The sequence below is a fragment of the Panicum virgatum genome, chromosome 5K, assembly GCF_016808335.1.
Source record: "Panicum virgatum strain AP13 chromosome 5K, P.virgatum_v5, whole genome shotgun sequence".
NCBI lineage: Eukaryota > Viridiplantae > Streptophyta > Magnoliopsida > Poales > Poaceae > Panicum > Panicum virgatum.
Window position 1 is genome coordinate 578,238 of NC_053140.1, and position 61,311 is coordinate 639,548.

The 61,311-nt window shown below is 49.4% G+C and overlaps 7 protein-coding genes across 18 annotated transcripts; 2 read left to right on the plus strand and 5 right to left on the minus strand.

Annotated features, from left to right (window-relative positions):
- Positions 1-14,070: 14,070 nt before the first annotated feature.
- On the minus strand, positions 14,071-18,231 carry LOC120705462. Its single transcript, XM_039989786.1, has 2 exons — positions 17,331-18,231; positions 14,071-14,464 (listed from the first exon to the last, which is right to left on the minus strand). The coding sequence occupies exon 1, from the start codon at positions 17,946-17,948 to the stop codon at positions 17,352-17,354; it is 597 nt and encodes a 198-aa protein (XP_039845720.1). The 5' UTR covers positions 17,949-18,231; the 3' UTR covers positions 14,071-14,464; positions 17,331-17,351.
- A 4,315-nt stretch (positions 18,232-22,546) lies between these two features.
- On the minus strand, positions 22,547-24,149 carry LOC120705461 (uncharacterized protein At3g28850-like). The gene has a single exon (XM_039989785.1). The coding sequence runs from the start codon at positions 24,001-24,003 to the stop codon at positions 22,867-22,869; it is 1,137 nt and encodes a 378-aa protein (XP_039845719.1). The 5' UTR covers positions 24,004-24,149; the 3' UTR covers positions 22,547-22,866.
- A 159-nt stretch (positions 24,150-24,308) lies between these two features.
- Positions 24,309-29,914, minus strand: LOC120705460 (RNA-binding KH domain-containing protein RCF3-like). 5 transcript variants are annotated; one of them, XM_039989782.1, is made up of 9 exons: positions 29,452-29,914; positions 27,944-28,977; positions 27,325-27,792; positions 26,406-26,657; positions 26,033-26,266; positions 25,827-25,906; positions 25,629-25,740; positions 25,387-25,548; positions 24,309-24,729 (listed from the first exon to the last, which is right to left on the minus strand). In XM_039989782.1, exons 1-8 carry the CDS (start codon positions 29,567-29,569, stop codon positions 25,405-25,407), a joined length of 2,442 nt encoding a protein of 813 aa, XP_039845716.1. In that variant the 5' UTR covers positions 29,570-29,914; the 3' UTR covers positions 24,309-24,729; positions 25,387-25,404. The 5 variants fall into 5 exon arrangements, with proteins under 5 accessions (XP_039845716.1, XP_039845717.1, XP_039845715.1 ...); XM_039989783.1 differs by lacking the exon at positions 24,309-24,729 and adding an exon at positions 24,739-24,903; XM_039989781.1 differs by lacking the exon at positions 24,309-24,729 and adding an exon at positions 24,954-25,139.
- Positions 29,915-30,788: 874 nt separating this feature from the next.
- Positions 30,789-36,111, plus strand: LOC120705466 (transcription factor MTB1-like). Of its 2 annotated transcripts, none has more exons than XM_039989796.1 (2): positions 30,789-31,101; positions 33,864-36,111. In XM_039989796.1, the coding sequence occupies exons 1-2, from the start codon at positions 31,032-31,034 to the stop codon at positions 35,732-35,734; spliced, it is 1,941 nt and encodes a 646-aa protein (XP_039845730.1). In that variant the 5' UTR covers positions 30,789-31,031; the 3' UTR covers positions 35,735-36,111. The 2 variants fall into 2 exon arrangements, with proteins under 2 accessions (XP_039845730.1, XP_039845731.1); XM_039989797.1 differs by lacking the exon at positions 30,789-31,101 and adding an exon at positions 32,626-32,958.
- Positions 36,112-36,638: 527 nt separating this feature from the next.
- Positions 36,639-53,924, plus strand: LOC120705463 (WPP domain-interacting tail-anchored protein 1-like). 7 transcript variants are annotated; one of them, XM_039989787.1, is made up of 6 exons: positions 36,639-36,885; positions 36,978-37,118; positions 37,212-37,771; positions 37,856-39,015; positions 39,794-39,958; positions 53,307-53,924. In XM_039989787.1, the coding sequence occupies exons 3-6, from the start codon at positions 37,276-37,278 to the stop codon at positions 53,541-53,543; spliced, it is 2,058 nt and encodes a 685-aa protein (XP_039845721.1). In that variant the 5' UTR covers positions 36,639-36,885; positions 36,978-37,118; positions 37,212-37,275; the 3' UTR covers positions 53,544-53,924. The 7 variants fall into 7 exon arrangements, with proteins under 7 accessions (XP_039845721.1, XP_039845727.1, XP_039845728.1 ...); XM_039989788.1 differs by having other exon boundaries at positions 36,679-36,885; positions 36,978-37,049; XM_039989793.1 differs by lacking the exon at positions 53,307-53,924 and adding an exon at positions 40,069-40,330 and having other exon boundaries at positions 36,672-36,885; positions 36,978-37,771.
- A 391-nt stretch (positions 53,925-54,315) lies between these two features.
- LOC120705468 (50S ribosomal protein 5, chloroplastic-like) lies at positions 54,316-55,663 on the minus strand. The gene is made up of 2 exons (XM_039989799.1): positions 55,505-55,663; positions 54,316-54,883 (listed from the first exon to the last, which is right to left on the minus strand). Exons 1-2 carry the CDS (start codon positions 55,602-55,604, stop codon positions 54,549-54,551), a joined length of 435 nt encoding a protein of 144 aa, XP_039845733.1. The 5' UTR covers positions 55,605-55,663; the 3' UTR covers positions 54,316-54,548.
- A 644-nt stretch (positions 55,664-56,307) lies between these two features.
- On the minus strand, positions 56,308-58,705 carry LOC120705467 (heme-binding protein 2-like). The gene is made up of 2 exons (XM_039989798.1): positions 58,411-58,705; positions 56,308-56,980 (listed from the first exon to the last, which is right to left on the minus strand). The coding sequence occupies exons 1-2, from the start codon at positions 58,602-58,604 to the stop codon at positions 56,545-56,547; spliced, it is 630 nt and encodes a 209-aa protein (XP_039845732.1). The 5' UTR covers positions 58,605-58,705; the 3' UTR covers positions 56,308-56,544.
- Between the last annotated feature and the right edge of the window lie 2,606 nt (positions 58,706-61,311).

Consider the following 61,311-nt stretch of genomic DNA (forward strand, 5'->3'; position numbering starts at 1 on the left):
AGTGATCGAATGATAACGCAATCAATGGGACTAATGGTTTTGTTAAGTGAACATTTCTAGATCCCAAGGATGAAGTAAAAAAGACCATGCAAAATAAAACACGAAGAAAGAACTCAAAGAAACGCTGAATTGGACGAGTTCTACTGAAATCAGTAGCACCGGAAGAACCGATGCCTATAGCATCGGTGCATTAGATGGTTGTCGGAAGATCCGACGCCCTGGCTTTGGCACAAGCCTGTGCGCCTCTGGTGATCAAGTGAAGAAAAAAGCGAAGCACCGGATGAACCGACGGTGTCAAAAGAGGCATCGGTGCATTCAACGTACTATGTTCCAGAGACGTTGTCAAGCGTGCAGCAGCCAAGCCTTCAGCACCGGTTGAACCGGTGGTGCGTCGGAGGAAGGCGTCGGTTCAATGACGTCAGCAAGGGCAACGGCTACAAGAAGATCAAGAGTCACCGGTTGAACTGACACCATAGCATTGGTTCAACCGATGGGTGCCAACTCAGCTGCAGAAGCGTCATAGAAGCCAACGGCTAGTTTCAGCTTGTGAGTGACCGGAAGAACTGATGCAAAAGCACCGGAAGTTCCGATGCCCACGCAGAAAAACTGCTAACGGCTACAAACGGCTAGTTCGACTTGGAGGCCTATATATATGAGCTCCCCCGGCCATTTGAAGTTTGCTGGAGTTGCTAGAAGTCATACACACACCCAAGAACACCTCCAAGCCATACAAGAGCTCATTGATCATATCTTTAGGTTTTAGCACTAGCTTTGTAAAGTGTGAGTGCTAGATTAGCTCTTGAGTGAGTGAACAAGCAAGGTTGAGATCCTTGTGGCTAGTTCTAGTATGAACCACACTTGTATTACGGTGCGCCGGCCCCTTGGAGCAATTGGTGGCTCGCCGGCAAGTCAACGACCCTCCGGTTTGGTGTGGAGCGGCGTCGACAATATTTTGCGGGGGACGGAGACCCCTCCTTCGTAGGCAATCTCCCTTAGTGAAGATCGGGATCAAGATGACTGTGATTGTGTTCACGGAAGAGACTTGATTGCTGGGAAGCGATACTCTTCGTGAGTGCTTCAACAACGTGGACGTAGGGGCGCCTTTGTGGCAATCCGAACCACGGGATAAATTCTCGTGTCAAGAGTTCGCTTCCTCTCATCACTCTCTTTAAGCTTCCGCATTTCATTTTGCAACTTGTGTGCCTTTACATTCTTAGTGTAGTATCTTGCTAGGATTGGCTATAGGTTGCAAAACTCTTTTGGGATGAGGGTTACACACTAAGGTGAACCGTAGTTGCACATCTAGATAGCTTATTTTTAGTTTAAGTTTTGTGCAAACTAGTTGTCGGTACCCTACAACTGGGGTACCCACTCCTACTGTGCCAAGACTCGCGTAGTTATCCGTAACTACGCCCTAAGGAGCTGAGCAGCCGGACTCCTGGGTTCCGACTCCATCTCACCGGACCAACGGTGCCGGACCCGCTTCCCGTTTGGGGACGGGTCCGGTGTCACCACGTGTCCCAGAGGTGGAAATGCTCAGCACCTGTGGCCGCGGACCCGGACCCCCGCAGGCGGGTCCGGGACCTCCACGTGCCATCCGGACCCCCGCAGGCGGGTCCGGGACCTCCACGTGCCTACCCGGACCCCCGTGAGCTCTCGGCTCAGCAAGCTGCTCGGGTGGGGTCCGGAGCCGCCACGTGTCACGCAGACGCGGGCGCGGGCGCCAGCCTTCCGCTGGAAGCTCCCTCACCCACCCGCATTAAGTGCGAGTGGTTGAGGCGGGATCTGCTGCCTCTGGGCACGGGGCAGCTTTTGTCAGTCCACACTGTGGATCGCCAGATACCGAGACAAGCATTAAAGACTCAGCGCTGCGCGCATGAGCGACGAGTCATGATGACCAGCTACTGACTGAAGCAACAGTGCACGCTGCTACAGTAGACTGAGTCAGTAGTTCGGCGTTTCATCGTGACCTCGACGCGCGACTGCAAAGGCTAGACTCTACTCTGACAGGACAACTCAAGACCATCCCTGGTCAGAAGCTACGCACAGAAGCCGACGACAAGATCTCCGGATCTGAGCCATTGAAGGCCAAAGTGTAGTTTATAATACATCGCCGGGTCCACATGTCGGGGCCCCGCTCAGTGTACGTGCTCCCCTTGGACATATAAAAGGGAGAGCACGCCCGCTAGAACACAGGAGGTTCACACATCATCTCCACAATCCAGACTCAAGCTCTAGCGAACTTCTCACTCTCGTGGGAAGGCAATACAACACACAGTGGATGTAGGGTATTACGCTCCGGCGGCCCGAACCACTCTAAATCCTGCTGTGTTCATCGTGCTCTTGAGGAAGATTGATCTAAGACTAGCTAACCCCCGAGTACACACCCTCTGGGCTAGGGCGGGTGCCTTCCGCCACCCGGCTGTGGTTTGCAGCACCACGACATTTGGCGCGCCAGGTAGGGGCGCTAGCTGGTCGCATTTCATCATCTTCTTCGTCCCCATGGTTCGCGTGGACGACGTGGAGATGACGGAGGGGGTGGCGTCCTCCACGCCACATGCCTCTCGCGTTCCTGCTCCAGGGGCAACTGTGCCTGTGGAGCAGCCACCGTTGGCGGCGGCGCGCGCCGCCCGCCGGCAAGAGTCAGGGCACCCGTCAAGGGCCCCCTCACAAGCTGCGAGCGGCGGAGCGACAAATCCCAGCTCACAGCATACCTCACTCATGAGAGGAAGCCCGCTCCGGCGGAAAGCCGACTCCAGTCGCACCAAGCCCGCTCCGGCGGACTGCCGACTCCGGTCGCACCAAGCCCGCTCCGGCGGAAAGCCGACTCCGGTCGCACCAAGCCGCTCCGGCGGAAAGCCGACTCCGGTCGCACCAAGCCCGCTCCGGCGGAAAGCCGGCTCTAGTGGCTCTCTCCGGCGGAAAGCCGACTCCGGTCGTACCCCCGACTCTACATCTCTGTAAGTCCTACTCTTAGAGGCCCAGCAGGGAATAAAATCTTTTCCTTTGTAACTATGTAGTACTTCCGTGTGGTCCAGTCCGGTGAGCCTCCCCCGTGGAGGGGTCCGGACCTCTGCGAACCAGGTTCAGGGAAGCGTATTCACCCTCCGGGGAGGTCCGGAGCCGTGTAGCCGCTTAGCCTGGTTCCGTACCCTAAGCCTGCATGCTCTACCTCCCTAGGGTGAGTACCGTAGTACCTAAGACTGGGGGCCCGGAGGTCCGGACAGCTCCGGCCTCATAAACCCGTGTTCTGGCTTACATCGCACATCTCATGTACATCTAGTTATAAAGGAAAAGTTTATTCTCAGTTCGCCTCTAAGGATGTTACATTCCAATTTCGATCTACGCATTCTGTTTGCGCTAACCCCCACGTGGCTTCTTACTCTTGTGCGGTGATTGTGGTCCGAATTGAGTTGGCTAGTTAGTGACTTAGCTCGAGACCCCTCATGGAAGAGAGGGGTTCGGACCCCTGGGAACCTGCAGGTTCAGGGAAGCGCACTCATTCTCCGGGGAGGTCCGGAGCCGTGTAGCCGCTTAGCCTGGTTCCGTACCCTAAGCCTGCACGCACCACCTCCTGTGAATGAGTGCCGTAGTACCTAGGACTGGGAACCTGGAGGTCCGGACTTTCTCTTAACCTAAAGGCCGGCCCCTTGAGCTTCGTTCACTGAACCTAGCTATCCATCTCAAAGGATTACAGCCAACAGGATTTGGGACCCGTGGGCACGCTACTAAGCATCTACCTTGAGTCATGTGCAGGTCCAAACGTGATGATGCAGCAGGTGACCCAAGGGATGGACGATACAGGGCAAGACCCTTGCGGCGCGCACCGCTGGGTGCCAGAAGCAGCCAAGTTGCTCACAGTAGTGGCCCCACCTGCGGGTTCGTTGCCTCTCCCGAGGCGGGCCCGGGGGCCACTGTCGGTACCCTACAACTGGGGTACCCACTCCTACTGTGCCAAGACTCGCGTAGTTATCCGTAACTACGCCCTAAGGAGCTGAGCAGCCGGACTCCTGGGTTCCGACTCCATCTCACCGGACCAACGGTGCCGGACCCGCTTCCCGTTTGGGGACGGGTCCGGTGTCACCACGTGTCCCAGAGGTGGAAATGCTCAGCACCTGTGGCCGCGGACCCGGACCCCCGCAGGCGGGTCCGGGACCTCCACGTGCCATCCGGACCCCCGCAGGCGGGTCCGGGACCTCCACGTGCCTACCCGGACCCCCGTGAGCTCTCGGCTCAGCAAGCTGCTCGGGTGGGGTCCGGAGCCGCCACGTGTCACGCAGACGCGGGCGCGGGCGCCAGCCTTCCGCTGGAAGCTCCCTCACCCACCCGCATTAAGTGCGAGTGGTTGAGGCGGGATCTGCTGCCTCTGGGCACGGGGCAGCTTTTGTCAGTCCACACTGTGGATCGCCAGATACCGAGACAAGCATTAAAGACTCAGCGCTGCGCGCATGAGCGACGAGTCATGATGACCAGCTACTGACTGAAGCAACAGTGCACGCTGCTACAGTAGACTGAGTCAGTAGTTCGGCGTTTCATCGTGACCTCGACGCGCGACTGCAAAGGCTAGACTCTACTCTGACAGGACAACTCAAGACCATCCCTGGTCAGAAGCTACGCACAGAAGCCGACGACAAGATCTCCGGATCTGAGCCATTGAAGGCCAAAGTGTAGTTTATAATACATCGCCGGGTCCACATGTCGGGGCCCCGCTCAGTGTACGAGCTCCCCTTGGACATATAAAAGGGAGAGCACGCCCGCTAGAACACAGGAGGTTCACACATCATCTCCACAATCCAGACTCAAGCTCTAGCGAACTTCTCACTCTCGTGGGAAGGCAATACAACACACAGTGGATGTAGGGTATTACGCTCCGGCGGCCCGAACCACTCTAAATCCTGCTGTGTTCATCGTGCTCTTGAGGAAGATTGATCTAAGACTAGCTAACCCCCGAGTACACACCCTCTGGGCTAGGGCGGGTGCCTTCCGCCACCCGGCTGTGGTTTGCAGCACCACGACACTAGTTGGAGCCATATGTTAAGATTTTAATAGTGCATAATTCACCCTATCTCCTTCTTAGGCTAGAGCACCCGATCGCTTTCAATATGGTTGGCAAACCATGAGACAGAGAGCAGCCAATTCAAGGTCTACAGTCAGCAGCGCTTTAGGGACTCCTGCTTGGCCGCTACTGGCTCTCAAATCTGAATGGATGTTTAAATACACTGTTAATCCGGGCATTAAGATTTAAGAAACATGCCCACTTGGGTATTAAGAAACCTCCATGACAATAATGTGGAGATTATATGGGTGTCCTGCTGTCGGATTTGTCGTTTGCAGGGGGGATTATATGCAGGCTTTCCTTTCCTTTCCTTTCCTGCCTGCCTTGTATTTGGCGATGTCTTGGTCCCCCATGCTTTGTTTAATCAGAATGCCTTTTTTTATTTATAGCCACCATAATAGTTGTTGAGGTCCCTGCACTATGCTCATATATAGACCCATTTGCATTACTAATCCTCATTAACTCAGACGGATGGATTGGTTGTTCATCAGTTACCTGAAGCATCAATGTATCTGCATCTGGGGAACAAAATTGACGTACTAACTGTTGTTCCATAACAAGACAAGAAACAGAAAAAAAAGGAAATCATTTGTAAGAAACAAGGAGCAAATCAAACGATGACAGTGTTCTATCTCACAGTGGCATGGAACTACCAAAAGTGGAGCAAATCAAAGGGTAGAATATAAAGGACTTCACTGTCTGCCTGAATAGATTGTGAAAAATAACGTTTAAGTAACATTCACCAAGTTATGTGTACAAGAAAGTGTTGACAGCCAAAATTAACACCAACCGGTATGACCCGTATGACCGAGCGGTCTAACCGGTCGAGACACTGTGGCCTGTCCGGCAGGGACCGACCGGTCTGACCGGTCCAGGTAGAGTCCGAGTACAACTAGGGTTTTTCATAGATTTAGATCTGTAAACAGGATTTCTTGCGGGATAAGTCCACTCCACCCTATAAATATAAAGGATCACGGCCGATTGAGGGGAATCCCAATCGATTCACACATTTACCCTTTACCCTTTACCTCCAAAACCTAACTTTTCCAATCTCATCTGTTGTTCTTCGCTCGTCTCCACGGCGTTCGATGGCGTTCTGAGGTGGCCTGCCGACCTCAGAGCAACCCTAGATCCACGAGCTCCGACGGGGTCCCTCCCGAGCTCGAGGTTTTAGGTCTTCGCGGCGTTCTCTGTAGAACCGGTCTGACCGGTCACCATAACCAGTCTGACTGGTCTGTGCGCAGGGAGCCAGTTGATGAAGATCGTGTCGACGATCAATGCGCGTTCTAGCGCATTCGAGTGTGTTGGCGCAAATTAGTGTCAACACACTTTTTGGCGACTCCGCTGGGGACAGATTAATCTGGTTTTTAAACCGATCTAATCTAGTTCTCAAAGAAGATGGGCGTCATCACCGACTTCGACGAAGGCGCATCTCCACATCTATCGAGGAACTCAGCGAGGAGGAGCGCCAAGAGTACTTGGAGGTCACTTCAAAGCACAATTCTTGAAGGGATTCAAGAAAAATCAGCAAGGCCAGGTCACGAGGGTTCAAGACTTCGTGATGCCCTCCTTCACGCTCAAGAATAAGCAAGTCGAGGTAATAAGCAATGTAAGCACTTCATCTTCCAACTTGTTTAGCCAATTATCATCTATTATGGATAAGAAAATTGCTGATATATATATAAGCCCATGAATGATTTAAAAGATCAAATAGATATCATGAAAAAAGACAAATCCGTAGATGATAATTGTGCTTTTCAAACTACTAATTCATCGGCTACGCCAGCATCTGTTCAAGAACCACTATATGGCATGCCGACGAACTATTTTGCATGGCAAACATCACCATTACAGCTGGTACAGCAGAATGCGGCTGGACCGGTCAGACCGGTCCAACAGACCGGTCAGACCGGTGCGATGGTGGTCAGCCCAGTAACATCTACACCGGCAATCCTTAGCCGAACCAATGAGATGACAAATTGTGTGTAGCCTTCTCCTTCACAAGAATCTGGTTCTCCACATGAACCGATCTTTGTTAATGTACATGAAAATTATGCGGGGCATGCACCGATAAGTTTGGTTCAGACAATGGTACAAGATAATTCTATAGAACATCGTCTTACTTCTGTAGCACAAGCATCCACGAGTGGTAGATGCAAAGCTGATCCCGCTAGGTTAAAAGAGGATCCAGCTAGTGCGATAAAAACTAAATTCGGTGTGGATATAGGTAATTCTATATTATACCAAAAGGCATATCCTACTGAATTTGATTTAGTTTCTTTTAGTGCCGGTTGGTGTGTTCCTGATTTTGTGAAATTTAGTGGTGATGATAATAGAGCACCTTGAGAGCACATTAACCAATATATCTTACAACTGGGAAAAGCTGGTTTCCATAAGGCTTTGCACATTCGCTTGTTTTCATTATCTTTGACTGGAACCGCTTTTTCTTGGTTTTCTTCATTGGCCCCGAATTCTATTCAATATTGGAATCAGTTGGAACGTAAGTTTCATGATCATTTTTATAATGGGCACAATGAAGCTAAACTGTCGGATTTGGCATCGGTTAGGCAAGGTCAAGATGAACCTGCTTTGGATTACTTTCGAAGGTTTAAAGATATAAAGAACCGATGTTTCAATTTAACAGTTTCTGAAAAGGAATTGGCTGATTTGGCTTTTGATGATTTGCGTTTTTATTTGAAAAAAGAACTCGAAGGCTTTGAGTACTACACTATTAATTATTTGCACATGAAAGTTTTGGGTTTAGAATTTAGACTCCAGAGCGCAAAAGATGCCCATAATACTCATCGGTCCATACATGTTGATTGTAAATCTGATTCGGACAATGAGAAAAAGGAAGCTTATGTTGCTGAATTCATATGGCCATCAGATGCTAAGCCATGTTCTTGTTTCTCGCTAAAGCCGATTCCAAAGAATCGGCAAGAACAAGCTTGTTTCACTTTTGATGTTTCTAAGTGTGATCGTATATTTGATGAATTGCTTAGAAGCGGAAACATCAAGTTGTCTCATGTCATATCGCTGCTTGAGGAGCTGAAGCGGCATGCATATTGAAAGTGGCATAATACTTTTTCTCATGCAACTAATGATTGCAATATTTTTCGTCGAAAAATCCAATCGGCCGTTAATAAAGGACAATTTGTAATGCATGAGGTAAAAGATGACAAGGCGTCATTCCCTGTCCATACGATTAATTTGGATAATGTCAAGATACTCATTCGGCCAGAACAAGCCGAAGGAGCAAAAGGGAAAAATATTATCATTGGTGAGCCAGGGCCAAAAAATATCAATTACAAGATTCGGGCTAGGGAAGTGACGAAGGAGAAGACTCCTGATGGAAAGGAGTCACTGAAGATCACTGTCAAAGCTTCAAGACCCGGGGGGGCAAAAAAGTTGCTCTCAAAAGACGAGTCGGCTTGCAACTCAGGCACGACCGGTCAGATCGGTCGCCTCAACCGGTCAGACAAAAGGCCGGCCCAGAATTTTCAAGACTAAGCGCCCGGAAGAAGGTACTAGAAAGGCTAATGAGTCAAAGGTGCGTGGGAGTTTTACAAAGCAGAAGCTCACCTTTGCTCAGCTACTGAACAAGTACACAAAGGCCGTTCCAAAAGATCGGCCACTAAAAAAAGAACCAAGTTCACCTTCACGTCAAGGCAAGCGTTCTTCTCCTAGGGGAGAATACAGCAAGCATAGGGGTGATAGCACTACATTATTCCCTCCTCAGAAGGTGTACGCTACTACGCTATCGGCATCACTGGCATCGGGTTTTTCTTATCCTACATGGGGGCATGAAGGAATTTGGATGTATTGTTATCCGATGCTATACCCACCATCTCACCACAGGGAGGAGGATCGCAGAAGGCATGCGTTTGACAAGGTTTCACGACCAGTGCATGACCGATTGGGACCTCACCGATCAGGTCAGAGGCGGCAGCCTGCACCGGTCAGACCGGTCGCCATTGACCGGTCAGACCGGTCTCATCGGAGGCCGGTCAAAGTTCGTTCTCCAAGACAAGTGTACCGTGTCAAGAAAAAGAAAGATGAGGTACATACCACTGTTGATCCAGAAAAAGCTAAAGCCGACGATGAGGTGCAGATCTGCAATATCAAAGTGGATGTCAGTGTTGCGAGCACAAGACCGATGGTTTTTGATAAATCAGTCAATCCTCCTGTCCAGAGGCCGATCATGGATAATGATCATGAGGCCAGCAGCAGTAATTCAACATCAAAGTACTTTCAACCAAGGTGGTGTCCTCCAGGGTTGACTCGTACTCAAAGACGAAAGTTGCAGTACCTACGTGCTCAGGAGAAGAAGGACCAAGAGTTCAAGAGGCTGAGGGATAAACAATTCAACCACTACAGATCAATGGTCCCTCAAGGCAAGGTATGGAGGGTCAAAGCAGTTGACCAGCCAACACAACCGGTGGAACCGCCTCAGGAGACCGGTCTGACCAGTACAAGCGACCGGTCTGACCACCCAGAGCAACCGGTCAGACCGGTTGAGGTTGCAACAGAACAGAAAGCCGAATCAGCAATGCCTGTTTCGGTTTCTTGCGATGGAGAAACACTGCTAGCATTCTTGGTACTAGGCAATGAGGAGCTAGTGGGTCATGAGGCTACATCAAAAGCACAGCAATATAGAGCTCGACGACATTTAAGTGCTCGGGGGGCAAAATATTGGCAACTGATGATTTACCTCATGAAGTTTCTGTACAACGGACCAGTTTGCAAGGGGCGCTCAAGACTTTGATAATGTTCTTGAAGTGTTGAGTCGGTTGAAATTGTAATATCAACAAATAAAAGCCAAATTAGAAGTTTTTCAATTCGAGCTAAAAAATTGGCAATCTATTTCTAATGAGGTATATCGATGCTCTTACTTCTATTCTTCGGTTAAAGAATGAAACCGAATTTACTAGGGGGGCAGAATAGTAAGAGGTCTTTGGTTTATTTGTCTTCACCATCTGTGCTCATGGCGTCTAGGAGAGGGGTTCCTTTCAGGCTTTATGTGACTGTTGAAGACAAGGTCATTTGGGTTGTTTTGACTCAAGAAATCGACAAGGAGAACATCATCCCTTCGACATATGAGCATCTTCCGGAGGACGTTCGTCTGCTGCTGGAGGAGCGCAAGAAGAAGCGCGATGAAGAAGATCTACAAATAGCGCTTGCGAGCATCAAGGTCGATCGACGCGGCAAAATCACCAAGATCAAGGAGATCGACTTCACTTCTACCTTCTCGAGTGCATCTACTGAGGTTGATCAGAATCCTTTCCCAGTGCATGTGTTGGAATTGAATAATCCTGAAGTGCTAGTTCGGCCGAGTCGAGCCGAATCAACCAAGGGGAAGAATGTAGTTATTGGTGATGAAAGGACTGAAAAGAAGCTGGCACAGAAGATCCCTCAAGGCGCAAAAACACTCGGGGGACAGAAGAAGGCCGACAACAAATCGACCGGTCTGACCGGCCACAGCGGCGGTCTGACCGGTTCGACCGGTCTGACCGGTCATGGGACCGGTCTGACCAGTGCGCCCAGTAAATTTGGGAACTCCTCCAAAATCAAGACAAGACCGAGTTTTAAGGAATTCTTGGCCAAATATGAGAAGTAAGAGAGTGCTCAGAGACAGAAGGGCGCGACCAAGCGAAGTCAAGGATACGGGATCATCGTCAAGACATCAAGAGCAATCGAGTCAAGATAATTATACTTCATCTAGTGGACCGATTGCTCCATGGTATTGCTGGTATTCTTACTTTTATACACCTATGGATTAGTAGGATGCATATGTAATCATATTATATTCAATATCCTCCTATGTATCCAAATCATGCATTACTACAAAGACTGATTGTTGCTAGCAATAATCCGGTCAAGCAAGATGTTGATTGTAGCAAAGAGAATGAGAAGAGCAAGGAGCAAGATTCAAAGTATTTACAGCCGAGGTGGTGTCCCTCAGGCTTGTCTCATACTCAGAAGCGAAGGCTGCAACGTATGCGCAAGAAGGAGGCAATGGAACAACAAGTGGAGGTCGTGCCAAAGACGTCAGCGACAATGAAGAAGGTGTGGCGGCCCAAACAAGTTGTTTCAACATCGACTTGAGAAAAACATGGACGATAATTGTTTATCGCCTTTAGTAAAAAAATGGCCGATGTAGTGTTAATCATCACCCTTAGACAATTTTGGCTCAGAAGAATGTTTTTTGACAAGCAAGCTTTACAAAAAAACAGGGGGGTATATGTTGACAGCCAAAATTGGCACCAACCGGTCTGACCGAGCGGTCTGACCGGTCGAGGCACTGTGGCTTGTCCGGCAGGGACCGATCGGTCTGACCGGTAGGTCCGACCGGTCCAGGTAGAGTCCGAGTACAACTAGAGTTTTTCATAGATTTAGATCTGTAAACAGGATTTCTTGCGAGATAAGTCCACTCCACCCTATAAATATAAAGGGTCACGGCCGATTGAGGGGAATCCCAATCGATTCACACATTTATCCTTTATCTTTTACCTCCAAACCCTATCTTTTCCAATCTTATCTGCTGTTCTTCGCTCATCTCCACGGCGTCCGATGGCGTTCTGAGTGGCCTGCCGATCTCAGAGTAACCCTAGATCCACGAGCTCCGACGGGGTCCCTCCTGAGCTCGAGGTTTTAGGTCTTCGCGACGTTCTCTGTAGAACCGGTCAGACCGGTCGCCATAACCGATCTAACCGGTCTGTGCGCAGGGAGCCTGTTGGTGAAGATCGTGTCGACGATCAACGCGCGTTCTAGCGCATTCGAGTGTGTTGGCACAAATTAGTGTCAACAGAAAGCTTGTTCAGATTAAAGACTAGTTTAGTTAGTTTTTTTGGCATCTATACATGAGTTGGATTGACTTAAGTCTTGGCACTTGGCAGGGAAGATATCAGTGTTATCAACTTTTTTAAGCTTTGAGGCAAAGCATAATCTATGCATCAGGCAGCCTACTGGCTTTCCAATTACATAGGCAGCCAAAATAAACTATGAAGCCTATATTATGTGTGAGGAGCATAAAGCTCTTGTAGGATAGGCAGGCAACGAATATGCCATGCAACTTGTTCTACCTATCAATTTTGACCGGATTTCTTTGCTATGCAAATCATGCTCCATCCACTCTGCACCGCGTTTAAAAACATCCTGATCGATCCACCGGTGAATTTTCCATGATGCTTCTCCTCTCCTAATCTGCTCCTATATGATCTTAGGCTGCTGCATATCTCATATAGTTATGATAGCAAAGATCACATTCTTGATTCAAAGCAGCAAGCACTTACTCCCAACTGTCAATAAACTAGTTAGTAATCCTGCTCGACAGAATAACATGGCGAGTGTTCATATTGTCGATCGAACGATTCTCGCATCCAATGAGCTCTGATTTGCGATCGATGCTTCCTTCTTAGGTGATGTGTTGTACTCCTACATGTGAGCGTTAAGCAAAGTGCTGAGCATGGTACAAGAGAGATAATCATATAAATATGGGCTAGAGGCTAGTGGAGGGAGGGGACTTGAAAAATGCATGTAAAGAGGGCCGGGAAAGCAAAGCATGAAGGAGCAAGCTTGGGTTAGGCTCTAATCTATGGAGATGGAGAGCAGCAGGCATTTGCATCTCTGACCACTAAAGGATGGCTTCAGGCCTCTGATGTGGATCCACTTGTCGACGCGCAGTGCGATGGTTCATCATATATATTTCATTCCAGAATGGCATTTTTGCGCGCCAGAATAAAGCGAAAAGACACCTTTTCCCTGCGCCTTCGGCTCTGTTTCTGCTAATATATTTTATGTTTCCATTGATTCCTCCTAACTAATGCTTGTGGGTTTTGTTTTTCCTTTCAGTTCAAGTTTATCGTCAGTAGACCCCTCAGGCCTCAGCAGTGGATGCTGATAAGCATGGACATGGAGGGGGAGAGCCTATTGGCTGCTACTGCAATGCCAAAACGATTGTACATGGCCATTATTTTTTATTTAGGTTAAACTGCCAAGAAGCTTCTGAATGTTGGAACCAGCACTGTCTGCACATAAACACAGTGCACTCGGTCCCCATATCCTAACCTATCTACATCCTAGGGGCTTATGAAATGCTTGATTCAACTGTATATGCAATGCAACCAACTTCTGACGATGGCTCCTGTCATTGCAATGGTGACGGCAGCGGCATCTTGTTGAATCCGATTCAATCATTGAATTCTATAGGAACTGATGGTTTTCCCCTATGAAATTTAGTATGTTCCAAGCATTGCTCTAGTCTGAGTGGCTAACTTGGCCGGTCTTATCGTCAGCAAACTAGCACTGTTCCAGCATGTGGTCGAACACGAGTGCAGATTGCAGGCAGAGCTTGTACGATCAAGGATAGGATCTGGATCGAAGCCTGGGTTTGAAATGGGCCAGCAGCGGCAGCAGCATGTGCATTCAATCTAGCGTAGCGTTTGGTGAGACAACTGACCTGATCATGACAAAACCATTTCTTTTAAATTTCCTTCTGAATTTGACTTGATTTGATCGTGGAGAGGGCTTACACGACTCCTTTTCGCAATGTGCTGTGTCGAGCTTGTTTTGGACGCCTGAAATGACCTGCAGATTGACGGGGTGCAAAGCAAGCACTAGCTTCCATGCCTGCAGTTCTGGCAAGGATACTTGTTATATCCATGTATATGCATGCCCTGCCATGAAACCGTAATAGTCAAATAGAAAAGTTGAACCGATAAAGGATATCATCAGGCGAATCATGGGTAAATTCTTCTCCAATTTCTACGTCACAGCCGGAACTAGCAACTCAGTAGAACGAGTGTGGCTGAGCTGGTGCGCTTCTATGCCGCCCCATCACAGAACAGCACTGAGGAAGTATAAGTACAGGCAGACAGCTTTCCTTCTGGAAGGAAAAAAAATACTACGGAGTTTCAGCATCTCTCTCTCTGCTTCCATTTTACACGCAGCAAACTACAGTACACTGTTCTTGAAAATAAGCATCCCAAAAGATATACCACAAAGTTCCCAGGTGATGATGGAAGCAATTATACATGATCATAACACTTGCAACGAGGGAGTACAGGAACAACGAACAGGAGGAGGTCTGGCAAAGGTTATGACAGTAAGATTCACATATACCCAAATCTGCCACCCAATGGGACAAAATCTCAACATTTGCTTCGTATAAAAAAATTGAACGAAAAAAATGCACTACAGGTTTACAAATCACCTTAACCAAACCAACAAATTAAAACTTATCAAGTCTAGCAAGATTGTTGGCCTTCACTTTTAAACACGATTCATACAATAAGGACGCAAAAATATGGCCGAAGTGCCTTTGCTTGCAAATATTGGCAGCTTGCAACCACTTTTCCTTCAGAGAAACAACTGCACTCCAGAATTCTTGCTTAAAATTAGAGCAGCAGCCTACAGCAAGAAGAAAGGAATAAAGATAAAAAAATCAGTATAGTAGTTTGAAATTTCAGTTTCACACATAGTGTCATTTCTTCCTAAACTTAGATTTTTGTCCTTTTTTTCTGAGCTGTTCGAGGTACTTCATAATGTTATTGTCAAATGGATCTTAAAAAAAATGTAATTGTTATAGCAACAGTGATGAGGCAGTTTAATATAGTTTAATTGCAGATGTAGTAACTGATGCATTCCCAATTTTCCTAGATGGAAGACTCAATGCCATGGAACTAAAGACCATAATGCTGTAATAGAAGGGAACACATCAATACAAACAAGAACCATGCATCAAGAGGTCGAAAATTTGAACCCTGAAAAGCATCAATACAAAAGACTACAGAGTAAAGACAAATGTGGAACTTGGAAGTAAACGCTTTAAGACCACAATAAAATGATGGATCAATGCAAGTACAAACTGTTGTGCAACAGCTCAATAACAAGTGAAAACTCCTTATTTGCACAACAAGCAAGTATAACATAGCTGATCTATTAGTTCGCAATGTTTACATACCAGTTTTACAGAAGAGAAATAACATATCTGTTTTCATTTATTTTGTTATTTAGTCAGTTGAGATAGTCTCAAGTTCTGTACCTGATTAACATGCAGCTATAGCTTTCAATACAAACAATAAATGATCTATCATATTCATTACTCTTTAGTCAACGTACATACACAGATAGAATGCAGCGACGCCCATCAACCATATCCAGCTGAGCTCTCAGGAAAGTTTCCAAATAAGCTACAGCTTTGCCTTTTCTTTTTCTAAATATCACCTCCCAAATCTAAATTGCATGATATGCGATGTAATGTCAATGTGTCATCTATAGAATCATGCTATCGCTTGATCATTTAATGGCATGTCATATAAGCCCACCAACCTCAACAAGCACCAGTTTCACAACTGGTTTTACATGAATTTACTATTTGCAATATCGTAATTTTCAGTTTCTACCATTGTTAACTAGAACTTTTAGAAGAAGAAAATGAATCTTTGTATTTTGCAACTTTAAAATGGTCATATTAAAATCAAAAATGAAGTTGTTATAAAGTTAAATGCTCTATCAGAAACGGGTATGTGTGTGATTCTACTGTAGGCAAGAAGAAAATAAAGTTAAGGATGATGAAAGGAACACCCATGTTAATACCAGACATGATAGCCAAGAAAGGTTCCAAAGAATAAAATAGATTCATGACTAATGATAGTCAAATATCGCCTTGAAGGTTAATATAGTCCGGAACAGATTACCACAGTTATGGGTGCTTCACAGGGACTGTTCAGATCAAGCATGCTATTATCCTAGGGAATGAAGTTTTGTTCCTTGGATTATCCAGTTGAGTTTAGGGAAAATTGAAACTACAAGTGCTGCAGCATTGCTTGTGGTATTCCTTTGGATTTCTTTTCCCCCTAATAAGTTGTGCAGTCCCGTCAAAAGTACCTAAAATCCAAGGGGGTCTGGCCTGCACGCCATACCTATACCCATATAGTGCCAGGCAGGCGGTGGACTCATTTTTGGGTTAGGGAAGGGGAGAAGGGGCCTAAGCACGGCAGATGCCGTTTCTAGTTCCTATGATGCACTGGGAGCTTATAGACAGAAATGAATCGGTTTAAACAATCCCTTGTGGCTCCGATGGAAACTAGATCAACGCATCGTTGGGTCAAGAGAAGTTCCGATTGAAGTTCAATATGAATCTTTTGGGACTTATCATGAGATTTATGCCCGCTATCTGGTAGTGGGAAATAGAAAAAAAAAGAAATCCGTTCTATATACATTCGAACCACTCTTGGTCATATTTCTTTTTATAGATAAATAGAGGAAGTCATACAAGGATTTAGTCGGGCCTATTCATACACTATCTAAATAAGGAAGTTAGATTCGGCGATGCCCTTTCGGGGGGCATTCCGATTTCGTTAGTCCCATCTTTTTTGCCGCGCAAATCCAGATTGAGATTGAGGAAAGGGAGTAAATTAATTTTTCGAATCACTGACTCAAGTCCATTGTCGAATCCTACTCATAACAGACACAGAAATCAGTTCCCCAAACCTTATACCCATACCACCGTGTGTATGTACAGGGGATCAATTTAATAACAAAAATCGAGCCAGCAGAGAAAAAAAATAATTCTCAATCATGGTGATATTTTCATCCCTGAGAAACACTGGAAATCTAAATTCTATATTCCATCCACATCCTCAATGAACCAATACTATGCAGAAAGTATACATGTCTAATTTTCACCTCACCAGTCAACTCCTCTGCTGAATTCAGATTAGCACTAAACTCCACACATCCCATCTTACGGTTGTCCTTTCTGCTTTAGCTTGGATGCTCTAGAACTATGCCAGGGCAAGCTTAAACTGAAGTTGCGTTTCTAGGTTGGGTTATACTAGTCTAATAACACATCTTGGGCTATTGTTGTGCCAATTTTTTGAAGCAGGAATCGTGTGCCTCCCTATATGATTCAAGCAGAGCCATATTTGCCAAGATCGCGATACAGATTGTAGTAGGATCATAAAGGTTGCATAATGTGGATCCGAATTTGATAAGATCTGTCCTAGGTTCAAAGGACTGGTAAAAAAACATGGTCCTATATGCGACCCGAATTTGATAATGTGGATGATTAACACACACTAAAGAGAGCGCATGGATCCCGACTCGTCTCCAACAGACAGTGCGAGTAACTGAATGGCAGTGATTAATACGCACTATACTAAGGTAAAGGTTGCATTTTGGATGGTTTTTCTGTGAGTCTGAACCCGCTGGAATCATAGAAATGACGGCAGCAGGAGGCTGGGAGGAAATGCATGCAGTGGGTTTGATTTACCTTGAAAACTTGTGTAGCTATTTACCGGCCAATGCAGCTGAATCCCCTGCAGACTGCGAGCCATGCGGCGAAGAGGACGGCGAGGAGGACGAGATCCACGAGTATGACGATCCAGAGCTGTCGCCTCCAGGCCCAGGCGGCGGCGCCCCCGTGGTGGTGGCGGTGGCGGTCCCGCTTGGGCGTCCTCCGCGCGGCGAGCTCAGCGTCCCTCCTGGCCGCCTCCTCTGCCTCGGCCTCTGCGGCGGCGACGTCTTGCGCCTCGCGCGCGAGCGCCGCCTCGTCGTCGGTGGGGAGCGGCAGGCGCATGGCGAGGCGCGGCATCTCGTCGCGCATCCTGTCCTCGGGGAGGCATCGCAGGCGGCGGAGGAAGAGCAGGAGTTGCGCGGCCGGGAGGTGCGGCGACCGGGAGACGGCGGCGAGCGCGAGCGGGGGCGCGAGGAGCAGCGCGTGGGCGCGGCCGGCGGCGGAGTGGGTGAGGTGGCGGTGGTGCGGCGGGGCGGCGGCGACGAGGGCGGCGGCGAGCGGGGGGAGGTCGTCGGCGTCTGTGGGGAGCTCGGCGACGAGGTGGGTGTCGCGGAAGACGCAGGCGTAGAGCAGCGGGTGCGAGGCCGGGAGCATCCGAGGCAAGCGGGCCCCAGGGCGGGGGCGGGGAGAGAGATCCGAGTGGGTGACGGGGGCGGGGGCGGCGCCGGCGAGGCGGCGTGGCGACTGCGATGCGCTGTCCCGCGCTGGAGGGAGGAAGGGGTCTGGGTATCGTGGTTGGCTCTGGCTCGGCTGGCTGATGCGCCGGGTCTGCGGTCTGCCTCTGTGTCTGGGTGCGTGTGCAGAGCTGCCTGCTCTTCTCTTTCTTCCCCCTCCCCACCCTGCCAAGATGGAGGAGATGAAGGGGGATGGCCGCGGATGGGACACACAACACAATCAAACACAGACTGGACTTGGTTCATTCCAGTTTTCAACAGTTTCAACGCGAAAAGCTTCTTTTCTTTTCTCCTTTTCTTTTTGGACGTCGGAGTATCTATCTATCGAGTGGTCCCGTTTAGTCGGCGAAAAATTTTAAATTTTAGTACTGTAGCATATTTCATTTTTATTTGACAAATAATATCTAATTATAGATAAATTAGGCTTAAAAAATTCATCTCGTACTAATCAATTAGACTGTGTAATTAATTATTTTTTTAACTGCATTTAATGTTTCATGCATGTGTCGGAAAATTCGATGGTAGTGTAGAAATTTTTCAAAAAACTAAAAAAGGCGAGAAATGGTGATGTTAGAGCTGACGACCGATCATTTCTTTTCTTTTCTTTTGTTTATTCTTTAACATTTAGTAACTGAAAGAGTTCATCTCTATCTATTCCCCTAATTTGTAGTACCGATCTTACTTAATGTCAAACTTGTCGTGTGAGAAGGCGGAATAATGCCGTTGCGTTGAGATCTCGCAGCAACATGCATTGGTTTATTTATTATTCGTTTCCTTGGCCCTGAACTCCGCCTATGCTGACTGGAAGACTCTCTCTTGAGTCGTCTCAGCATAGTCGGTCCCAAGCCCGGATAAAGGAAGAGGGTTGCGTTAAGTTTTGGCAAACCAGCATAAAAATAGCCACTCTAATGGATTTGAAACCCACAAGAAACTCGTTGGGGCGTAACCCTCTTAGCGACGCGCTACATCGGAACCCGGGTGTGGTGATAAATGGGCAAGGGCCGGGTCGCCATCCCCCCAAGGGCGCGTCGTATCATGACCTGGGTACGATGATAAGTGAGCAAGGGTAAGGTCGTCACCTGAATGGCGCGCTACATCTACGCCCGGGTGTAGTGAAAAAAGAGCAAGGGTCTTCGCACTTCCCTCGACGGGTGCGAAGGGTAAGGAAGCTAGCCAAGCCAATTAGGATTCGTATAGGTAGCTGAAACGTAGGGTCCCTAACGGGTAAGTTGCGAGAGCTAGTTGATGTAGCAATTAGGAGACGTGTAAATATTCTATGCGTTCAGGAGACTAAATGGAAGGGCCAGAAGGCGAAGGAGGTTGAGGATACTGGCTTCAAGCTTTGGTACACGGGAGCAACTCCGGGTAGGAATGATGTAGGCATCTTGATTGATAGGAGCCTTAAGGATGGAGTCGTAGAGGTTAGAAGGCAAGGCGGCCGGATTATCCTAATCCGGTTGGTAGTTGGAGATTCGGTTTTGAATGTGATCAGTGCCTATGCCCCTCAGGTAGGCCTTAGTGAGAGCACCAAGATGCAGTTCTAGGAAGATCTAAATAGCATGGTTAGCACCGTGCCTACCAGCGAAAAACTCTTCATAGGAGGAGATCTCAACGGCCATGTGGGTGCGACTAATGTAGGGTTCGAGCGAGTGCACGGGGGTTTTGGGTACGGTAGCAGGAGTAAAGAGGGGGAGGATGTGTTGAACTTCGCGTTAGCCTACGACTTGTTGATAGCGAATACCGTGTTTAAGAAGAGGGAATCCCATCTTGTGACGTTTCGTAGTGGACAACACTCGAGCCAGATCGACTTTATCCTTGCTAGGAGGGAGGATAGCCGTGATTGCTTAGATTGTAAGGTGATACCTGGGGAGTGTGTTGTCCCTCAACACAAGCTTGTGGTGGCGGACTTTCGTCTTCGGGTACGTGTCCACCGGGACAAACGTGCCAAGATTGCGAGAACAAAGTGGTGGAAGCTTAGAGGGGAAGCGGCACAAGCGTTTAAGGAAAGGATGCTAGGTGATGGGCCTTGGGAAGAAGGAGAAGACGCAGATGACATGTGGCTAAAGATGGCAACATGTGTTCGGAAGGTGGCCTCAGAGGTGTTTGGCGTGAGTAGGGGAGGCAAACAGGAGGGGAAAGACTCCTGGTGGTGGAATGACGAGGTGGAAAGGGCTATTAAGGAGAAGGAGTGTTTCAAGCGCCTCCACCTTGACAAGAGTGCAGACAACATCGAGGGCTATAAATTAGCGAAGAGGGTTGCAAAGCGAGCTGTGAATGTAGCAAAAGGTAAGGCGTATGATGACCTGTATCAGCGGCTAGGCACGAAAGAAGGGGAGAAGGACATTTATAGGATGGCTAGGATCCGCGAGCGGAAGACAAGGGACATCAACCAAATCAAATGCATTAAGGATGGGACAGATCGACTGCTAGTGAAGGATGAGGATATCATGGATAGATGGAGAGAGTACTTCGACAAGTTGTTTAATGGGGAGAGTGAGGGCCCTACCCTTGAGTTAGATGACTCTTTTGACGATACCAACAGACGTTTTGTGAGGAGAATTCAGGAGGTAGAGATCAGGGAGGCTTTGAAGAGGATGAAGGGAGGTAAATCGATGGGCCCTGATGGCATCCCCATTGAGGTGTGGAGATGCCTAGGAGATAGAGCAATAGTATGGTTAACTAAGTTTTTTAATTTCATTTTTCGGTCAGACAAGATGCCGGAAGAATGGAGGAGAAGTATATTAGTATCTATCTTCAAAAACAAGGGTGATGTTCAAAGTTGTACTAACTACCATGAGATTAAGTTGATGAGCCATACGATGAAGCTTTGGGAGAGGGTTATCGAGCATCGCCTAAGAAGAGTGACAAGTGTGACCCAAAACCAATTTGGGTTCATGCCTGGAAGGTCAACCATGGAGGCGATTTTCTTAATACGACAATTGATGGAGAGATTTAGGGAACAGAAGAAGGACTTGCACATGGTCTTCATTGACCTTGAGAAGGCATATGACAAAGTACCGAGAAATGTCATGTGGTGGGCCTTGGAGAAGCACAAAGTCCCAACTAAGTGCATTTCCCTTATTAAGGATATGTACAAGGATGCTTCGACGTTTGTCAGGACATGTGATGGCAACACCACTGACTTTCCTATTAACATAGGCCTACACCAGGGGTCAGCATTGAGCCCTTATTTATTTGCTTTAGTGATGGATGAGGTCACAAGGGATATACAAGGTGAGATCCCTTGGTATATGCTCTTTGCTGATGATGTGGTGCTAGTTGACGAGAGTAGGGCAGGGGTTAATAGGAAGTTAGAGCTATGGAGACGCACGTTAGAGTCGAAAGGGTTCAGACTTAGTAGGACCAAGACCGAGTACATGATGTGCGATTTCAGCGCGACTAGGCATGAGGGGGGGAGACGTTAGTCTAGATGGACAAGTGGTGGTCCAGAAGGATACTTTTCAGTATTTAGGATTGGTGCTACAAAAGGATGGCGACATTGATGAAGATGTTAGGCATAGAATTTCAGCTGGCTGGTTGAAATGGCGGCAAGCTTCTGGCATCCTTTGTGACAAGAGGGTGCCACAAAAACTAAAAGGCAAATTCTATAGGACAGCAATTCGTCCGGCGATGCTAAACGGTGCTGAATGTTGGCCTAAAAAAAGGCGACATGTCCAGCAACTGAGTGTAGCAGAGATGCGGATGTTGCGGTGGTTTTGCGTGCACACAAGGAGGGATAGAGTCCGGAACGAAGTTATTCGGGATAGGGTCGGAGTGGCACCAATTGAGGAGAAACTTACCCAGCATCGGCTGAGATGGTTTGGACATGTCCAACGAAAGCCTCCTGAGGCACCGGTGTGTAATGGGGTTCTTGAGCGGGTCGATAATGTAAATAGGGGTAGAGGTAGACCTAAACTGACGTGGGATGAGTCGGTTAAGAGAGACCTTAAGGATTGGAATATCTCTAAAGAGATAGTTTTGAATAGGAGCGCTTGGAGACTAGCTATCAATGTGCCTGAACCTTAAACTTATTTCTTTCGGGTTTCATCTCTAGTCTACCCCAACTTGTTTGGGAAAAAAGGTTATGTTGTTGTTGTTCCTTGGCCCTGCATCCATGTGATGCTTGCTTGCTACTACTTGTTGCTCTGCTCATTCACCGTGTTCGGCAGGCTGGAGCTGGAGTGGTGTGAGAGAAAAACACTGTTACCTGGCTGGTGGCTGGAGTCTACTGGAGGCACTAGCCTCCAGCCGAACACGGTGATTGAGGTGCCTTGGGATTGGGAAGGATTGACCGACTGATTGCTCATTCATATCACATCCATAGAGTTTCACCCTCACAACTATTATCATCTATTAGCATTCGGACATTTACTAACATATTTGAGTGTTGGCTAAAATTTAGCCCACTCCATTAGCACTCCTATTTAGATGAACTAGCGCTAAGTTTAACACTTTCATCCATTAGCACTTGAATCCAAACAGAAGCTAAGATTATATGCAATACCCTAGAGATGGGAATGACTGTGCTGGAATGCCCCTAGCATACCTCCAAATTCTTTAGTTTTTTCAAGGTTATTATATATAATGTGCACAACTAAGGCTCCAACCAACATACATACATACATACTCGATGTACAATATACATATAGTGGATGCTACTACATATACATACATATACCCTATGTAGTAGTGTACTAGTTCAAATCTCTTGAATGAATGAACAAAAGGGATCGATGCAACGCAAGCTAATAAGCGATCCATCATATTGATGATTACATTGAAGAAAGAGGCCTAGGATGATGATCAGTGGTGATTCAGATTCAGATTCAGATTGAGATTCAGTGGCAGAGCGGGCACATCATGAGTCCGTTCTCGTTGCACTTGGCGCACCTCTCCACCTGATCCTGATGGCCGCCGCCGCCTCCCTCCACCACCACCAGCTTGCGGCGGCTGCCGCCGCACTCCCAGCACGGCACGAAGCGCGCGCCGCCGCATCCCTCGCAGCCGCGGCCGTCCTTGGCGGCGCAGGCCTCGCCGCGCGCCTTCACCCACCGCATCATCTCCCTCAGCCTGCCGGACTCGGCCAGCCTGACGCACTCCTCCGCGCCGCCCACGTAGCGGCCCATCACGAACAGCCGCGGCGGCGCCGCCGCGCCATCGCCGGCCAGCTCCCGCAGCTCGCGGAGGTACTCCCCGTGCAGCGAGACGTCGCGCTCGTCCACCGCCCCCACGCCCGCCGCCTCCGCGCAGGCCTCCACCACCTCCCGCGCGCGCTCGCAGTCCTCGAAGGTGCGCCGCACGCCGTGGAGCGTCGTCGTGTACAGCACTACCCCGCCGCCCGCCGCGCCCGGCGGCCGCCGCTCGGGGCAGCCCTCGAACGGGTCGCGCCGCTTCCACCGAGGCGCGTTGCCGGCCTTGCTGCTGCTCTCGCGGTCGCGCATCAGGAAGGGGTTGTCCTTCACCACGCGCCGCCCCGCCAGCTCCGGCGGCGGCGGCGGCGACTTCTTGCCAACCTCCTCGTCGGGCGGCGGCTGCAGCTTCTGCTCCTGAGTTTGAGCATCTGCTGCTGGTTCTTCTTCTTCCTTGTTCGTCTTCTTCTTCTTCTTCTTGGCCGTCTTCTTCTTGGGATCCGGTGGCTTATTGGTGTTGGAATCCAGCAGCATTTCCGGCTTCATGTCCTCCAGGGCCTTGCTGACCTCGGACCACGAGGCCGGGGCGAGCTCGTAGCCCTCGAGCTTTTCCAGGAGCGGGAGCCGGAGCGGCACGACGTTCTTCTTCTCTTCCTCGTCGTCATCCTCATCGGTTTCTTCCTCCTCTTGGTCGTCGTCTTCCTCATCGCCGGCTGCTTTGTTCTTGGCGATGAGCCAGGGTTCCTCGACGGCGCTGATATCGAAGACAGAGACGCTGGTGGGCGGCGGGCGGTAGGCGTCGGCCACAGCGACGTCCGCGCCGGCCTTGGAGCCCCAGCACCCCATACTCTACTCTAGCTAGCTCGATCTGTGGCTGTGGAGTGGAGTGGATGGAGAAGAATCGAAGAAGAAGAAGAAGAAGACCAGACGTAGGGGTTTGTGGTGGAGGTAAGCGCAGCTAGCAGAGTTTTTGAGTGGCTGCCTGGCTCTCTCATGATAAGATGACGACGATGCGTCAACGTCCAGCAGACAGCCCTCTCCATCCAACCTCCTCCTGCTTCTTCTTCTAAAAATTCCCTCCCGTTTGGACATCCGATTTACACAAACAAAATTCAGAGTGTATATACAATAATAAATGAAAAATTCAGACGCCAGGGAAATTGAGATGTATACATACTTACAGGTTACAGTGCTTTCAACAAAACATTGCACAGTTACATATAATCAATCAATCAGTCAATCCCAGCAACCCAGGGCACTCTTTGCAACACAAAGATGAATTTTCCAAGCACTTGGCAACAACATTGGAGAGAAGAGAGAATCCAGCATTCCAGAGCACGCAAGCAGTGCTTAAACGTGGAGCAGAGCAGCACACAGATATTGACAAAACAAAACGACCCACAAGATAGCGATCCCGCAAACATGCAAACAAATTGGTTTTGCAAGCAGGAGGACGCTACCGTGCTTGTGGCCATATGATCCATCTGTCTGTCACTGATGCAGCCGACAACGTCCAAATCTGGCCCTATTGCTACCCTTGCATTTCGTTCAGGCCACAATTGTTATTTCTGGCTGCAACAATTTCGACTAAAATTATTCTTCTTCTTTTTTCGCTTTGCAGAGGCTGGCACTTGTATCACCAGAAAAGGCACAGTTTGAACATAGATACGAGGGGTTACATATTACCATGCATACCAATACCATAAACACTTCCCAAAACATTGGTCGCAACCGATAGGCACTAGCCTGCATTGGCGGGTGCTTCTTAGAGATACAGATACCAAAGGAAATGGAAATGGAAATGGAAATGAAGACATTAACACTCCACAACGTTAGACCGGAGGTATTTCTCATCTCATATAAGAAGGTTAGAGGCTAATTTCATGTTCACGCATACTGCTTACATAAGCAATACATTTCGGGTGCTGCCCGGAATGTGTCCCATATCTCCAAGGGGTGAGTTTGGAACATTCTTCAACAACCTAGAAACAACAAACAGATTGGGACTTCAGTCTCTATCATCTATTCAGCCTAATTAACCTCTTGGACCATATGCCACTCGGCAAACAGGGATGCATAGCATATTCACAAACGCGAACCCACATTTTTATCACTAGCATCAATGCCTACACAATTAACATCACCATAAATTCCACCAGCTGCTTTAGATAAGATAATGTATATTTCGTCTAAATGAAACAAACAAAACATTAGGAACAGATGCATCACCTTTCCAGGATCGCAATATCATGGGCCAAATGATTCACTTATAACAAATGCTTCAACAAGACTCCGGGCAGCATGCATCTGGTCTGGTGTGCCAGATATTAAAACAGCAGTGTCCATTGAATCAGCTATAGGTTCAGCGACTGTTATCTTAGCTTCCGAAAACTGCGCACAAATTAAATAGGTCAAGCACGCTTATCACAGTTATCAAGACATGCTACACAAAATACTAGTTGAATACAGACCTCACGAATCCTATCCAAACAACCTCCATCTTCACCACAGAGAGCGGGAACAACTAATCTTGGAACTAAGACCTCTGCAGTCACGTTTGGCATCACGGATGACTGACCAGGACTGCATTGACAATTTTCTCAGGTTTAAACACCTAAGTTGTTGATCAAGAGTGTATACAGAAAGATAGTATGAGAGAAGAAACAGACCCAGAGAATCCACCAAGTTCTCTATGCCCTGCTCCGGGGATATCAGGTATTGACATCGGATCACCTACATCACGCATGCCCTACAAAATTTTGGACCAGAACTGCATCAGAATAAGTATAAGAAACATGGAAGTCTATCAGAAGATGCATCATGCCAAATCTGTTGATTTTGCTGCTCAAGTAGTACTGATCAGTTGGCTTTGTACCTTCACTGTCCAAGGGGCAGAGATCCCATCAAATGGCCGTCCCATAAAATCTTTATGAAACAGAGATGGAGATTCATGGTTCCCCACATAAGGACCAAACTGAGAATCCAACAAACCAAAAGGCAGCCGCATATTAGGACCCATTCCAGGCATTCTGTCTCGGAAAAGATGGTTACGAAGCCTAGCAGTTATCTGCATTAGAGCTTCTTGAATGGCTTCACAGCCCCCGCTTATCTAGAAATAGCAATTTTACGGATAATTAACAAATAAATAAATACAGATAAAATATGAATTAGAATTTCATCAGGACAAACAAGATCTCCATACATTCTTTCAACAACTAAATTCTTGAATACTGTACAACAAAACAGACCTGAATAACTTCATCATCTTCTGGGACACCCCTCGGGATCTTGTCTTTGCTCAACACTATTATAAATGCTCCTGAAAGCTTCCTCATTTCAGCTATGATACTACCACCTTTGCCCAGAAGGCAACCAACTTGGTTTGGTGAAACAATCAGCCTACATATTGCAGGACCCTCCTTATCAGAGGTAGGCAACATAAGTTTTCGCTGCACATGCAAAATGGCATTCTGTGCAGGGGAAATTCCATCACCTGGATGCTGCAGAACAAAAAAAAAAAGAGAAACAGATACATCAGTGATCAGTGACTAGTCTCTCCTTTTAAAACGTCAGATAACAGTGGTAGTGAAATATTAAGAGTTAAGTCCATAGAAATCTTATAATTCCTTTATGTCATTAGAGTTCCAAAAGGAAAAATGAAAAGTCACCAAATGATTAATAACTCTCAAGAGTCAAATAAAGAACAAAAAAAGTAATTTAGGTAAGCAAGAAAGAACTGCAAAAAATAAAGCTACGCAAACAATTTTTATGCCATCCAAACTTCTAACACTCCCTGGTAAGTAGCTTGTGGATTAGATGGAAATTGTATCCTAAGTTTTGACAAGATTAATTGCAAGCTGCTGACAAGCACATTTCTGGTTGCTGCCTGCCTGCAGTCTTGCTCTTCCTAGTAAAAGTATCCCACAAAGTGCTTCCAAGAGGGATATCTGTATATGGAGCATGCAAAAAATACATTGACATTGCACTAACACTAATTACGTCCAGAAAAATTAAAATTCAAGAAACATGAAATGGAGTTTCACAGACAAAGGTGTAACTCAGCTGAATGCCATTTTATGCAGCAAGCAGGTCAGAAAATACATTAAATAGAGACAGATGAAAATCTAATGCAAATATTTTGCAACATGAGATAATGAAGGTGGTTACCGCAGGTCCAGATATATTTATGATGCGATCATCTGTTTTTGGAACAGTCTCAAGAACTTTTATTTCACAGCCTGTATCATTTTGGATAGTTTTAACAGTGTTTCCACCCTTGCCAATTACACTGCCAACCTTGTCTTTTGCACACAGTAACCTAAAGGAGAGGGGTTCTATAGGGGCTGAGGCATGGCCGTGTACTGGAGCTTCAGGTCCGATAGGAAAAGGAGCCATATTTGGTTGACGATCAATGATATCAAAAGGTCCATTGGCTTGGGTTGGTCCTTGCAAGGGGATATGGAAGTTGGATTGCATTCCTGAAGCAAAGCCATCTGACTGGCTAAACAAAGACCGCGATGATGATCCAGAAGAATGAACACCAGCAACTACATCAGTTTCCTTGGGTGGATGAGCTAACAGCAATTCAGCTACAGCATTCAAACCTTTCCTTACTGAGTCAAACTCTCCATTGATCTGTTTGAATGAGATATCAACAAACACCGAGAGAAAAAGTAAGTACTTGAAAGAAAGATTGAATGATCTTACAACATGATCAAAGAAAATTTACAGGAGACACTAGATGAAAATGAAACGCTACAATGAAATCCAATCCTGAAAAATGTACCTGGCAAAGTCTGTCATTGGGTAGTGCACATGATGGAAGTTTGTCCTTTGAAACACGGATTTCACAGTTGTTATCAACTGACATTTGCTTAATGACACTGCCACCCTTCCCCAAAAGCCAACCTGCTTGGCTATATAGCACCAATAATCGCAAAGAAACAGGAGCGCTCGCACCTGATGCATCCCCAGTTTCATTATCCTCTTCAGCCGCTAAAATCCTGTCGAAGACAAACAAAATGGCCTTCAGTGCTGATGGCACTGCCATCTCCGGTTCTGAGTCTTCTGACTTGATATGTTTTGCAACAAAGGGACCATCCTTTTCTTCCTTACTGTGATCTTTCTCTGAAGCATCCTTTTCTTCCTTACTGTGATCTGTCTCTGAAGCATCATTTTCTTCCTTACTGTGGTCATTCTCTGAACCATCATCATTTTCTTCCTTAATGTGCCCTTTATCTGAATCATCCTTATGTTCCTTACCATTTTCTTTCCCTGGATCATCCTTCTGCTCCTTGCTGTTGTCTTTCTCTGGATCATCCTTTTCCTCATTACTGTAGTCTCGCTCTGAATCATCTTTTTCCTGGTTACTGTGATTTTTCTCTGGATCATCATTGTTTTCCTTACTGCTGACTTTATCCTTCTCGTGGCCACCAGAAGCAGAAACAGAAACAGCAACACCTCCATCATTCTCTCCACCTTGCTCGCTAATAGCTTCTTCATCCTTGTCAATGGCAGATATGAAAACAACTCTCTCGTCACAACCAGGGAATGCTTTATCAACCCTGATTCTCACTCCGGTTTCTTGCCGTATCTTTGCGATAATGCTGCCCTTTCTACCGATTACATTCCCAGACTTTGAAGCAGGGCAGAGAATGCGAAAAATGGGAACACCAGGCTTTATTTTGGGCTGAGATTTATGTGAAGAAGAATGCTTTGTCTTCTGCCACTTGCCCCGGCCATTGTGATCTGAAGAATTTTTCTGAAACGGCCTCTTGGAAGGTGTAATGCGTGAAGCCATGCCTTCTCCTGGTCGACAAACTAGCAGAGGGAAGCAACGATACTGTGAAATGAGGTACCGCAGCAGAAAACTTAATAAACAAAAAGAAAAAAGTAACTGCTGCCACACACGAAAAGAAAGCTGAGGGCAATTATTATAGTCAAGAAGACGACAGAAAATGAAACTAAAGAAAATCCATCTCATTAGCATAAAAGCATCTGTAGCTGGTTGGTAGCACTCGTTTAGTAACATGTAGGCTGTCAAGTAAGGATCAGAATACATGGCAAACTTTCAACGAAGGCGTTAGATCAAAACACGGTTTTTACTAGCAGCAGCAGGGGCGAACCCCGGTATCAGGGGCGGACCCAGCATACCGATAATTTTTGCAAACGAAATCGAAGTTTAGTGGGTAGTATATTGTAACTGGATTCGGATCCGAATACAAATAGTTTTGTTAGGGTTTGGGGGTGCTCCGTCTCGCACAGCAAAAGGAAAGAGAAGGGGCGGGGGCATACCTGGAGGATGCTCGTCGCCGGCAAAGGGCTTGGCGAAGACGTGACAAATGGCGCCGCCGCCGGGGAAGGGAGAGAGTCCGAGAGAAGGGAGAAACGGAGGGACCTCAAGCCGGAGCATCCCGAGCCGAGGCCGATTGAGCCCGAGATATTCTTAACCTTTTCTTTTTCCCTACTACTAGTATACTCCACAGCAGCAACGTTTTTTTTTTTGAATCATAAACCTCGCTGCTTTATCCAGGGAACTCCAGGCTCAGCCGGATCGCGAGCCAAAATAACGTTTACAACTTCAGGGAGGGGACGGTGGAAAATTAATAGAGGTAGCAGGATGACGCGACGCGAGGCGTTGGAATGGGTCTACTCGAAGCCGGAGCGGCAAAGGGAGCGGAGTTTGCGATGGATGGTGTTGCGAGCATCGCTCAGTGCGTTGATCCACTGACTGGAGGCGCCGCCATCGCGCCGCTTAGGTTGAGACTCTCAGTAAGGCTTATGGGAAGGAGGAGGGGTATTTTAGACATTTTTTGTCCCTACTCTATTTGTCAATTCGATCGACGATTGCCACAACATTTTCCCACATGTGTTCCCTATTAGTTTCTTGTGCTGCCAGAGCCCTCCCTCTCCTTTTGGAATTGCAGCTGTCTTATATGCTTTTTTTTTTGGTTAAAATGGAAATAAAATGGGTTGAGGATGAACTATGAAGGAAGAAAAGTAGTAAACAATTTCAATTTCTTCATCTACCCTATATGCAGCTAGCTCTAGCACTATGTTAAGAGGTTGAGGATTGGTCACATATGGTATCAAGACTGCAAATAAATAAATATATACACCAACACGCATGTAACCGCATGGCAAGGGCAAATGTACATGTTTTCTAAACCAAACTCTACTTGACGAATGCTACTTGGGTTAATACCGATTGAGCATTACTGGCTAGACTTATGGTAACATTACGTTCTATAGTTCAACAATAAGCTTGAGAATCTTTTTAAAGATAATAAATTCGGGTATCCTAAATTCTTAATGTAATTCTAGTGCAGGCCTTCCCAAACTTTAGAAGAAGATAATACCGTTCAATGTTAATGCATATTTAATCTCTATGGAATATATGTTATTTTGTTTTGGTCGAAAAATAGTCATCTAATGAGGTTGAAACATTGCTTTGCATTGAATAACATGAAAAAAGTGTTTTTACTATGTATACTTTCCTTACATGAGTATCCACGCGATTTAGTCGCAATACTCGTGACTTGTTGAGACTTTATAGTGTAAAATACGTCATTGTATGCGTCACTGGCTAATATAAAAGAGGCACAAGGGGTGGTGCTAGCATTCTTTTGTAGAGAAGGTAACCAAGAGAAGTTTAGTTGGCTTAACCGTTGTTCTCTTGGTTTGGTACGAGGAGTTGTGTGAGGAGCGCACGATTTGCAGACAATCCGAACAATCCTTCTCGGTTATGAGGAATTTAGGATCTTTCATACCAAATCCATCAACATTTAACTCTCTTCTTCAATTTGCGAAATATGTTCCTACCTATGTAATATTCGTTATTGGTTCAATTCGATTCCTTTTTATTCGTAGCGAAGATGGAAGGAATTGTTGTTATTACCAGCTATTATTCGATCGACCTAAAGGCTATGAAGGCGATATGTACCGGTAAGTCATATTCAACTTGTTACCATGACATTTCTTCATCATGAATCTTATTCTTTGTACCATTACTTTTAATTTAACAACCGGAAGTACCTCATCTTAACAATTGGATAGATATAGCCATTCAACTTCCTCCATGAACACTCTTTTCTTTTTTAGCCATTGAAAATTCATTTTTTATACTGATTGAAAATCTTTATTTGATAGAGTGCCATATAGGTGCATTGTACCCCAATGCAAGTACTCCTAAGTTTGTGAAAGGTATGTCAGCCGACTTAAAACCCGGTAGCAAAGACTCGCATAAAGATAAAGCCTTAGCTTGCTAACGGCATCATCAGGCAGGGCTTTCATGTATAACAATCTAAAAATGTTACTTTTTGTAATTAAAAAATATTACTTTAATGAGCAAAGCAACAAAAGATCTAACAACTCATCCAGGTCATCATACATAACAACGAGAGAAAAGCCCCCCCAAAAAAACTTTGTTCACGCGGACTAGCAATCGGCTGCGTCAGTATCTATAACACCAGAAGTAATCAATGAGTTGTAGAAAAGATCCACTTTTAAGTTCCCAAAGTGACAAGAAATCCGATAATCAGACTAACATGCTCCCTCTATCCTAAAAGCATAACTTTAGTTTTAACTTTTGTATGACAAACAAATCAGTTGTTGCGCACATATTAAGTAACTGGAAATTAACGTGCGCTGCACTGCAATGCGACATGCTAGTGCTACTAGTATTTTGGTAGTCTAAATCATAAAATTATTGCTGGAGCGTGGATCAAGAACACTCTTGAATTAAATTCAGTTGAGGAAGAAAACAATGAAAGCAGGAATGTCGTGGGTTTGGGGTTGGCAAAGGGGCCGCCCACCACCCAGGTGCGGGCCCCGCGGCGTCAGGGAGTGCGGGTACGCCGTGGCAAGGCGCGGAAAGGAAAAGGCGCGCGCATGGTTAGATTAGAGCGGGCCTAAAACGTGTCAAGGGCCTCACGTTTTCCTTAAATAGGGTTCACGTTTGCCACCATCCTCCGCCCTCGCGCGCCTTGCGAGTGTGGATGGCTGTGGCTGACAGCGGGGACCACCGCGTCGCTGGTCCCATCCGTCAGTGATCTCCGGGCGCAACACTGGCAGTGCGCCTCGGGCGGGCACACGGGTCACGTGGCGTCACGAGCGCCCCCTGAATGGAGTCTCTCCCGATCCCGGCAGGTCCTATGACACGTGGCCAGCACGTGCTCACGCGGAGTCGCCCCAGCTGCGGCTGGAGCCCGAGCCTGAGCCGAGGAGGAGGGGGTGTTCTCGTGCTTATCCGGGCAGGCAGGGCTCACAAGGAAGGAAGGGCGTCGGCACGCCAAGGAGTAAAAGTCAGCACAAGCACATTGCTTTTGATCAATCAATCTAGTCCTAGGCACTAGGCACGGCTCGGCTCGGCTCGGCAGGGACGGCTCTCCTCTTCCTCCTGCTCTGCATCTGCATCCCACACGGACACGGAGGGGGAGGAGGCAAGGCACAGCACAGCACAGGCACGGGCCCATCCATCCTCTCATCTCTCTCTCTCTCTCTCTCTCTCTCTCTCGGCAGCAGCAGCAGCAGGGGCGGGCGGGCTCTCCTTCCCTCCCCGAAATCCCCTCGCGCACCAGAGAAATTCTCCAGCCACCGCCACCACCGCCGCGCCCAGCACCTCCCGCTCCCGCTCCCCCACCCCCATCCCCACCCCCACCCCCGCTAGGCGCTACCTAGACTCACGCCGCGCCCCTTCTTCCTCTCCACGCCGGAGCGACCTCGGCTTCACGCGGGAAGAGATCCGGGCCCCGCTGGATTCCGCGGCCGAGGCCTCGATTCGCCCCCAGGGCCCCCAATCTGGTGAGGCCACCGCTCCTCTCCCTCTCCCGTTTCATCCTCTAATTCAATTAATTGCCGCAACTCTCACTGCCTGCCCGTCGTTCGGAATGTGATTCTGATTATGCTGCGCTCTTAGCTTCGGTACTGCGCAGGATTTGCGTGCCACGGAGGGTTAGAGAGTTGATTAGGCTGGAACCGCCCGCCCTCCTTCTCATGGGTGCTGCGATCGAAATCACTAGCATATGGCATCAACATACACTCGTCACGTCATGTTGCCTTTAGGTCAAATTTGGATTACAATTCCTTGGGTCATGCACACCCTCAACGCATCCTCAGATCAAGTGCCAGCCTAGACGCCTAGTTAAAAGATACAGACACTTGGCAGACGTTTTATGCTCCTTGACTGGGTTCTTACGAGTGTATATATATATATATATATATTTCCATTTCATCGCCACCCCCTCGGTAATATTAATATGCCCTATATTTTACGCGCTCTGCTGATTTTCATGACATACTATACTAGATAGTGTCACCCTCGGCCTGACAAGCGTGTACTATGTATCTACTGTCCTGAATTAGCAAATTCCCCGTTTTATTTTACTTACTCATTCCTCTGTGGAACTTGCACTGGGCACTGGTTGAATCTCTAAAAGTGTCTGTTTGCAAGTGTCTCGACCACCAAGCGTGCTCACAAAAAAACTTTTGCTTACCACTTTGGATGCAGTTCAGTGTGCCTTTCTAGCTAGACAGTGACAGCAAACTCTTCTGTTTTACCTTTTGCATAAATATAAATACGATGGAATTTATTTTCTATATTTGCCTCGGACTTCTTATCTTTTATCATGTTTACCTTACATATTGTTTTAGGACTTACTTGCCCCATCTGCACTTCTTTATGTCCTGATCTTGTCCATTCTGAGTAGTTATAATGGTCATGAAGATGGAGATGGAGGACGACGGCGCTGTCGGAGGAACTGGCGGGACATGGACGGAGGAGGACCGAGCTCTCGGCGCTGCTGTCCTCGGAACAGATGCATTTGCATATCTAACAAAAGGCGGTGGTGCCATATCCGAGGGTCTTGTTGCTGCATCTCTGCCAGATGACTTGCAAAACAAACTCCAGGAGCTTGTTGAGTCGGAGGGCCCTGGTACTGGTTGGAATTATGCCATCTTTTGGCAGCTCTCACGCACCAAGTCCGGTGACCTTGTCCTTGGATGGGGGGATGGCTCCTGCCGCGAGCCCCGAGATGGAGAGGTGGGAGCTGCTGCTTCTGCAGGCAGCGATGATACCAAGCAGCGGATGCGCAAGCGTGTGCTGCAGAGGTTGCACATAGCATTCGGGGTTGCGGATGAGGAGGATTATGCCCCTGGTATTGATCAGGTGACAGATACTGAGATGTTCTTCCTAGCATCTATGTACTTTGCATTCCCTCGTCGTGCTGGTGGCCCTGGCCAGGTATTTGCAGCAGGCATCCCCCTCTGGATTCCCAATAATGAGCGCAAGGTATTCCCAGCCAACTACTGCTACCGCGGGTTCCTTGCAAACACGGCAGGATTTAGGACTATTGTGTTGGTGCCGTTTGAGAGTGGTGTTCTTGAACTGGGCTCAATGCAGCACATAGCTGAGAGTTCTGATACTATCCAGACCATACGGTCTGTGTTCACAGGGGCAGGCGGTAATAAGGCTGCAGTTCAGAGACACGAGGGAAATGGCCCCACTCCTCCTGAAAGGTCTCCTGGTTTGGCGAAGATTTTTGGGAAGGATTTGAACCTTGGCCGGCCTTCAGCAGTGCCAGCGGTTGGTGTATCTAAGGTAGATGAAAGGTCATGGGAGCAGAGGGCGGCTGCTGCTGGTGGGACCTCATTGCTTCCCAATGTCCAGAAAGGATTGCAGAATTTCACTTGGAGTCAGGCACGGGGCCTGAATTCTCATCAGCAGAAGTTTGGCAATGGTGTTCTGATTGTGAGCAATGAAGCTGCACATCGTAGCAATGGAGCTGCGGACAGCCCTAGTGCAACGCAGTTTCAGCTTCAAAAGGTGCCTCAGCTTCCGAAACTGCAGCTCCAGAAATTGCCGCATATTCAGAAAACACCACAGCTGGTGAACCAGCAGCCGCTGCAGCCGCAGGTACCTAGACAAATTGATTTTAGTGCTGGGAGCAGCTCCAAGTCTGGAGTGCTGGTTACAAGAGCAGCTGTTCTGGATGGGGAGAGTGCAGAGGTGGATGGCCTGTGTAAAGAGGAAGGCCCACCACCTGTTATAGAGGACCGGCGGCCAAGGAAGAGGGGAAGAAAGCCTGCAAACGGGAGGGAAGAACCACTTAACCATGTTGAGGCTGAGCGCCAGAGGAGGGAGAAGCTGAACCAGCGGTTCTATGCGCTCAGAGCTGTTGTCCCAAACATATCAAAAATGGACAAGGCGTCCCTGCTGGGCGATGCGATAACGTACATTACCGACCTCCAGAAGAAGCTGAAAGATATGGAGACGGAGAGAGAGAGGCTTTTGGAGTCAGGTATGGTGGATCCGAGGGAGCGAGGAGCGCCTAGGCCGGAGGTGGACATCCAGGTGGTGCAGGACGAGGTTCTTGTTCGAGTGATGTCTCCCATGGAGAGCCATCCAGTCAAGAAAGTCTTCCAAGCGTTTGAGGAGGCAGAAGTCCGCGTTGGTGAGTCGAAGGTGACTGGCAACAACAACGGGACCGTGGTGCATTCCTTCATCATCAAGTGCCCTGGCACTGAGCAGCAGACGAGGGAGAAAGTGATTGCGGCGATGTCTCGTGTGATGAGCAGTTGAGCAGAGCTTAGGACCAGATTGGCGTGGTAGGGGGGGTGTCGGTGTACCATGTTGCTTGCAAACAAGCAGCGGCAGCAGCCGCCCTTGACATGTCCCGTTGTCGATAGGAGGAGAGTTGTAGGTGGAGAAAGGAAAGCTCAGATTCTGACTTTTAGCTATGCAGGAAGAGGGGGAAAAAGAAAGGCTCTGCCGCTGTTTGGTAGATTTCTTGTGGTGGTCCGTGTAGTTTTTTCTTTTTAATGTTTTTTTGGGGGATGGGGATGGATGGATACTGTGTGTCCTAGTGTAAGTTTGATGATGCAGCAGAACAATAAACAGCAGTACATGTTTTTTCTCTCTCTCTCATGTCATGAATGAGTTGGAAATTTTTTATTTCATTTTTCTTATTCATTCATGTGTCAGTTTCAGTTTACGTGTAGTAAACAAGTTTGATGGCCTGGGACCAGCCCTACCTGGGACAGAGAGATGGTTGCCCATTGTCGGGCATGAGGAGTCTAGTCTGACGGGAATAAGAGAACAGATAGATGATCTAGCTCATTCATCAACAAGAGAACAGATAGATGCAATCAAGTTCCTCCCTCGTCAGATATTCTTCCGTATCGAGGGCATCATACTGCTTCTGCCCTGCCCCTCGCTGATCACACGCGCGCACACGGTGCGTGGCACCCTGACCCAGAACAACTGTATCCGTGATGATCAAAACAACTGTGATGCATCATGTTCACCTTCAGATAAAAATGTCCTGAATGCGGTAAGCATTTTTTTGTCCAATCAATCAATGTGTTGAAGATTTGATGAGGGTTTCTTTAATCCTGCACGGTGAAGTGATTAGATCTGAAATAAATTGTTTGACACCTTTGATTGGAAGCTGCATTCTTTCGGATCGTACGGAGGAGCAGTTGACCACGTCAGCCCCCTCGTGCGGTGCGGTGCGGTGCGGGGCCCGGGCCAAGGACCCCACCTCAACGTTCCTCTTCCGCGCCGGCGGCGAATCATCCGGGCAGCGCCCAACAGAACGGAACGCAAGGTCTCGTGCGTCGCCTCACCTCTCCACCTCAAATCCTTGATCCTCCTCGTCTGCCGCCGCTTCCAGTTCCACCCCCGGAGCGGAGATCGCGACGCGACGCGACGGCTCCGCAACCCGAGGCAAGGTAACCCAACCATTCTACTCTATCTACTACTACTGTTCATCCTCCATCTATTAGCTGCGACTGTTGCCTGATTGTTCGACTTCATGGTGGAGGGATTCGCCGCCGGCACGTATGATGGGAGGAATCCACTCGACTCGCGGATTATTGGGGCTTATTATTTTCGGGTTTAATTTCCCCCATCCAACTGCATCTTCCTCTCCTACAGCCTAGCCTCTTCATGCGCATATATTCATGTAGATTATTAACTCTTCTCGCTCATCGCTCACATAGTCTGACTACTTTTGTATTTATTCCTTCACATCACATATGTATGCAACCCCCCTCAGGCAAGGCAGGCTACATAAATAAAGACAAGAGAAAACAACAACAAGAAGAAGAATCAAAACCACCATGGACGCCCACAGTTTTCAGGACGATGATTATCTTCAAGAGGACAGGCTGTTCCGCGGAGAACAGCAGCTTGCAGGGGCAAGCGCTGGGGAGATTCTGGCTAGGGTGGACCTCGAGGTCGCATTCGTCTTCGAGAAGCTCCTAAACCTGGAGACGCTGGTCATGGAGATCGCTCGACGAGCCGCTGACATCGAGCCTCTCATGCGGGAGCCTCAATCCACTTCCGCAGAGTCGGTTCACGAGGCTTTCGAATTTGATGTCCTCTATTGCATCGTTGACTCTGAAACCAATGAGTTGGAGAAGCTGGTTGTTTCTATTCAGATGGATATTGCTAGCGCTGAAAGCAACGTCTCGGAGGAAGAACCTGGGAGCAGCCTCATCGACAAGCTGCATACTGCAACAGATTCCTTGAAGAAGATGCAGGAGCTCATCTCTACTATTAGAAGGGAGTCTGCAACCTTCGAGAAAACCATACAACCTTCACAAGATAATCAAGGTTTGCTCAAACCGTCAGTTCTTTTTTATTATACTTTTATTCTAGTGCTGAGTGTTGATTGAATGCATTTCCTAACTACTGCAGATTTTTCGGGAACTGGTGAGGTCATGGGATATGAAAATGGTCACATGTCAACTAACACCACCATGCAGGCTGAGGATCAGAGAAATTTTCTGCAGATGTTACAACAGTCTATAGCAAGTGAATTAGATCTTCAACAGAAGATGTTTGATACACAATCTTCTGTTGAAGACCTCAAAATGAAGCTGCATTACGCCGAACAAGAATCGTATTTCTTGGAGGAATCCATTGGAGATGTTTACGAAAGAATGTTCGCAGCGGAGAATGCTTCCCAACTGTTTCTTGGGGTCTCAAAGGAACTCATCGGTACAATTGATACCATCCAGTTCTCTCTGACTGCTTCAGTTCACAGGGAAGGTGAACTTAAATCAAAGTTAGAGGAAAGCTTGATGAAATTAAATGTCAACCAGAGCACGATAGTGCCAGGAGACAGTGACAACAATGGCAATCAGGAGGCTGTGCAGATGCAGGTGCTATCACCACCTGAATTCTTGACTTTGCGGAATAAGGTTCAGCAGCTGGAGGAATGGTTGAGGGACTCTGGTTCTCATCCGCAGTGGTCACTGCTATCAAGAGGGGAAACTGAAGAAGAGCAGAATACAATGCAGACTGAGATAAACCCATTTGGGAATATTATCAGTGATCTTAAACTTGCCATTACCAATGCAGAAAATAGAACACAAAATGCTGAAGCAAGGTGTACACAGCTCACTCAAACTAATGTTCAGCTTAGCGAGCAGTTGGACTCCCTTAAAAGTCAGGGTTCAGATAGGGCTGGCTTGTTGGAGACAAAACTTAAGGAATCGGACACTCAATTAGAGCATGCAAGAGCATCAGTAGATGCTATTGTTGAACAACAGGGTATGTTAAGATCTTCGATGTCTGATATGGAACATCTGATTGAAGACTTGAAAGAAAAGTATTTGAAAGCTGAAACCAGGGCTGAGAATGCTGAATCAAAATGTTCATTGTTGACAGACACTAATTTAGAGCTTAGTGAAGAGCTGTCATTTCTGAGAGGTCGAGTAGAAAGTCTGGAAAACTCGTTGCATCAAGCCAATCAACTGAAGATGTGCACTGCAAAAGAGATTGGTAGTCAAATTAAAACTATCGCTGACCTGGTTGCAAAACTTACCATCCAAAGAGAACGACTTCATGGGCAGGTACTTGCGTTCTTATTGAGGAAAGTTTGGTATATTACTTTTTTCTGCTGTGTGTCAGTATTTGCATGTTATTTGGATGTATATAAGCAGTTGTAATCTATATGATTATTAAACATTTCGATTAGTGCTTTGATATCGATGACTTAGTGCCCTGACTCCTGAATGAGTTACACACTACCTCTGGGATGCTGGTATGAAAACACAAACAGAGAAAGGATAAATATCGAATGACCGCTTTTATGTCCTCTATGTGTCTAATATGAGATCCTTATATATCATGTTTAGGCAGACTGAACCAAACTTTTCACAGGATACAATAATGATTTTCATTGTGGTTCATCTAATGCAGAAGAAAAAATGCCATGATTGAATATGTGATTCCAGTTGCATTAATCTGATGACTTTTAATATGTTGAGGGAACAAGTGCCCCTTTATTGTGCTGCGTAATTGCAACGACCCTATTGACACCATTTTTTTCTTTGTGTTCTTTTTTGGAAATAGAAATAGATCTATCCTCTATTCTTTGAAATGAATTGTCTGCTTTTCCAAAATAATTAGTCGCCAAGCTTATGAATTGAGTTGTTCTTGATATGTAGCCATGCAAACATATTTTGTTGTTCACTTGTTCTGCTGTATTGTTCTACTGCCGCCTTCGCTCTGAAATTCTCTCCTGCTGCTTTTCCACCACTTCTGTATCACTCTATAGCTGTTGTTGCAATGTTGTAAATATCTTGAGCAGTTATTGAACCCTCACTGATGCCTGCCTGTGCTGTACAGATTGTTACACTGACAAAAAAGAACAGGATATTGGCTCAAAAATGCAAGGAGAATGATAATGGAGCTACATCATTGAGCAAAGAAGTTACTGCAACTGAAGGTCAACTCAGGCCCCTTAAAGTAATGGAGGAAGCATCTCTAAACTGTTCAACAACACAACCCAAGGTCAGTTCTGTGTTTAAGTATAATGTTTTTGTTATGGAACATGTCTAAGCTACGAGTGTCTTGTGTATTCCCACTGCATCGGTAACGGCGCTGTCGGTACCATGTAGCAGGGATACCCACTCTTACTGCAGCAAGGCAGGACTCGCATAGTGATCCGTAACTACGCCATAAGGGGCGGAGCAGCCGGGCCCCACATGTCAGGCTCTGACCTCACCGGGCCAACGGCCCCGGACCCGCTCCCCGCTCTGGGACGGGTCCGGTGACGCCATGTGTCCCTGAGGAAGAGAAGCTCCGAATCAACAGCCGAGGGCTCGAACCCTCCTTAGGGGTCCGGGACCTCCCGTGTCCATCCGGACCTCCCACGCGCGAAGAACCAACATACCGCCGGGGGGGGGGGGTCCGGAGCCGCCACGTGTCCCGCAGGCACGGGCGCGAGCGCGGGACTTCCGCTGGAAGACTCGCCCACCCACCGCATTCAATGCGGGTGGTTGAGGCGTGCTCTGCCGCGGCGGCTCGCGGGGCAGCCTTTGTCAGTCCTCACTGTAGACCGCGAATTACCGAGGTACACAGTGCAGCCGCCTGCGCCGCATCCACGCAGAGCCCGTCTGCCGCATTAATTGGATACGACGGCACGGCACTTTTCCATCATGTCGCCTACGCCGCAAGCTACACGGCCGTTCAGCTACACTGCAGGCAACGTCGCACGCTACACCCTGGCGCCGTTTCGACAAGACAGGGCAAAGCACGCCGGTCGGAAGATTCCCACGGACAAACCAGGGAAATCCGGGGATGAGATCTCCTTCGCCTGCAACGCCATAATGTATGAACAGTACGTTATTTTATACTGCATCGTTGGGCCCATCTGTCGGGGTCCCAACGGCCATGTACGCGCCTCCCTTGAGATATAAAAGGGAGGCACTCGCCGCACACAAAGGGTTTTTTTGTCCAAGCTCACTCAGACTCAAGCAATACAGCACACAGTGGACGTAGGGTATTACTCTCCGGCGGTCCGAACCACTCTAAACTGGCTGTGTTCATCGTGCTCTTCCAAGAGATCGAACTAGTCCTAGCTAACCCCCGAGTACTCACCCTCTGGGCTTAGGCGGGTGCATTCCGCCACCCGGCTGTGGTTTGCCACACCACGACATTTGGCGCGCCAGGTAGGGGCGGCTGGTTTCAGTTCATCTCTTGCTCATCTCCATGGTTCGGGTGGACAACGTGGAGATGACAGAGGGTGTGGCGTCCTCCGCGCTACACGCCTCTCGCCTTCTTGCTCCAGGGGCAACCGTGCCTGTGGAGCAGCCACCGTCGGCGGCGGTGCACGCTGCACGCCGGCAAGAGTCAGGGCGCCCGTCAAGAGCCCCCTCACATGCTGCGAGTGGCGGAGCGCTGGCGGCGGCTAGGAAGTTGCTTCGCAACCCTCCGGCTGCTGCTGCCTCGCCAGACGCCCTGAGGCAGTGGCGGGACGACGTTGACCGTCTCCTCCATCTAGCTCAGGCCTCCCCCAGTTCTGTTAGGACTGGGCAACGACCTCCGCCTGGCAATACGGTGGTACCCTACCACCGGCGTTAGGGCGGTGCGTCGGCATCCGTGCGCTCTCCCACGTTGAGGGGTGCACGAACAGAAGACCTGCGGGCGGAGCTCAAACGCAGGCGCGCGGGTGAGGACGCCCCCATCTCCGTGGAGAGGGCGCGAGAGCGCCGTCTCAACATTGAGGGCCGCAACCTCAACGCCGACTTGGATGCAGCGGTACCCAAGCCTCCGGTAAACGCCCGGATACAGGCGGGCACCCCGGTGGCTGGAGTGGGCTGCGCCGCGCTGGCGGATCACCTCCGCGCGGTGGCATGGCCGTCCAAGTTTCGCCCACACCTATCGGAGAAGTACGACGGTACCACTAACCCGTCGGAATTACTGCAGGTGTACGTTACCGCCATCACAGCAGCTGGTATTAACGACGCCGTTATGGCGAGCTACTTTCATGTAGCCTTGACCGGGCCAGCCCGGACTTGGCTCATGAACCTTACTCCTGGGACGATCTAGTCCTACGAGCTCTGTGCGAGGTTCACTGCGAACTTCGCTAGTGCGTACCAGCAGCATGGTGTGGAGGCTCACCTCCACGCCGTGAGGCAGAAACCCGGGGAGACGCTCCGGGCATTCATCTCGTGCTTCACCAAGGTACGGGGTACCATTCCTCGTATCTCTGACGCATCTATTATCACTGCTTTCCGTCAGGGGGTACGTGATGAGAAGATGCTCGAGAAGCTGGCGACGCACGAGGTGGAAAGCGTTACCACGCTTTTCTCCCTAACAGACAAGTGTGCCAGGGCCGCTGAGGGCCGCGCTTGGCACTTAGCCCCCCAAGACGGAGACGCCAAAGCTGGTGGCTCCGGTGCTACCGTCCAGGGCGGTGGCAAGAAGAAGAACAAGAACCGGAGTCGCGGGGAGACGCAACCCGGCGGTCCAGCCGTTGCAGCAGCGGCACCAGCTGCTGCGGTAGCAGCTGGGGGCCAGAATGCGCATGGCAAACGCCCGCGCCCGCAAGGTTGCAGCGGAGGTTCATGCCCAGTGCATCCCACCGCTCGCCACAGCGCCGCTGACTGCCGCGAGATCCAGAAACTCGCGAAGCGGGTCAGTGGGCGGCGTGAGCAGTCCTCCAAGGACGGCTCACCCCCTGCTCGCCAGCGACCTGGCAAGGAGAAGGCCTCCGAACAGCGAGACCGCTGCCGGGGAGGAGCTGGGGTACCAATCCCCCACTAAGGAGCTAAAGGGCGTTTACCACCACGACAACTCCGACTCCGACAACGAGGAGCGCCGCAAGAAACTGTACGTAATGTACGGCTGAAGCTGGGAGCTTGTCTCCCGGCGGGACGTGAAGACCCTTCACCGAGAGGTCCTTTCGGTGAAGCCGGGGGTTCCGAAAGCGGCGCCGCACCACAGGTGGATGAACACCACCATCTCTTTCGGGCCATCCGACTGCCCGGAGAATATGGCCGGGGCCGGTGTACTACCTCTAGTCACCGCCCCTGTCATATCCAACATCAGGCTCTATCACGTGCTGATTGACGGTGGGGCTGACCTCAACGTCATCAGCTATGCAGCGTTCAATCAGCTGCAGATCCCGGAGTCCAAGCTGACTCCCTCTCGCCCATTCTCCGGAGTGGGCCCGCATCCGGTGTTCCCACTGGGGAGCATCACCTTGCCGGTCACGTTCGGGACCGAGGAGAACTTCCGCACAAAGAGCGTCCTGTTCGATGTTATGGAGGTGAACCTCCCGTTCAATGTCATCATTGGCAGGCCGGCTCTCTACCGCTTCATGGCCATTGCCCATTACGAGTATTTGGTCCTGAAGATGCCTTCCCCTGCTGGTATCCTCACCGTGCGGAGTAACCGCACCGCTACCGTCGCTGCAGTTGAAAGACTGCATGCTTTGGCGGCAGAGGCTGCACGATCCGAGGAGGACCCATCCACCTCGCAAGCCAGGGCGTCTGCAAAGTCACCTAAAGTGCAGCCGTCTGATCCGGACAATGTTCCCATGAAGACAGTGCAGATCGGAGCGGACTCCTCCAGGACCACCCACATCGCGGGAAACTTGGAGGAGAAATAGGAAGACACGCTCATCACTTTCCTCCGGGCAAATGTCGACGTGTTCGCCTGGGAACCGTCACAGATGCCCGGGATCCATAGGGAAGTGATCGAGCACCATCTGAGGATCTACCCCAATGCCACGCCGGTGCGTCAGAAGCCTCGGAAGTAGTCCGTGGAGCGGCAGAATTTCATCCGTGAAGAAGTCCGCAAGCTGCTACACGCTGGCTTCATCGAGGAGGTCCACCACCCCGAGTGGTTGGCCAACCCGGTCGTCGTCTCGAATGCCAATGGGAAGCTTTGGATGTGCATCGACTACACCAGCCTCAACAAGACATGTCCTAGAGACCCATATCCTCTTCCACGTATCGATCAGATCGTGGACTCTACCTCCGGGTGCGATCTTTTGTCTTTTCTAAATGCATACTCTGGTTTCCACCATATTCAGATGTCTAGAGAGGATAGGAAGCATACTGATTTTGTAACAGTGGATGGTCTTTATTGCTATATTGTCATACCATATGGTCTGAGGAATGTCTTACCCACATTTGTACGAGCTATGAACAAAACCTTCTGTAATCTAATTAAAGATATTGTTGAGGTGTATGTTGATGACATTGTGGTCAAGACTAAAGTAGGGTCTACACTAGTTGAGGACCTGTCTCTCGTCTTCGACCGACTGCGCACGAAGCTGAATCCCGAGAAGTGCATCTTCGGTGTCTCGGCAGAGAGCTGCTGGGTTTCCTGGTCTCACATCGAGGCATCGAGGCAAACCCAGCCAAGATCAAGGCGATTGAGGCGATGAGGCCTCCTGGCCGCATCAAGGACGTCCAGAAGCTTACTGGATCTCTCGCCGCTCTTAGCCGCTTCATATTGAGGCTGGCTGAGAGGGCCCTCCCCTTCTTCAAGGTATTGAGGAGGTCCGGTCCATTCTCTTGGACCGAAGAGGCTGAACAAGCCTTCCAGGAACTGAAGCAGCACCTCACCTCACTGCCAGTATTGATGGCTCCAGAGTCAGGTGAGACGTTGTTTCTGTATCTATCTGCGTCTGCAGAGGCAGTCAGCATGGTGCTTGTCGCCGAGAGGACGGAGCAAGCTCACCAGGGGGACACCAGGGTCTCCCCGGCCAAGGATGGTGAGCCGGACCCCGGACATGGGGGTCCGGCGGCCACTCCTCTGTCTGAAGGTCCGGACCCCGAACAAGGGGGTCCGGAGGAGTCTTGTCCCAGTGGGAACCCAGAACCGTTGGGGGCCCAAGGACCTGATGTGGTGGATAAAGGCGAACCGGACCCGGTCGCAGGGTCCGGACCGTCCAGAAGCCGGTCTACTACGTCAGTGAAGTCCTCCACGAGGCGAAGGCCAGGTATCTTGGGACGCATAAGCTCATCTATGCCATACTTATTGTGTCCAGGAAACTGCGCCATTACTTTCAGGCACACCGAGTTGTCGTAGTCACCTCTTACCCGCTAAGAGCGATCCTGCACAACTCCAACGCCACGGGCAACATCGCCAAGTGGGCAGCAGAGTTGGCTGAGTTCCAGCTGGACTTCCAGCCTCGCCATGCAGTCAAGAGCCAAATCATGGCTGATTTCATAGCGGAATTGACTCCTTCCCCAAGCAATTCTGGGGGTCCGGACCCCAACGCCGGACCCCCGGAGTCGGAAATCAGGACACCAGCCTTCACCGAGCCCCACTGGACACTCTTCTTCGACGGGTCCGTCCGCAAGAAGTGGGCTGGAGCTGGTGTGGTCCTCATCGACCCAAACGGAGATCAGCTGAAGTACATGGTGCACCTTGAGTTCAAGGCCACCAGCAACATGGCGGAGTACGAAGCTCTAATCTTTGGCCTGACACAAGCCCTGACTCTGGGGGTCCGGCAGCTTCTGGTGAAGGGGGACTCTCAGCTAATCATCAAGCAGGTCCGAGGGGATTGTAGCTGCAACAATCCCCAACTCGCGGCATACCTCATCCACATGAGGAAGCTCGAGAAGGACTTCGACGCCTTGGAACTGCAACATGTTCCCCGCGAACTCAACTCAGCAGCAGATGATCTCTCCGTGAGAGCATCTACCTGGGCACCCGTGCCCGAGGGCGTCTTCGAAAGACGGTTGCCGAGACCTACCGCCCAACCTGCCGAACTGGGTGAAGCGGATCAAGATAGCACCTCAAAGCTAGCGGTCCCGGCGGCATTCCACCTGTGGTGCCTGCCCTGGGTTGTGAGCTCTGTCGAGGATCCTGGAGACCTCGTAGAGCCACTCCCACCTGCTCAGGGAGCTCCCGTTGCATGGATCTCCGAGATCCGGGACTACCTGAAAGGCAATATCCTTCCTGATGACGATGTGTCCGCTGAGCGCATAGTACGATTGGCTAAACACTATGCGGTGGTAGAAGGGGATCTCTACTGCCGTGGCGCCAATGGTATCCTCATGCGGTGCATTTCCCAGGAAGAGGGCCCCGAGTTGCTCGCGGAGATCCATGGAGGCGAGTGTGGAAGTCATTCCTCATCTCGCACGCTTGTTGGTAAGGCTTTTCGGCATGGCTTCTACTGGCCGACAGCACTCCAGGATGCGGCTGAGCCGGTAAAGTCCTGCAAAGCATGCCAGTTCCATGCAAAGCAAATACACACACCGGCTCAAACTCTGCAAATGATCCCGCCCTCATGGCCATTCGTCGTATGGGGCATGGATATCCTGGGGCCGTTCCCCCGGGCCGTCGGTGGGTACCGGTTCCTCTACGTCGTCATCGACAGTTCACAAAATGGCCGGAGGTTACCCCTGTGGTGAATATCACTAAGAAATCAGCAGTCGCATTCCTCAAGTCCATTGTGTGTAGATTTGGCGTCCTAAACCGCATCATCGCGGACAACGGGACCCAATTCAAAAGCAAACTCTTCCAATAGTACTGCGAGAACAGCATCCAAATATACTTTGCGTCCGTGGCACATCCCCGCAGCAATGGACAGGTCGAGAGAGCCAATGCAGAGATCCTTAGGGGACTCAAGATCCGCACCTACAACTGCTTGAAGAAGCCATGGTGCCAAATGGGTCGATGAGCTTCCGTGCGTGCTATTGGGCAACCGGACCACACCCAGCCGGGCCACCGGGGAGACTCCTTTCTTCCTGGTCTACGGGGCTGAAGCATGCCTTCCCCCGGAAATTCACCTGGGCTCACCACGGGTCCAGGTTTTTTACGAATCCATGCAGGAACAGCTGCGGCGTGACGATATGGACTTCGTTGACGAACAAAGGTGGCGAGCAGCAATCCGAAATGCACGCTACAACCAGGTGCTCAGGCGCTATCATCAACGGTTCGTGCACAATAGGGAGCTCCGGGCTTGCGATCTCGTCTTGAGACGGACCCTGAACCGAGCAGGGCTCCACAAACTCTCCCTCAGCTGGGAGGGCCCCTTCAAAGTTATAGAAGTATGCCGGCCCAGATGCGTTCGCCTTGCCACAGAAGATGGGGTGCCGCTGCTCAACTCATGGAATATAGAGCATCTGCGTAAGTTTTACACTTAGGCAGAGCAGGGAAATGGATTTTTCCTTTGTAATAAGATAGAATCAGCGTGCGGCCCAGAGCGGTTGGGGTCCGTCCTTGTAAACCCGGCCTCTGACATCCATCGCACCGTCGGCTAGTATTAACGCGCGGCCCAGAACGGTAGAGGTCCGCCCTCGTAAACCCGGCCTCTGGCATCCATCACGCAAGCCATGTATATCAAGTTGCAAAGAAAAGATTTGCCCCGGTTCTGTCTTTGTGTCAAAATTTTATTTCGCATTTCGATTCTCGAGATTTTACTTTTATAACCCCCACGCGGACTTCCACTCTGGTCGCTACAGCTAAGATCTGTATTGAGTTTCTGGACTGCCGTACAGGTCCGGACCCTCTTGCTGCTGGGAGAGGGGTCCGGACCCCTAGGGACCTGCTCTGGAGAGGGGGTGCTTGTTTCCTGGGGTGGTCCGGAGTCCTGTGTAGCCGCTTAGCCGGTTCCGTACCCAAAGCCTACACACTCCACCACCTTGTAACAAGTGCTTTAGTACCCGGAGCTGGGTAATTAGGGGTCCGGACCACGTTTTAGCCCAAGAGTTGGCTTCCTAAGTCCTACACGACATGTCCAGCTCCATATCTCAAAGGATCGAGTACGACAGAATGACCTCACCCACTGCTAGGAGGGGTCTGGAGCGTCGGAGCCAGGTCCGGTAAAGTCGTGTTGTTTACTATAGTGGTCCGGAGCCCTGTGTAGCGCCTTAGCCTGGTTCCGCACCCTAAGCCTGCACACTCCACCACTCTGTAAAAAGCATTGAACTGCCTGGACCTGTGCATCCAGAGCTCCGGACCTCGTACTAGCCTTGGGGCCGGTCCAGAATAGGTCCCGCGGGCCTGCTACTAAGCTGTAACTTTGAGTGGTACGCAGGTTAAGTCTTAACTGGTGGTAGCTAGCCTCAAACCATTGAGCCTACCTAACAGGGGTCCCGGCATCCGCTTTAAGGCTTCATGCAGATCGAGGTCCAGTCTATATGGTAGACAGACTCAAAACAACTGAGCCTGTCTCCCAGGGGGCCGGGGCGTTCGCTTTGAGCCAGACATCACGGATCGATTCTGCATGTGTCAAACAGCTAAGTTGCAGTATCATTACTACCATACAAGCGAGTTTGATTTTCCTCTCTGTAGTCTTTCTGCTATACAGGGAATAAGTCGCTCGTTCGAGTTGCAATCTATGCTACACATATGCTCAAGGACGCTTGCTCAACCTCATACGGGGGTCCGGAGTGTCTTCTGCGACTCGGATGGCAGATAGGTCCTAACAACTGAACCTATCTGCCAGGGGGCCAGGGCGCCGGGGTGCTGCATACCGCAACCAGAGCAACTGACAAACAGCTAAGTTGAAATTTTCCTTTATTAAAATTTCAACAAGTACAATGTTTGTTACATAACACAAAAAAAAACAAAAAACAAAAGTACAATGTCCAGCTCAGGAGTCTGCAGGCTCCCGCTTGAAGTAGGCGGCTACGAAGTCGACGACCTCCCGCACGCTTTCCCGAGCGGTGGCCTCCGTCTCCGCCACTGGACCATCGACCACGGGGGCTAGCGAGATGACCGGGTCGTGGCTCCGGAGGCAGGTCAGAATGTGCTCCGCCACAATTCGAATCAGCTCGCGGCCCTCGGCTTCAAGCTGGCCAGCAAGGACCGGCTCCAGACACCGGAGCCTATCCGAAGCGGAGTTCAGCACTGGGAGGACGTCAGCAATCGAAGCTGGCGGCTCCGCCACTTGGATTGGGCTAAGTGGCACCTGCGCTAAGCTCGCTTCGCTCGCCCAGTCGACGATCCGCTGAGCCCCCCTGAGCTGGTCCTCCTGCAGCTTTTGGACCCGCCTCCTGGACCACCTCCTGCACCCGGGTGTCCAGTGCTGCCTTGGCCACCTCCACCTCGCGGGTCCTCTCCTCGAGCTCGGCCTTCTTCTTCGCCGCCGACTCCTTCAGGGACTTGAGGGACTCGCGCTGGTGCTCAAGCTGGAGCTCCATGCTGGCGGTGAGGGATTCCCGCTTCGCAAGGGACTTCCTATCCTCCTCAAGCTCCAACTCGGCAACAACCTGCTTGCTGGCGGCCTCCTGCAGCTGCTCGCGCCATCCTTGCAGGGTCTCAAAGAGCTTGTCGAGCTCCTGCTTGCGGATCTCGAGACCCTGGCTGTGAGTCTCAAGCTCGGACTGCTGAGCCGCAAGGCGAGTCTCAAGCTCGGACCGCTGAGCCGCGAGGCTGGCCACCTCCTTGGCAAAAGCATCCTCCCGCAGCGCCAGGGCCTTTTCCCGGCTTGCTACCGCAAACTCCCGGTCGAACACCTTCCGAAGATTGACTTGGTAGGCCTCTTGGTCGGCCTTGAGTTCGAACCGGACACGCGCAGCAAGGGAGGCTTCGGCCTTCGTGCGCGTCTCCAAACTGGTGTGCCAGTCGCCGAGGCGCTGGCGCTCGCTCTCCAGAGTTGCCCACTCCCGCCGGAAGGCCGCCTCGGCGGTAGAGGACGCCTCCTCTATCGACTGCCGGACCCGGACCAGCACCTGGGGGAGGGGAGCCGCTTCCTCCTCCGGGGGACCCTGCAGGAGCCGCCTTCCAAAGATCACCACCAGCTCTTCCTCTGCTGCAGGTTCGGAGCTGGAGATGGGAACTTCCGGCACAGGCGTCCGGACCTCAGCTGCCGGGGTGCTCGCCGTTGCTGCGCCCTCTCCCGCTGTGCTCGCCGTCGCTGCGCCTGGTGTCGGCGCAGCTGCCGCCGTAGCTGGAGCTTCGGGGGCCATCACGTCGGGAGCTTCGGGGGCCACCACGTCGGGTGCAGCTGCGCCTGGCACTGGCGCATCCGCTGTCGCCACTTCAGGCATTGCTGCGCCTGGCACTGGCGCATCCGCCGTCGCCGCGTCGGGCATTGCTGCGCCTGGCACTGGCGCACCCGCTGTCGCCGTGTCGGGCATTGCTTCGCCTGGTGCTGGCGCACCCGCCGTCGCCGCGTCAGGCGCCATCGGGTTAGCGGAAGCTGCTGCATTCGAGCTCTCCGCACCCGCCGTCGCTCCCGCCGTCGCCGCCGAGGCCCCGGTCGCCTGGACCCCTGCTGACGAGCCAGCAGCGGTGGAAGAACTGCTTGGGCGAGAGGCCCTAGCAAACAAAGAGAAGAAACCTTAAGTAAAAAGTGGAGCACCAAGAATAAGGGAAGTGAACGGAAGAACACTTACCCTGAAGCGCCGGGTCTCCAGCGCCCACGGCGGCTCGGCGACTGCTGCTGTTGCTGCAGCTCCCGTGGCGGCGGTGGAGGCGCAACCCGTGGCTGCTCCTGCCGCTGTTGCTGCTGCTGCTCCCGAGGCGGCGGCGGAGGCGCACCACGTGGCTGCTGCTGCTGCCGGGGGGAGGCATCTCTCGGCCGTGGTGGTGGCGGCGTGGCTGCTCCGGGGGTCCCGCGAGGTCCGGGGGCCCGGGAACTGCCATGGCCCGCGTCCTCGGCGGTCCTCTGACGCTTCACGACGGGCTCCACAACTGGGGTCCCGTCGCCCCGGTGCAACCTGCGCTGGCCCGCTTCCCCCGACGACGCGCCGGAGCTGCTCCGGGCCTGGCTGGGACCGCTCGTGGCGGCGCTACCAGCCACGGCCTGCTTGCCCTTGGCAGTGGGGCCGGACCCCACGGCGCTCGGCACGGCTTGTTCCCCGGACGCGCCAGGGATCCGGATCCCACGGTCTGAGTCGCCTCCAGTTTGGCGTGCGGCCAGCCCACCGTCGTCGAGGTTCGGCAGGGTGGCCAGCACCGCGGTCCTCAGACGTGAGTCCTCGCAGAGAGGGACGACACCCTGAGGAAGGATCAGGTGCTCTGGGATGAAGATTTCCCCCGTCACCGCCCGCACCAGGACCTCCAGGGCTTTCTGGGTTAGGTCGCTCCCCTCTCCGCGGTGGGTCCTGCTACAGTCGTTGGGGCCGGTGAAGCTCCAAACAGGACGCGGCCGCTGCTTCAGGGGGTGCGATCTGGCGCTTCAGGAAATCCCCGAGCACATGCAGTGAGGTGAGGCCGCCCTCTGCCAGCGCCCTGATCTTGCTCAGCACGGAGTCGAAATCCGGCGGCAGGGACGGCTTGACCCTCCAGGACAGACGGTCGGAGGCGGGGCCCCCGGTCGGCATGACCAGGCGCTCGTTGGCTTCGGTGGTGGCGATCACCCACTCCCTACGCCACTCCTCCCACTTCCCGCCAGTGAGCTCAGGGATGTACGGCGTCCGTAGGTCGCTCATCGCCTGGAAGTAGTACGCCCCCACTTCGTCTTTGCCCTTCCCGGACTTCACCAGGACGAAGAAGGGGCGGAAGAGGATGACGCAGGGCCGCACCCCCACGAACATCTTGCACAGGTGCACGAAGATGGCCGTCAGGAGGATGGAGTGCGACGTGAGATGTTGAAGCTGGAGGCGGAAATCTTCCAGCGGCAGCAGAAAAAATGAGGAGATCGGCAGCCCCAGGCCGGTGGAAATGTGCGAGATGAACATCACAAATTCCCCGGCGCGCAGGTTGCCGAGGGGAACCGAGCCTGCTCGAATCCCCCAAGCAGTCTCCTGTGCACTCCACCCAAGAAGACGGCGCACCGTGTTCAGCTCTTCCTCAGTCTGGAAACGGCGGGGACGAGCAAGGGATGCCATCTCGCTATGGAGGCGAGGAGCAATCTACGCAGGAGAGCAAGATACGAGGAGGCTCGAAGGCAAAGGGGCGCAAAGATTGGAAGGAAGAAGGCGAATGCGGGAAAGTAACCGCGGTATGCGGTTCGTCCCTTTATGAAGCCTAACCCAACCGGCGCCCCCCGGAACCGTCGTTGGAACCCAAGCGACGCTCACGCCTGGTGTTAACCGCCCAGTCCATGACAAGGGGGCCCAGGCCCGCCTGTCAAGGAGGGTGGCTCACAAACAAAGGTGTGAAAGGGCGGGATCTGAACCGTCGCCCGCGCGCGAAGCGAGGCGGAAGCTGAGCTGACGTGCGCGCATTAAGCGCTGGCATGACCAAGCTTTTCGGGAACTGCGCTGGTGGTAAAATATCCTGTTTATTCCGGCCGCAACAATGCCGAGTGTCACACGCGTGACTTGGTGAACCACTGTGCGTGGGGGCCACGAGTCAGTAAGCCGTTGCGATGTGATGAGGCAGCGAAAAACCCGATGGATGGTCAAGGCTGGACAAGGCTCCTGCACTAAGAGGCTTCAAATTATGCAAGCCAAATCGCAGTAGTGGCCCCACCTGCGGGTTCGTCACCTCTCCCGAGGTGGGCCCGTAGGCCACTGACGGTACCCTGTAGCAGGGATATCCATTTTTACTGCAGCAAGGCAGGACTCGCATAGTGATCCGTAACTACGCCATAAGGGGCGGAGCAGCCAGGCCCCACGGGTCAGGCTCTGACCTCACCGGGCCAACGGCCCCGGACCAGCTCCCCGCTCTGGGACGGGTCTGGTGACGCCACGTGTCCCTGAGGAAGGGAAGCTCCGAACCAACAGCCGAGGGTCCGGGACCTCCCACGTCCATCCGGACCTCCCACGCGCGAAGAACTAACATACCACCGGGGGGTCCGGAGCCGCCACGTGTCCCGCAGGCACGGGCGCGGGACTTCCGCTGGAAGACTCGCCCACCCACCGCATTCAATGCGGGTGGTTGAGGTGTGCTCTGCTGCCGCGGCTCGCGGGGCAGCTTTTGTCAGTCCTCACTGTAGACCGCAAATTACCGAGGTACACAGTGCAGCCGCCACCCGGCTGTGGTTTGCCACACCACGACAGGCGTTATTGGTTTTCTGCATCGCTCCTCGGCCAGGTTCGTCAGGTGCAATAGCGATATGTTTGGTTAGCTTTACCACCTGCAGGGCCTGGCTCCCGTGATACAAAAAGCGGCTGGCAGGCTGGCTCCACGGATATGAGAAATTTGGTCGCATCCAGCAGGCCTGGCTTACACGGTGCTTGGGCAATCGCGCTAGCGAGCGTGCGCAGTGGAAAAATGATGCTGGCGCTCTTTTGTCTGGGCAACCAATCAGCAGCTCTAGCTGGCATGGTCCATCAGAAACATCAACCAAACAAAGTATCACTGCATCTGGTCAACCTGGCCACCGCGGGCCTGGATGCCTTATGCGAGCCAGGCTACCATGGGCAGTGAACCAATCATGCCCTAAATAAACATTAGTTGCATCCTAATTTAATTTTTGGCTGATAGATTAATCTATCTCTTGTTGGTCTACCACTTAACCTCTAACTGCCTTTGTTTATTTATGTGGAAATTAAAGGTGGCACCAACTGATAGCACTCCACAAGAAGAGGTGGAAGCTGAGGAGGTGACTACACTGGAGGATGAGTCTGGTGCCAGGAGGACACTTGAGACAGTTGGGTCCATTGAGCCGCTGCAGCTAAATTGGAAGCACATTTCCGTGGCAGTGCTGGTCTTGCTAGCTGCTGTTCTTGTGTACCAGATGTACCAATCTGATGACAGAGCTGAACAAGTGCTAAGGAAATTTTTAGGCTAGTAGTATTGCGTAGAATAAAGTAGAAGCTATCTTCTAATACCAATAGTTGCAGATGCAATTTTTGGTAGTGGTTGGCTAGTTGTAACCGTTGCAGTTGCAACTTTCAAGTGTCAAAGCATAATTTAACTGTGAGATGACCCTAAATGAGACTAGATGCCTTCGATGCACAGCCAATGAAATTCCGCTCCACCCATTTGTGTGGCCGAGACTGTTGGAAAATGATCAGCTACAGCAACTTTCTTTCATTTTTTATTTGGTGGGGTGTAAGTACGGCACCTAGTATGATCTTTCAGAATTTCAGTACATGTAATGCACATTCTTGTATAATCACTCTGTACCTGACCAGATTTTTTTTTAAAAAAAAATCTGAAATTGCAAACACATTGCGGTTGACACCTGCATCTCCAGAAAACCAAAGAGAGGATGTGTCATAAGAAAGACAACTTTTGGATAATTCTGCTTGTAGATGATAAAATAACTTCAGCTGTTTTTCAGGGTTTATGCACGTTGGTAATCCTTTCGTTTCATATTATTAGTTGAAATGGGAGTAGGAAAGAGCAGAGACTGTATGACATATTCAGGAAGCAGAGGACACATTAACTGGCGAGAACTGACTTCTTAGCCTGAAATGGCGGGCCTTCAAGCTAAGGAATGTTCAAGCCTTCAAGGATTATCTGTTTGGCATTCCAATGACATTTATCATGATGTACGACAGGTAACGGATACCCCTAACTTATTAAGGAAAGAAGATATAGTAATGCAACATAGACTATGTAGTGCTCTGGTCCTGAACCATAGCTAAAAAGGTACATCAATCCTGTAAGCGTCCAGGGTGAAATTCAGGCACAGTGCCTCCAGCAGACTGTGAGAAGATTCAATTACGTGAAAAGAGAATTACATTTTACAGGCATTGTGTTTCAGATTCTGAACAACAAAATTGGTAAACAGGACAAGCTCAAAGTACCAATAAAGCCAAGTAAGAGTGGCGGCTAACATCCATGCTGTTCACACATTCTTGAGCTTCTTCATCTCGGACGGTGGCCATCTGCCCTTCTTCCTGAGCCTCCTCTTGCGGACAAGCCGCTTGCGCCGTTGCCTCAGTTTCTTGGCGAGCTTCATCCGCGCCCTCTGCTCCATGATCATCTTCTGCTTTGACTCGAGCGGCATTTCCTCAATCTTAGTCACAGGTTTCGGCTCTTCTGGCTGCCCTGCGTCAGCCTCAGCACCCTCTGCGGCGGCGTGAACAAGAACCAGCCTCTTCTCGGCCAAAGAAGCACAAGGAGCAATGACATTCAGAGGGTTCTGTTGGGACGAGAGGCCCTTACATTGCAGCCTTGGGGCTGCAACAACAGTAATAACAAGAAGCAAAACCACTTAAATAGGATCCAGTGCACACTATTCCACATATTTAAATTCTGAGCTCACGTGCGCTGTGCGTGCCTAATGGAGCCATGGGCAATGGGTTCATGACTCAAAGGTCACAGTAAATGCAATGCAATTCAGTGTGCTTCCTATGTCACTAGATTAACAAGGCAGAGAGGGGAAAATGTGGGATTAGCGCTTTGTTGTTTCTTAAATCTTGGGAATTGGGATGGTCTTTCCAAAAAAAAAATCTTAATAGGCGTTAAACTAAGCAGCAAAGGAGCAAACTTTAGGGTTCTAACGATCCTTTTACTACCCAATTGATACTGTTCTTGCATATTGGGAGAGGAAGACACTGCAGCCCCGAAAGAAATTGCTTGCATAACAAGTGTTGGAAGAAATTCCCTAACGAGCCAGCAGCATCAGAGACACCGGGGCTCGACACTTACACCGGCATCATAGCAGAAACCTCGCCGCCAAAGTCGGCTGGCTTCAGGGGATTGCAGACCCATCCCAAGAACCGACCCCAACCAGCCAGACCAGCATATAGGATTCGAACAAGATGCTGGGGATCGAGGATGCGCATCGGTGGAGCTTACCGGGGTAGGATACATTGGCGGCGGCGGCAGAGAGACTTGGGGACCGTGGAGCGGAGGGGGAAGAGAGGAAGGAGACGGTCGGGGAGAGGAGGAGCGCCATGGGTGGTGGTGGTGGTCTGGCCTTCTTCACCCTGGGATGGGAGGGATAATAAATTAATTAAACGGATAAGCCTAAGCTGCCGAGGCTACGTTTCGGTTGGGCCGGGGTCAGGGCCCAACCAACCATGGATCGGCCCGGTACTTCAAAAGATTCCGTGTTTAGTCCTCCAAACAGGACGTGGTTTTTCTCTTTTTCATGGAAAATGATTCGATGAATATCCAAACAAATAAATTGGATTGAATCAAATTAATGGTAATATGTTTTTAGTTGAATCTCTTTTCGAGAATACAATTCCTAGAATCTCTTTTCACATATTTGCTGAATCACAATAAACTTGCCTTGTGTCCAGAAACTGAACATGCAACAGCTTCATAAAAATTCAGTTGAGCTCAAACTTGTCCTCTTTCATGCCCGGCTACTAATTGGCTGACTAGTCCAAGGATAAAAGAGAAATTGGTGTTCTTACCCCCTACTTTGCAGTGCAATCGTGACTATATCCTCATTTTCCTTAACTTTGTAATTTTGCCCTTGCTATTCACGAGTCAACATGATTTTGCCTCTATTTTGACTGTTGACTAGGAGCAAAATCGTGTTGACTAGGGACAAAATCGTGTTGACTTGTGAATGATAAGAGCAAAATCACAGAGTTAAGGAAAATGAGGGTAAAATCACAATTGCACTGTACAGTAGGGGCAAGACCACAAATACAAATACCCCAAGGATAAACATATAGAGAAGACATGACTAGAACGATCAGTGGCATCATCATGTTAATCACACACTCCCAAGTCACAGGCAACATCACTCTGAGCTGAGCTTGTGACACATTTTATACAGTTGCACGCGCTACATTTGACATTCACCGTTACCATTACAAAGTACACATGTACACAAAGTTTTCCACAGCTTACATGATATTGATGCGCAGTACACTTGGTTCTCAGTACGTCTCCACGCCAGTAGACTTGCAGTCGACATCAAACCACACCTCATTGACACGGCCGATGAAGCGGAATGGACTGCTGTACTGTGCAATCGAGTACGCATTCTTGCTAGGGTACTTTGTGGAGTTAGCCCAGGGCGACCGGCTCAAGCTCATAGCAAGCTTCTCAGCTTCCTCAACCACGTTGTTGTCTCGTGCATAACCTGAGAAGCTCCTCACTGCAATGCAGTGGCCTGGCCATCTGTCCGGGTGGAGGTTCAGTTCTGGGAGAGGAACAGGAGGGGAAGCCTGGAACTTTACTGGTAAGTAGAGACGGACAAAGTAGGCTGAAGAATGCAGGGGCCCTGCACCTGGAACCACACTTGTAAGAACAGGGGTGGTCATTCTGATCCTGGAAGAGTTGAGGTTTGCGCCCATCAAGTATTGGAACAATCTGGCAGCAAGCAACAACATGAAAAGGTTTAGAGGTTGTTGGATCTATCTACCTTACCTAATAAAGCAGATTAAGCACAGGGGCAGCTTAAACTAATGTAAAATAGCAAGGACATTAAGAACAGAGCAATGAATGCCATTGGTTGTTACAGACATGCTGCAATAGGATCTACTCCCTCTGTCATCAAATGTAAGTCATTCTGGGATTCAAAATTTGTCATCAAATGTAAGTCATTCTAGGTTGAGAGTGGACCCAACCATCTTAATTGTGCATCGTTTTTGGGTCTTTTCCAATAGAAAGATGTGCATGCAATCATGTAGGGGGAGGTACATGTGGGGGAGGTGCATGGAAAAAGACATGATAATTTAATTAGCACATTCTCAATGCTTAATAATTAGGGGTAGGAGAGTCTTTTCTACACAACCATAATCTGTCCAAAAAACTCTAGAATGACTTACATTTGAGGACGGAGGGAGTACAGAAGATGGCCCAGCAGAGGGTCAAATGCTAATGATAGTCATTAGGCTTATAAGCATTAGCCTCAGGTGAACACCAAACTAATATAAATTCAGAATTCAGGAAGTAACAGACTGCAGAACCACTGGTTGGAATTTTGCAACGCCTAGTAGGGAAGTGCCAAAACAGTACTCAAGTACAAACAGTTGATTCAGTTCTAGGTAAATATAAAACTAATATCAATTCAAAATTCAGGAATTGGCAGACTTGCACTCCTGCAGAACCACTGGTTGGCATTTTGCAACGCCTAGAATGGGAGTGCTAAATCAGTACTCAAGTAAAGACAATTGATTTGGTTCTAGGAAAGCTTGGGATTACTGATTCTTCAAAAAATCAAAGGCTTTCACCAGTGAGTAATTTGCATGATTTAAGATAAGGGTATCAAAATGATCTTAATTTCAGTCCAGCAGGTTATAAATCAGACTATGCTTTATCAATTTCAGAGATCTATTCAGAGATCTATAACTTTGCAATTGGTTATGAACATCAATCGATGGCTTGTCGAGTATGCACATGCATACTCAAATTGGTTCACTGGATATGGAAGAATCTAGCTAAATTTACCAGGAAGAGGCCCACTATCCTAGATGTTTTTCAGCCGAAGAATCTCCTACCAGTTCATATACTTTTAACTGAAATTACTCTACTCAAGATCCTTTTTAGATAATGGATAGAATTCCGGCCTCTACTCTACTCAAGATGCAAATCTCAACTGACACAGTTGCAGCCTGATAAAAAGACCAAGAGCACACCAGTTTGCCCCCTCAGGTTAAACAATTTACTTGCATCTTTATCCATTATTACTGTGCAAATGCAATAATCCGCAGGCACACTGACAACCTCAATCGATCGATCCGGCTGGCCGACATACTACCTAAGAGAGAAAAGACCCTGGGGGTGTGAGAGATGGTTACCGGTGGAAGCCGAGCTTGGTGGCGGTGTGGAAGGAGGGGATGTCGGGGGCAGGGGCGGACATCCAGACGGTGTCGCGGTAGAGCCGCACTTCGAAGTCCGACTCCGCGTGCACCGTCGTGTACTGCGGCGTCTCCGCTCCGCGGGCGGCCGGCAGGAGCAGCGCGACTAGGAGGAGGGGCAGCGGGAGCGCCATCGGATTCGGTTCTGCCTCGCCGTCGACGTCTGCGCAACCACTTTGCTTCCTTGAGCAGACCGCCAAGCAGTAACTAGGTAGGGTTTGGTTAGGCCATCCCAACCCATAGTATCCATAGGTGATGTTTATAAAAAAAAAAGAAAATAAAAAATTATTTATAGACATTATCTTTCCAATACATAGTTTTTATGATGAATGAAAAAAAAATATCATCCAATCATCTCTCTTCTTTCTCATTGCCTCACCCTATCACTCTTCTTCCTTTTTTGGTTTTTGTGTAGACATGGTGTTTTGCATGAGAAACCATGGTTCTGTTTGGATGATTTAGAGTAAATTTACCTCAAGATAAATGTTTTACTCATTTAGATTAGAGGTAAATGTGGTTGAAGATAACCTTTAATGTTTAGTAAGTAGTTAGACTTGGTAGAATAGACATGAGAGGGAGCCATACAATAATTGCCCTATTTTTGATGAGATCTAGACAAGTTTTACCTGTATTTGATACCCAAAGAGAGGTAAAAGAAATTTGGAAGTAAAATATTTACCTCAACTCCTTTTACTCTCATATTTGGATGTTGAAGGTAAAAAGTATCTCCTTTTGCCCCATTTATCCCTCCATCCAAACAGGCCCCATGTCTATTTTTTTCTCATTAACTCTCTTCTCTCTTATTATATCGTCAAATTGCTTATGTGATAGTCTCATTAATGCTATGGATACCTTCCTACTAGGAGGGTTGTAAGTGGTCTTAAGGATAAAAAAATTGCGAAAAAAGATTTTGCATGCATGGCGTATTATTAAGTTTATATGCAAAACCTTTCACAGATAGGTGCAACTTTGCAAGCCGAATCTAATGAGTCTAATTAATCCATGATTATATACCGTAATGCTACAGTAATCATGCTATAATCATCCTTCAATCATACGGTCAAAGACCTCACTAGCTACAATACTAACGATAATTGTAGAAGTGCTTTTGTAATTAGACTTCATTTAATATCTCTAATTAATTAGTGGTCAAAGTTGCAAAAAAATAGCGATTTTTTCTCACCCCTATCCAAACCAGGGTTTTAAAATCCGACCGGTGACCGGTAACCGCCGGCCTCCGGTTCCGGTATACCGGTCCGGTTTGGCCGGTTACCAGTCGGAACCGGACAAATTCAAATTTAAATTCAAACTTCCCAGTTCAACCGGTTCGTTAGACCGGTATACCGGCCGGTTTGACTGGTAACCGGTCAAATTCAATTTTTTTCTTTTTTGGTTTAAATTCAAATGCCCGCAAAGTATACTAAATAAATGTTTGTATAACATATTTTAGTCTAAATGAACCCTCCAACCCTCTTTTGTACTACTTTTACATTGTATTTGTATACTTTTGTATGCACGCTTTTTTTTGTTTAACTTCAAATCCCCGCAAACTATACTAAATGAACGAATTTTTGAGAAAATTTGACACCATTAGATTAGTCGCATCTTGAAGTATTTTTAAGAATTTTTTTGAGAATTTTTCATTTTTTTGAATTCAAATTTAAATTTTGAATTTGGACCGGTTTCATACCGGACCAAACCGGAACCGGTCCGGACCGGTTTGACCGGTAACCGATTTGACTATCATGAGATCTTTTCTTGTAAGCGGTAGACTCATATCCTTGTTCTTATTCTTTTTTCCATGAAAATGGATTATTCCATGAATTCCTCAAAGCGAGGCTCATCAAAATGCAAAATCTAAGACTACTATAAGACTACTAATAAAATAAGAAAAAAATTCGAACGATTAAATTACTTCTCCCGAATATCCAACTGACTGATTAATTTCTTATAACCGGTCAAACCGGACCGGTTACCGACGGTTTGGTGAACCCTGATCCAAACACGGCCGAAACACGAAATATAGAGGGATGATTATGCTATACACTCTGTGTTACTGGATCAGTACTTTTCTCTCAACCAAATCAGCAACATACATCAGCCACTAACCAGTCAGTAGTATTTTTTTCTCAAAGCAAATCAGCACCAGTCACTAGCCACAGCCAGCCGAACAGAGCGATAGTAGGCCAACAAAGTAGAGTTGATACTACTTAATAGGCAGAGAATAACTTTCACTTGCAAGAAAAATTCGTTTTCCAGACATTTATACCCTACACTTCTGCACCCTGTCGGACACAAAATATTACAGATAAACTTACATGTGAAGTGTTTGCCGCTTTTTGCGTTTGTTGGCTGCCCCTCCACCGTATCTCGGCTACTTCAACATCAGGCGACCAATGTGCAACTTGGGCCGTTCTGATGGCTTGACGTTGAGTGAAGACGGGTGAAGGTCCAGTGAGAATACAGGAGCAGCTGGAGAGATGAGATGGTGGACCACTAGCACGGTAGATGGAGCTGCTTGGTATCGGTTTGCGCATTGCATCAGCGCATCCAGATCCAGGACCTAGCACCCAAAGACAATGGATTTCTGGAGCTAAAGATGGGTGATAGAAACACATGAAGCGGGCGCTGTTTGCTATGAGGATCTCACGTGCTACATTTTCCCTCTATATTATATTATTCAGGTATATATATAGTTTGTGAACATATATTATGGATGACAACGGATTCAAACCCCTTGGGTATACCCATCCCAAACCCGAACCCGTCAACAAAAAATCTATCTGTTAAGAAACCCACAACCTGTCACGGACACGATTTTTCGCCCAAACCCGTGCTTGC

What these genes read in the sequence shown, in the direction of transcription:
- LOC120705463 (XM_039989787.1), top strand. Translation starts at nt 37,276, where the DNA reads ATGGACGCCCACAGTTTTCAGGACGATGATTATCTTCAAGAGGACAGG. An exon ending in ACCTTCACAAGATAATCAAG is followed by an intron (nt 37,772 to 37,855) that starts GTTTGCTCAAAC and finishes TAACTACTGCAG; the next exon opens with ATTTTTCGGGAACTGGTGAG. An exon ending in GTTCAACAACACAACCCAAG is followed by an intron (nt 39,959 to 53,306) that starts GTCAGTTCTGTG and finishes TGGAAATTAAAG; the next exon opens with GTGGCACCAACTGATAGCAC.
- LOC120705462 (XM_039989786.1), bottom strand. Translation starts at nt 17,948, where the DNA reads ATGCTCCCGGCCTCGCACCCGCTGCTCTACGCCTGCGTCTTCCGCGAC.
- LOC120705468 (XM_039989799.1), bottom strand. Translation starts at nt 55,604, where the DNA reads ATGGCGCTCCTCCTCTCCCCGACCGTCTCCTTCCTCTCTTCCCCCTCC. An exon ending in CGCCAATGTATCCTACCCCG is followed by an intron (nt 54,884 to 55,504) that starts GTAAGCTCCACC and finishes CTGTTGTTGCAG; the next exon opens with CCCCAAGGCTGCAATGTAAG.
- LOC120705466 (XM_039989796.1), top strand. Translation starts at nt 31,032, where the DNA reads ATGGAAGGAATTGTTGTTATTACCAGCTATTATTCGATCGACCTAAAG. An exon ending in TATGAAGGCGATATGTACCG is followed by an intron (nt 31,102 to 33,863) that starts GTAAGTCATATT and finishes CATTCTGAGTAG; the next exon opens with TTATAATGGTCATGAAGATG.
- LOC120705460 (XM_039989782.1), bottom strand. Translation starts at nt 29,569, where the DNA reads ATGCTCCGGCTTGAGGTCCCTCCGTTTCTCCCTTCTCTCGGACTCTCT. An exon ending in GAACTTGGTGGATTCTCTGG is followed by an intron (nt 25,741 to 25,826) that starts GTCTGTTTCTTC and finishes TTGTCAATGCAG; the next exon opens with TCCTGGTCAGTCATCCGTGA. An exon ending in GTTTGGATAGGATTCGTGAG is followed by an intron (nt 25,549 to 25,628) that starts GTCTGTATTCAA and finishes ATTTGTGCGCAG; the next exon opens with TTTTCGGAAGCTAAGATAAC.
- LOC120705467 (XM_039989798.1), bottom strand. Translation starts at nt 58,604, where the DNA reads ATGGCGCTCCCGCTGCCCCTCCTCCTAGTCGCGCTGCTCCTGCCGGCC. An exon ending in ACCAAGCTCGGCTTCCACCG is followed by an intron (nt 56,981 to 58,410) that starts GTAACCATCTCT and finishes GCTTGCTGCCAG; the next exon opens with ATTGTTCCAATACTTGATGG.
- LOC120705461 (XM_039989785.1), bottom strand. Translation starts at nt 24,003, where the DNA reads ATGGGGTGCTGGGGCTCCAAGGCCGGCGCGGACGTCGCTGTGGCCGAC.